Source organism: Camelus bactrianus, chromosome 6, assembly GCF_048773025.1.
Source record: "Camelus bactrianus isolate YW-2024 breed Bactrian camel chromosome 6, ASM4877302v1, whole genome shotgun sequence".
Lineage (NCBI taxonomy): Eukaryota > Metazoa > Chordata > Mammalia > Artiodactyla > Camelidae > Camelus > Camelus bactrianus.
The window spans coordinates 49,928,994-50,001,082 of NC_133544.1; positions in this window are offsets into that span (position 1 = coordinate 49,928,994).

Here is a 72,089-nt window from a genome sequence, read left to right on the forward strand (position 1 = left end):
GTAAGATCTTGGTTGTTTCACTCATTATTTATCTTCACCCCATCTACTTCACTTGCAACTAAAAAGATATTAAATTGTGTTGATTTAATTTCCAAATAATGCTAAATTTATTCATGCCTCCCCATCCCCTGTGACACTGCTCTCTACTTTTTTACCTGGACTATTACAGCAGTATCCCAGCCGATTCTGTGGAACCAGTATGAGGCTGAGACTTCTCTTCACCCTCCTGCATTCATACTTAATTGAGAAAAGAAAAAACTGATTTGCACTGATTCAATTCCATGGATTGGATTTGGCCACACACTTAATAGATGGAGGTTCCATAATCATAACCGTCTTATTGACTGAAGGTGTAATATGTGCCAGGCACTGTTATAAATACTTTTCATGATTTATCCAATTGTGTGAGTCATTATGCACATATTACAGGAAAGCCAAGTCTTAGAAAGTTTAAGTAACTTGCTAATGAATAGTGGAGTTTAGGTTAGGAGTTAATCTCCATGTCATTACCCTCTTTTCCTTCATACATTTTGTCATGATTTGCAATTATATTTTTTCTCTAACTTGCTTGTTCATTTTTTGGCTCTTCTGGAATTGCATAAACAAGAAAACAGTGACCTTGTCTGCTTTGACCATGACTGTATCCTCAGTGCTTAAACTAAATCCATGCACACAATAGACATTCAGTAAACATTAAACAAATGCAACAAGTCTAGCTCCAAAGTCTTTGCTTTTATGTTACTCCGTACACGGTGCTGGCCAAATATAAGCAGGTGATACTCTTCTGAGATGTTTTCTTTTCTCTCAGATGGTTGTATATGTGGTAGCTCTAGAGGCAGTTACCTAGGACTGGCACTATTTATGTACTCCAATCGTGTCACAGTATCACTGCATAGGAGAATGCTCTAAAATGCAGAAATTAAAATGTCAGTAAAGAATTCCCATGATCACATACCTCTAGGTACGCTGAAATTCACTGGGCTAGACTGGGCTTAAAGACTCTGGACTTTTCCTCTCCAGATTGGGATCAGATCTGTTTCTCATGTCTTTCGTTGCATGGCGAGACTGCCTATGCAAACGAAATATGGCTAGACCATATATGAAGAGATCTCTGACCCACAATCTGAAGAAACCAGCCCAGGAAACCAATCCATTATCTCCATTAGCCAGCCCAGGAGGCCAGCCTGCTTTCTTTAAGTCAGATGTCTGGGAAGTCAGGTCACTGTTTCTAGCAATGGGTCCAGGAAACCAAACACAACCCTTGTAACAGCCAGCCCCAAACAGCGGGACTTGATTAATAACTGACAGTTCCTTTGACCTCTGTTCCCACTTAAAGTTAAGACCACCATCCAGACATACACTCCTGACCAGTCACGTAGGATGCCCCACTTCTACAGCTTCCTCACGTCAACAGCCTGTAACAAGGGCATGTCTGAAGTCTTCCTTTTATAATTTCCACTGTAGAGCTTTCTACTCCCACACTTAAGAATTTCTCTGTACTCATTAACATTAGACAACAACTGCATGCCCAGTTTGCTCCGTGTGCACTTAATTTTTTTAGTTATATTCATTTTACTGTTCATTGAGATTATAGCAATTTATACAATACCATCAGTGTGTGATTGGATTTTTTTCAGACACTCAACACAGCTTGCTATCAGACTTTGTGATCATTAACAATCTGATTCACCTTTCTATTATTTTGAAAGAGGAGTCTATTTTTTAATGTACATAGTATGTTAAAGGCCAATTTCTTCAGAAGTCTCAATGAACAGTGTTACTGTTGCTCATTGAAAATGGACATTATTTTGCTCATTTGGAAGAATTTTAAAGTTTAGAACATATAGCCATTAGTTTGAAAAAAAAATTCAGAGACTTTTTAGATTATCAATTCAATATTTTCCCTTGTACATTTGAATACATCTTATTTAGTGAGTAAAGTTAAATAATTATAGCTACTTTTAAATAAAGCATATTTGCTGGGATTCCAGTGACTCTTTTAGGATGACTCCTCTGAACCTATACTTTCTTCCTTTCCATTAAATTTACATTAATTATCATCATGGAATATATGATTTCTAGGTACAATGTAAACAATTTGGCTTACTAGGAGGCATAGCCTAAATATCTTTTTAATGGAAGACATTTATTATAAAATAATCATCTCACATAACAGATTAAGGTCAAAATAATTCAAAATACATCATTTCACTCCTAGTGGCTGAAAATGTATGAAATATCAGGAGCACCAGGCCCACTAATAAGGTTCATAAAGTACTAGAATACATGTGGAAAGATGCTAAAAGTACCATGTACGTGTGCTCCTTTTGATTGCAGAAATGCCATGAGATGCTGTTTTGTCTGATGTCAGTTTTCTGTGGTGAAATTTATGGACTAGGTGAGAGGAGGGAGATCAAAGCAGAGAGACAGGAATAGTTCTTTGTACTTTTACTTAAGTTTTTCAAGCAGCCACATTAATTTGAAAATGTTGCCAATCACTAAAAGGGTTTGGGAAAGATAACTGCCTACATTTCTAATAAAATTTGCAAAAGCTTGAAATCCTTGGAGGAAAATTACTCAAGAAACAGAAAATACTACTGAAAAGTGTTGATTGTAACATTAGTAAAAATAAACAGTCATACTCAGTGTTCTTTGCAACTTATATTAAAGGAACAAGGAGATTTTGTTATGGCATAAAAATAAGACATTTGTATTGTGAAGTGTGATGTAAATTTAAATGAAAAAAAGGAATAAAGAATTAAGGAGTCATCTTACATTACATTCACTTACTCTTTTAAAAGCTTTAAAATATATTCTTAAGAAGAGTGTATTTCAAATATGAAGGTAAATGAAAGTTTAATTTTTTCAACAATTTGTTGTAGAGAAGGTACTGTCAGTCAGTGTACAAGATGTTGGGGGATATAGTCAGTAATAAATGAAATAAGCAAAACTCCTTGCTCTCATGGAGTTTACATTCTGGAAGGAGAGGAAAATAAATAAATAGCATAAACTGAAGACTATGTTACCTAATGTAAACTGCTAAGAGAAACGTAAGTTAAGAAAAGAGGATTTATTCTTAAATTTTGCACATAACATTTTTATTATTATCCTGTTATTGCCTTTTTCTTAAAAATTGTGTTTGTAAGTGGTCAGAATTTTTCAATACACTTATAAAATGTTAAAAATGCAAAGTTACTCTAACATTTAATTGGCTACCCTTGGTCTTTATTTCTTTCACACTTGACGTTTTAGGTAAGGATTCTAATCAAGTTCTCATTGAGAAGGCAATTTCCATTTAAGAATCGGAAGGAAATGAGGGATTTAGCCTTGTGGACGTCTACGGGAAGAGCAGTCAAAGAGAGGTAAGAATAAGAACAAAGATCAGAGCAGATAAGGTGCCTGCTGTGTTCAAGGAATGGGAAGGAGAAAAGCGTGGGTAGAAGAGAGAGAGAAAATGGGAGAGGAGTCACAGATGAGACGGATTCGTAACCGAGAGCCAGGTCAGGAAGACCTTTTGGCAAGTGGGTTGACCTTCACACCAACGAGGGGTAGCCTTAGAGGAACTTGACAGAGGCACAACATAAACAGTTACATTTTATGTTCTGCCATTTAGATGTTCCACTAGTGATAGCAGTTATATTTATAGTGGAACTAAAAGGGAAATGCCCGGTTCGTATCAAAATGAGGAAATTCTCAGAGCTGTGTGTGCTGTATGTGTGGTGAGCTCTCTGGGATCACAAATAGAAGGGATTGGGTTGGATGGTACCTAGGGCTTGAACTGTAGTTCTACGGTGAGCTTCTTACGGATTAGGATAATTGTCACACACTGTGAGTCCTGAACATGGAAAGTATATAAACCATGTTTGAGGGGGAAGCCTCTTTTCAAAACAACCACATTAAAACTAGACCAACCATTAGATAGGCCATTTCCAAAGACTTCTTTCTAACTAAAAGTTGGTTTCATTCAATTTTTTAAATTCTCATTTTTCAGTAAAGAAACAACTTTTATTTTCAGATAAAGGAACAACTCCCTTTACACAAGTGTGAAAGAAATAAAGACCAAGGGTAGCCAATTAAATGTTAGAATAACTTTGAATTTTTAACATTTTATAAGTGTATTGAAAAATTGTGACCACTTACAAACACAATTTTTAAGAAAAAGGCAATAATAGGATAATAATAAAAATGTTATGTGCAAAATTTAAGAATAATGCCTTTTATATACATTAATGTTGAGAGGAAATTACTGATTTTGGTGAAAAGCTGTTAGGTAAATAATCTCAGTAAAGTCAGGCCAGTAATATATTTTACTTTGACAGCAGATAAGTTACATTCTTTTCACCACTTGTCTTCAGAGACAATAGAATACTTAATTAAATTAAGCTTACAGTGTCCTTCGTGTCCCCAGTGAGCCATGTTCTCTACAGCTGGTACAAAGCCAAAACATTTAGTGAATTGGCTACCCAGTAAATTATGGTCTTCTCAAGAGTTGAAATTATGTTTCATTTATTTATTGTAATGCATCTTTTTGTGCACTAATTGCTTATTAAAGAAAGCCTAAAGGGCCAGTCTAAATCACTGTCTTTCTTCTTAGTCACCCATTTTCTCCTATTCACTTGAGTTGCTTTTTATCACCAATGATTCTAATAAAAATGTCACCAAATGGCATCATATTATAATCCAATTGTTATTTCTAAGATCACCTTTTATTTTGCCTCCCAGCCGCCTCCACATTTTAGTTGTCAATAATTTAATATTCATTTTAGAATGACTATTTCTAAGGAATTCTTAATTTACCTCTGTTCTGTTCTTACCTAATCTCCTTATTTCTTTTTTAGTTTTCTTTGTTGGTATCTGTTCCTTACTTTCATCTCCATGTTTCTGAAGCATCCCAGGGTGTCCTCATATCTGTTCATTCATGTTCTCTCCCAGATGGAACTTACTGGTTTTGCAATTAGGAAAAAAAAAAAAGTCTAAATTGGATCCCTGTTTGACCCTGGTTTGAACCCTTCTTTTTTCCTTCACTTCATTTGTTACATTGGTCCTCATCACCCTGATCAAGCCATACTGGCCCATTAACTATTCCCTGATAAAGACTGCTAGTTGTCACCAATATCTGTGGCAGGTTTCTGTTCTGGGTTTGGCCACAACGCATTTGTCAGCCCTCTTAGATTTATTTGATGCCGTGAAATTACCTCTGGCCAATGACATAAGGGTGGTAGAGGGAAGTAATGTATATCATCTTCAGACATCATTCTTAAAAGCTTTTCTGTTTCATGTTCTCGTCCCATGTCTCCTGGCTAGATACAGAGGATACAGAGGCTATTTAAGTCAGGATGGGGTGCTGTGTTATGTATCTCTTCTACTTTGCCATTGTGTGTGTGTGTGTGTGTATGGGGTGGGGATCATTTGCTGAATTATTGGGATTATCATTTTCTGTTTTATTTTTCAAATGTTTTATACAGATAAATACAGCTTATAGAGATGAAGGCAGTTTGCATTTTTTCATTTCTGTGGACAAGGAACACAATTTTATTTAGTTGATTAGGCTTCTAATTCAAGAGCATTTCTTTTAGTGTAGCACAGTATGATTTGTTCATTGAATAATGAGTTCTTTCAAATAAAGTTTGGGAAAGTTTTGTGCGTCTTTCCATTTCTAATTTTCTTTTCTCTTGTTCTGTACTGTTACCCTTTTTTGTTGTTGTTCTCTTCACTGCCCATTTCCCTAGGGCCCCTCACATTTACTTTTTATTTTATTGAAGTATAGTCAATTTACAATATTGTGTTAATTTCTGGTGTGCAGCAGAGTGATTCATATATATATATATGTATATATATTCCTTTTCATGTTCTTTTTTATTATAGGCCATTACAAAGGTATTGAATATAGTTCCCTGTGCTATACAGTAGGACCTTGTTGTTTATCTATTTATATATAGCAGTTAGTATACTAAATTTACTAAATTAAAGTTAGTATACTTAATCCCTCGCCACCTCCTTTCCACCTTCGGTAACCAAAAGTTCATTTTCTATATCTATGAGTCTGTATCTGTTTTGTACGTTAAGTTCATTTTTGTCATTTTTTTTAAGATTCCACATATAAGTGTATCATATGCTATTTTTCTTTCTCTTTCTGGTTTAATTCACTTAGTATAACAATCTCCAGATCCATCCATGATACTGCAAATTACATTATTTTATCTTTTTTATGGCTGAGTAGTATTCCATTGTATAAATATATTGCAACTTCTCCATACAGTCATCTGTCAATGGACATTTAGGTTGCTTTCATGTCTTGGCTGTTGTAAATAGTCCTAACATGAAGATTGGGATGTATGTATCTTTTTGAATTAGAGTTTCCCAGGAGTGGGAATTTCTGGATCATAGCATAAATCTGTTTTCAGTTTTTTAAGGAATCTGTGTATTGTTTTCTGCATCAAACTACATTCCCACCAAATGTAGGAGGGTTCCCTTTTCTCCGCACCCTTTCTAGCATTTATCATTTGTGAACTTTTTAATGATGGCCACTCTGACCATCAGTGTGAGGTAATACCTCATTGTAGTTTTGATTGGACTTTCTCTGATAATGAGCGATATTGAGCATTTTTTCATGTGCCTATTGGCCATTCGTATGTCTTCATTGGAGAAATGTTTGTTTAGGTCTTCTGCCTATTTTTGGAGTTGGTTGGTTTTTTTTGTTGTTGTCATTGTATTGAGTTGTATGAGCTGTTTGCATATTCCAGAAATTAAGCCCTTGTCAGTTGCATTGCTTGCAAATACTTTCTCTCATTCTATAAGTTGTCTTTTCATTTAATTATGGTTTCCCTTGCTTTGCAAAAGCTTTTAAGTTTAATTAGGTCCCATTTATTTATGTTGCTTTTATTTCTATTGCCTGGGTAGTCTGCCCTAGGAGAACATTGCTACGATTTATATCAGAGAATCTTTTGCCTATGTTCTATTCTTGCTTCTATTTCTCTTCCATCCTTAGGGCACTATCATTCCCAGGCAACATTTTTATGTCCCTTGTGACCTTTAAGTTCCTTCTCTGAAATTAGTGTTTTGATCTAGCAATAGACTTTTTCAGTATTTTAATAGGTAAGATGGAGTTTCTTAATCTGCAGATAGTTTTTGATCAGTCTGTCCTGTTTCTTATCCTTTTTTTCTTTTCTTTGTTGTTTTCTCTGGATTTTTATTTCTCTCTGTGAAGACACGCAGTGGAAATGTGGTAGATAGCTTGCATGGATTGAGTGATGCTGTGCATGACAGTGTTTGACAGGACAGTTTCCCATTTAAACCCTTGAAAGTCTTCTATGATCTATATACATTAATACATCTTGACAACATTAAGTTTTCAATTCTAAAACAACTCCATATTGTTAAGTATTTACCCGGATTTTAGAGATAAGATGCCTTCACATCATTGTTGAGAAAAAAAATTAATTCGGGTCTTTAAATTTTCTTAACTAGTGTCCTTGTTCTATATTCTCTCTCAGGTATCAGATTATATGATGGCTTGTTTAATTTTTAGCCTCTTCACTTCTGTCTCTGGTAAAATTAAGTGCTTTATAGTATCCTGCTAGGAACAGAGACCTTGAGCACTTAAAGTTCAAAACTGAAAAAGTTATTTCAACTAGAGTTGTGCTGAGTTGGCATTTTAGAATGTACTTAAATTCTATTTGATATTTGAATAGTTTCAGCCAAATCTTATTCAATCTCAATCTCCATGTGATGGTGAATTTAAATCAAAGTTCTACTCATATTTTCTTATAAAAAGTACTGAAATAGAAAACTTGTCATAATACTATGTACCACTATGAGAGATGCATGATAAACATTTAATATATGGAGAAAATGGGAAATTTTTATAACACTTTTAAATGCAAATTTGAATGTGTGTGTGTGCATACTAATAAACACATAGTTTCACACAGAGGCAAAAAAAAAGCTGAATAATTTTATAAGATGAAATAGGATCTTACAATTGTAACAAATTGAAAATTAGATTTAAACATGTCTTGCATTTGTGACTTCCTTGACATTTTTACTGCCTTTTTCAAGTCCTCATTGCCTCCTTTCTGATTTTTGCTGTATCATGAGTACTTTTTCTAAAAATATCTACTCCTTTTCAAACTTGAATCCAAACTTTGGTAAGAATTGTCCAAAGGCACAAATCATGATTTGGACTATGGTTCCTCATCACTTACAGAAATAAACCAAAATACCTAGCTTAGTATTCACCACAATTTGTCAGTAAGACAATAACTTTCTTTCCTAGTTTCATCTCCTCAGTATACCGACAGATCTACACTAAACTATAAACTTCTATTTACCTTTTCCTATGCATACACTCAACTGAATTTCCTCCCTGTTTATACTCAAGCTGTCTCTTAATTCTATTAAGACTACAGTCAAGAAGAATTTATTAATCTCCAGTTAGAACTACATTCTCCCTGGATCTCTCTGTAGTCCCTAGATTTCTACTACCTCATTTGTTCTGTTGTGGTGGTGGTGGTTCTACTGTTGTAATTGTTCTCACACTTGGTCACATTTTTCAAAATATATGTATAAACTTTTTTTGGTAGTGATCATGACTAATTTACATACATGAATAATTACTGAATATCTTCTATAGCTAGGATTATACTAAGCGCCGCTTCCACAATGTCCTACTTAATACTCAGAAGCATCGGGCAGTAAATGGAGAAACTGGCATAAGGAAGTTAAAGAGACTTGCTCTTTATTTTCACTGAACTCTTAACTTCAATTTAACATATCTTTCAATTATAAATGTAAACTACACATTATCTTAGTGTTAACACTTTCAGTATTTTTTCACCAAGAGTAATCACATGTATTTTCATAACACATTACAGATATTGTATATATTTAAACATATCATTTATATTCATCACATCTTCAAAATTATAGTACTTAATAGATTCTGTTACTTAACATGATAATACAGAAGATCTTATAATACCTTCTTCCAAATTCATTTTTTAAAAACAGGCTTTATTTTTCAGAGTGATTTTAAGTTCACAGGAAAATTGAGAGGAAGGTAGAGATTTTCCATATACCTGCTGCCCACGTGCACAATGTCTCCCATAAGCAACAACACCCACTAGAATTGTACATATGTTACAACTGACAAATCTGTATTGACACATCATTATCATTCAGAGTCCATAATCTACATCATGGTTCACTTTTGGTATAGTACATTCTATGGGTTTGGACAAATAAGTAATGAGAGTATTTTCACTGCCCTAAAAATTCTCTGTGCTTTGCTCATTTTTCCCTCCCTTCTTGCTAACCCCTGGCAACCACTGATCTTTTTACTGTCTACATAGCTTTATCTTTCCTAGATTGTCATATAGTTGGAGTCATAAGTATATAGTATGTTCAGATTGGCTTTTTTCACTTAATAATATGTATTTAAGGTCCCTCCATGTCTTTTCATGGCTTGATAGCTCATCTGTTTTTAGTGCTGAATTATGTTCCATTGTCTGGATGTACCATAGTTTATTTATTTATCTACTGAAGGACACCTTAGTTGCAATTATGAGCAAAGCTACTCTAGATATCTGTGTACAGGATTTTTTGGGGGGTGCTGACTAGGTTTATTTATTTTAATGGAGATACTGGGGATTGAACCCAAGACCACATGCCTGCTAAGTATGCACTCTACCACTGAGCTATACCTTCCTCACTGTGTGCAGTTTTTGTGTGTACATAAGTTTTCAACTTTTTTTGGTGAAAACCAAGGAACACAATGGCTGGATAGTAATAGTATGTTTACTTTTGTAAGAAACCACTAGACTGCTTCAAATTGTCTGTACCAATTTGCATTCCCACCAGCAATGAGAGTTCCTATTGCTTCATATTCTCACCAGCATTTGATGTTGTCAGTGTTCTAGATTTTGTCCATTCTAATAGAAGTGTAGAAGTATCTCATTTCTGTTTTAATCTGCATTTCTCTGATGACATATGATGTGGAACATATTTTCATATGCTTATTTTCTTTTTGTATACCTTCTTTGGTGAAGTGTCTGTTAAGGTCTTTGGTTCGTTTTTAAATTGGGTTGTTTATTCTCTTATTTTTGAGTTTTAAGTGTTCTTTGTATATTTGGATAACAGTTCCTTGTCAGAGGAACTGACAGCAGCTTATTAGACTGCCAAACTGGTATATAGGAAAAAAATTAACAGTGCTATCTCTTATCTACTCTTGTAATAATGCACTTTATGCTGCTGCAATACTCCCAAAGCTCAGTGGATTACAAACTGAAAAATTTATTCTTACCCAGGTCTCCAAGTTGACTACAGTTTGACTGATGTAGTCTATGCTTGGCTCCACAGCTTTGTGTCAAGCTAGGCTTGACTCTGGGCAATGGGTTAGGATCAGGTCAACTCCATGTGGATGTCAGTACTAGTTGATAGATATCTGGGCTATAAAGTTCTCATAACAAATGGAAGAGTCCTAAGAGCTGAGCCAAACTGTGCAACCACAATTTAAGCCTGCTTGAAACATTATTCACAATAGCCAAAAGATGGAAACAGCTCAAATGTCCATAGACAGATGAGTGGACAACCAAAATGTGGTATATTACATACGATATTATTCAGCCTTGAAAAGAAATGAAATTCTGATACATGCTGCATGTGCATGAACCTTTACGATATTATGCTAAGCAAAATAAACCAGCCACAAAAAGACAAATAATATATGATTCCACTTATGTAAGATGAATAGAATAGTCAAGTAATAGACAAAAAGCAGAATAGTTGTTAACAGGGCTGAAGGGAGGGAGAAATAGGAAATTATTCTTGATGTATAAAGAATTTCAGATTGAGGTGATTAAAAATTTCTGAAGATAGTGGCGATGAACGCACAGCAGTGTGAATGTACTTATTGCCACTTATTTGTACACCTAAAAATCATTAATACGGTGAATTTAATCTTATATATATTTTATCAAATATAACCCCCCGAAAAACTAATCATGAAAAAATACTAGGTGGATGATTTGAATATATCAAGGTTTGACGGAATGAGTATACAGTGAGGAAGCAAGGACTTAAAAACTTCCACAAACCTGAATAAAACAGATACCAAGATGAGGGCACACAATTAAATTTCTTTTAGTAAAACTGATGAAATGGGTGGGGGACTTGGCTTGAGTTTTGTGAGGTGAAATAGGAAGATGGTGAAATCTCAGAAACAAGCCAAGAACTCCGGTGTTAGAATTAATCTGAGACTACCGCAAATGCAAAATAGGGCCAGGTAATTGGGCTAAAAACATCACTGAGTTTTTCTGGTGTCTTACAAAGATTCAGACTTTAAGGTGAAGGGAGGCAAACCTATTGTTGGCATTAAGTAACTCTAGCTATTGAGGGAATGGGACTAAAGAAAGGTAGACAAAGAAAAAAAGGAAAATGCACACTTTATTTCACTCAAAGCCTGTATCTGTGACTCTAGTAGTTTTAGTAAATCGGTGGTATTTTCTAATTCAATAGAATTCTCCACAGCAGAGCAGAAATTGATAAATGTGACTTCAGTTGGCCTATCAACAATTGATATTTGTCAAGAGAAAAAAAAAAAGGAAATATTTTCCATCTGGTGCATTCCTATAATAAATCATAACATTTAGGTCTTTGACCAAACAAGAAAATGAATCAGCAAAAGTTATCATTAATTGTCTTACTCTCCTATAGTCTCCAAATTTGCTACTTTAAAAAATGTTTCTGCTTTTTAAAGTTGCCACATCAATAATACAGCTCACTAAAATTCAAAAATTCAATTATGTAACTAATATCAGACTATTAAAACTGTGTTACAAAGAACCAATCAGATGTCATGTGCCAGCTTTTTGCCCAGATAATAAATTATGAAATAATGATAATTTGACTATATATATTTGTCTTCTACATGAGCGTCAGATTTATATTTGTTGAAGTTCCTGTCAGTATTAATAATGTGCATCATTAAAGAACACTAGGAGCAGGCAGGGTGAAAAGGAAAGGTGAAGTGGGATAAATAGCCATCTTAAACCAATGAAGGCAGTCCATATGAAAGGAGGAAAAATTAAAACTTAAAGAAAAATATTTTAAGAAATGATAAAATAGTGTAAAACTTTTAATGGAGATTGGCCTATTAAGAAAATACTTGCTTTATGCTGAAATCAGTCAATTCAGTTTAACTTGGTAAAATACAAATATGTATACTTATAGTTTATTATTGTTTATAACATAATTCATGTTTTGACTCATCTAGCAAGGATGAATGTGCTTCAGAGTAACTGTTATAATATTTACTCTGTAAGAATTAATTTTAAAAAGTGTACTATAATTTAGTATTCATTCTATTCCAAAAGTTAATATCAAAATAATATTTTATCATTTTATAATATCAAGTACAATTGATCTTCCAAATATGTATGTCAGCTTTATAGTGGGCATTCTGAATCTCCTAACTTAACCATATCCATTTCCTGAAATGTATAGAAATCCCATTTGAAAAGGAAAAACTTAATAGAAAGATTAGTCTTCTATACTGATCTCTCAGTTTTGGGTTGTGGCAAACTCTGGATTATCAGAACAAAAGTCTTTTTAGTGTAGACTCTGCTTTTGTTTCTGCTTCCTCCTACCAATGATATACTACAGAGATAGGGAAAGCCCAATTCAAAATGAGGAGCCAAAACTTGATTTGTTACAGGTCATCTTAGTAGTCACACTGATTGATCAACTTATAGATAAGAATGAAAACCTTCCTGCAAATGAAACCCAAGAAAATCTGCAGAGTAAAATCAGACAAACAAAAGTTCAAGTTTCAGTAGCAAAGTGATTTTATAAACTCCAGATTAAAAAAAAAAATTGGAAGCACTAGAGGTTAACCAAAAGTAAGCAGAAATTGGAGAGATATACCCACAAAAGATGAAAACTATACTGGATGAGATTCACATTTATATAAAATTTACCTGAGGACATTCTCCAACCTATGGAGCACGGTGTAGCTATAACTCAAGCAAAAAAAGAAAAAAAAAAAAAGTCTGGTGTGGCCAAAATTCAAGTAAAACTTTTATTGGATTCAGGAGTTAGAGAATTACATTTGAGGATATCATAGCTTCTGAAAATTCAGAGGGAGAGCACCAGATAAGAAGATGCATGTTCTTACAGACTAAGCTTAATTCCTTGAAAGACACCTGAACTGCACACATACAGGAGGTTTTCTGAGGGCCTGAGCAGAACAACAGCTGGAGGCATTAAAAAGTCTGAGTAGGAGTTTAAGCTGCTGTTCCCCGGGTCTCCAAGGGACACTGAGTTTGTAATTTAAGTATAGCTAAGGTAGCAACCTGTTAAAATACAATAAAAATTATTCAGTGAAAGATAACAGAACTAGGGACTCTACAATGCATCATCCAAAATATATGGTATGCAATTTAAAATACTAGACATATGAAGAAACAGGAAAACGTAGGCCAATAGAGAAGAGCAAAATAAGTAAGTAGAAATGGATTACAAAAAAGATATACAGGTATTAGAATTAGCAGAAGATGCCTTTTAAGCAGCATAATATGTTCATGGAGCTAAAGTAAAATATAATCATAATGAGTAAACAGATGGGGAAGTATTACAGAAAAAAAAGAAAACTATAAAAAATGCAAATTCTTAAGTTGAAAACTACAGTATCTAAAATAAGTCACTGTATGAGCTTTACATCAAATTGCAAAAAGTTAAAGGAAGAGTTGGTTACTTAGAAAATAAATTGATGGAACTATCTGCTCTGACAATTTCTGTAAAATCTATATAATGTCATCACTGAGGCATTATATTTGAATTTGGTTTTTGAGTTAATTACCTTTCTATTTAAATATCTCCTGAAGCCTCTGTTTCTTTATCTCCAGAATTCAGACACACAAAGAAAATATCACCTGACTCATAGAATAGTTGGACGTTCATGACATAGTAATGTGTTTTGTAAATAACTAACTGCAGCCAAAAAGGGCAAATGGTCAATGGTAGTCATTGTTATTATACCATATTTATTTTATTTGAGATTATGAACAAGTGTTTTATCTAACAAATTCACTTCAAGATCTCTACCATTTCCTGTTTGTTTCATTTGCCATTGTGTGTGGCAATGGAAACTGAATAATCACTTTGGTGTGTTAAACTTGTGAGCCTAAGTAATGCAGGTTACCAAAAAGAGAGAATTCATTAGAAGATCTGATTTTGGTGTAATTATACGAAAGTCAGTATTTTGTTGCCTTCATAATTTCCTTTGGTGCTGATTTTGAATCTCCTATAATGCTCTCTTCCTATGTGAGCTATATCAGTACACTCCTTTTATCTGCATCTAAGTGGTATCCAACATTTTCCATTCCTTTTAAAATGTTATATATATGTATACTATTTTTGACCTACAATCCCGGTCTAGTAATCACTTTTCCATGGCCATTTCACTTATGAGACCTCTCAATCATGTTGGTATCTATGAAATCATAGAGTTGTTAACATTTCAGGGTTAATTTTTACCCATATCTTATATTCTAATTTTGTTATCAATATTTTTTTTACATTTTTTGGAAACAATGGACATTTCTCCCTTTTAAAAATCTCTTTCAGACATGCTGCCACCTGTATTTTATGTCATCTATACTCTGTTCTCTGTTTTCTTCTGTATATTTCTCACACTTTACCTCATCTTTGATTCAAAGTTTTCAATTGAATTGAAATTTTATAGCAAGACACATCATTCTTGACTTGATGATAAATTATTTGTCAGAAACTTAATATCCTTATAATATTAGCTGAATTATTTATCAAAAACTTAATATCCTTATAATATTAGCTGTAGTCCAGAAAGTAAAATACCATTTAACACCATATTCATGAATTTGTCATATTTCCCTTTTTTTTTTATTCTTTCAGTTTTTGGCCTGTATTGTTTGTTTTATGAGGGGAAGGTAATCAGGTTTTTCATTGATTTCCACTTGGAGGAGGTACTGGGGATTGAACCCCTGATCTCTTGGGTGCTGAGCATGCGCTCTACCACTTGAACTATACCCTTCCCCTCTTTTTTTTCTTTCAGTTTTAATTTTCCAATTCTTATGCGATAGAAGCAGGAGTTATTAGTGATTTAGATTTTTTTTCAGTCTTGGCACATTTTAGTCATATTTCAAACAACTATTTCTAAAAATAATGTACCTCTTCTTTACCTCCTTTCTCCAGAAATCATATACTACTATTAGATTTCATGACCTAAAAGCAAGACACCATCAACCAGAGGGGAAAATGATACTTGAAGGACTACATCAATGTCCCTCATGGTTCCCTTTTAAGTGGGAAATTTTCATCTTCAACAATTATTATGACAAATGGTTTCTGACTTACAGGTGATGACAACTTTAAAAAGAGGTGATATGTTTACATTATGACACTAGATAGGGTGTTCATTCTACATAATCTGGCTATTTAAAGGCTTTGGCATAGTTCATAAGACCATGTTGGTGTAGGAAATATTAAATGATTATACGTTCACTAACATGGTTCCATGAACTATGCTTTGACATTTAAATATAGCAGCTATAATGATTTTAATAAAATTTTGGAAATTAATTGAAAAGTGCCAAATGCATTTCAAACACTGTCATTATCACTGCTTGGTAAAAAGATAAATCATCTCCAGCTGAGTAGGAAGAAAGAAGAAGGAAAGGGAGACATTGAAAACTGAAAAAAAATGCAATCATTAAGTCTAGTAGCACTTGGCATTTAAATCTTTATTCCATGCTCCATACTCATAATGTATGTAAGAAAAATATATTTGTAATTTACAAATAATTCATTTCATTTATGCTTTAAACATTTGCCTCAGATATTGCTGAGTATAGTCAGTTTAGATTTCACAGACTAATACTAGCCAAGTCACCTCCTTGAACAGCTGTCATGCATAAAAAGCCTCTTCTAAGAATGTTTAGTTTTTCATACACTTCCTATTTGCATTTTTGGATGTATGTGCAAAATGTTCCTATGAAGCAATGTGAAATAAAATAATATTTAATTTTGAATGTGGTTCAATACTTACTGAAATAATATAATCCATACTTATTTATTTCCCTATAGTAACTACTAAAAATTGCTTTCACTGCTGTTTATTTTGTTAAATAAGCATCATATTACTTATGACTTGAGCTATATATTGTGACTATACCAGCTTTTTGGATATTGAATCCTGCTCAATATCCTTTCCAATCCTTCAGTCTGGGATGGACTCAGATAGGCAGATAATGACCAACAATTATGTCAACTATATCTTGATCTTGGAATGCCATTGCCATCTGCCAAAATATCTCTCTACACCACTGAGCTCTACCCTTTATTTGGACTTGGTAATGTCATCTCCTGAGTGAAGAGGTTTCAATGTACTTTTAACATACTGGAAAAATACAGAATACAAAAGCATGTTCCTTAGATGAGAAAGTTACAAGAATAAAGTAAAAAAAAAAACCTAGCTTCATTATTCATTTACATCATGCCAACCTCAGCATTAGTTTTATACAAATAAATTGCTCTAATATAAATTGATCATCCATGAGCCAGTGTGACATATTTCATACTAAGGGCATATGGGGAAATAAATACATTCCTGAGAATATAAGGTAAGATGAGAAGCAGGTAAAAAAAAAAATTCTAGAAAGAGTAGGGCCAAGGCATAATAGAAAAAAAAAATCCTTAAGAATTATGAGGAACAAACTTGAGATAACTGAGCATATACGATAGTGTCATGGTTGTGAACCAGGTCGTATGGGATGTGGTTAGAGGATACCTCCCCAGCTCTGCCAGGGCCTCATATCAGAAGCAACATATCAGTGAAACAAGACATTTATCCATCATAGTGATGTTTGTAAGATGAATGGCAGTATAGGCAGATCAAAAACAAACAAGTGTTTGGAGCTAGCCTCTAGACTGAGTGTCTGTTAAAGGCAAAGGTATAGACGTTACCAGGTTATGTTAACAGGTACTGTAATGACAACAACACAATCAACAGCATAGTGCCTATCCCTGACAAGTGCAGGGTCCCTCAGGTGGTTACGTAAAGTGATATTAAAATTAAAATTTTGCCTTTTGTATGGGTAGCTAAAGCATTCAGGTAGACATGTACAACCGAGAAGCCGTGGCCTTAGGAAACCCAAAAGTTTGTTTGCTTGCTTTTATAAGAGGTTTATTTATAAGAAACATTTATTGATGTCCGTCTTCCACCTTTCAAGGTTTGGCCCATGGGTAGTAACTTTAGTGCATTTCCAGGAACATGCATGTGTGAGTATGCGATTTTTGTAGTATTCCACACACAGCATCAAGAAGGCCCAGAGTAGAAAGCAAGAGAAACAGGAGGGCTTAGTTGTCCTCACAGGTTGTACTTTTTCTCACAGGCTTTAGCGTTCTTTTGCATTCCCTCATTCCATGTCCATATTTTTTCCAGACAGCCTGCAGGTCTGGCCTCAACCAACTTCAGCCCTACTACCAGCCAAGGAGTAAAAATCTTCCGTAAGCTGCTTTACCAGCATACCTCCGTGGCCAATGGTGAGTGACTTTCCATTGATCCTTTGTCATCTTTAATATCTTTACTTCCCCAACTTCACCCACAATTTTAGGACTTAATTCTCATAATAAGTTTTATTTCTCATTACTCATAATGGTTGAATTGACCTGGCTGAATCCAAATGATAAATATATAGCTATAAAAGTAAGACAAAAATGTATATAATTATTTAGTTGACTCATTATGAAGGATTTTGGTAACTGTCAGATAATAAATAACAATAAGTTGTTTTTTGGACAATAAATAACCAATATGATGTCTATAATGCCCAGATATAGTTAACCAACAACTCACACAAAAATAATAAAATATGTATTGAAGTAGAATATTATTTGAAGTGATATCATTGTGCCAAAAATTTAGAGTCATTTCCATTACATTAAATTTAGAAAGGAACAAAATGAAGTAGGCAAAAGGCCAGGTTGTTCTTCTGTCTTCTTTGAAAGAGAGTTTGCCTGGGTAAGTAGAGAAGATCATAAAGAAAATAAAAGCAAATAAAGAATCCATTTGTGGACTTTATCTGTAATGAAAAATCACACACTTGAGGTGTACAGACATGAATAGCAGCAAGATGGCATAAGGATTTATCTGAGAACAGGTGGCAGAAAAGAAAGAAAGCCAGTTTAGTGATGGCCTCCACTAGCGGCAGACACTGATAAGATATGTGAATATGAGATTACATGAAAAAAAGCTAATAAAAATGTTTTTGGAGTTTCTGTCTAATACAGTCTTCTCAAATTTTAATGGGTATATATATCACCTTGTGGTCTTAAAATACATATTCATAGTCAGTAGATCTGGGATACGACCTAGGTTTCTGGATTTCTTAGGTGATGCCAATACTATAGGTCTGTGGTCAACATACTGTTCAGCAAGGATCTTATAGAAATTAGTTGTAACCAAGGAAAGAAGCATACTATAGGAAAGGAGACATAGATGACCAAATGTAATCAAAGCTGGCTTCCTTTATTCCACATTGTGAAATGTATCTATATTGCTTCACATATAGCAGTTCTGATGTTATGTGAGGTCAGGTAGGAGAATATTCATTGCTGCATAGCATTCTATTACATAAACATACCACATGCTATTTTTCAACTTCCACTGCTGATGGGCATTTGAGTTTCTTCCTAACTGGATTGTGAACAATGCTGATATGAACATGCTTATGCATACCATTTAGTGCGTTGTTACTCGAATTAAGAGGAACAGAGTTTGCAGACAGACATCCAGCCACCATGCCTCTCCCTGAGATACAGAAGTTTGCCCACACTAGACCTGATCCTCTGAATGCGTGGACCAAACCACTGAAAGCAGCAGTGGTCACTGGGCAGGAACAGGGAGAGAAGGGCAGGCAGAGAAGGAACGTCAGAGGGAGCCCTGGGCACCAAGAGAAAGAACAGTTCCCAGGGAGTCAATGAGTCTGTAGATGGTGTGACTGTATGTCAACTAAGAATCCAAGCCCTTCTTGCATGCTCTGTTGTCCCATGGTCTTTACTTGTAAAACACAAATTCAAAAATACAATTATTAGCTGTGTCACCTTGGAGGTGAGGATGTGGATCAACTCAACCAATAACTGAGGTCAGCTGGTGTCCTGGATTGAACCAGATGTCTAGGATGACCACACTTGCATATGTGGTGTTTCATTAAGTTTCAGCTGAAGCAAAGGAAACAGCTTGACCACATGTTGACCATCATCTAACAGGCTACACTTGCCTATCATCTAACAGGCTACACTTGCCTTCTTACTGTTGACTAATTAGCTAAATGACTCCATTGCGTTGCTGCCTTGCATCCATTTTGTGTGGCTAAGCAGCCTGCAGGGGGCTTCAAACTTACACCAGATCCTCCTGAGAGTGTGAGACCTTGGATAACAGCCTGCAGAGTCACAAGTAAGTTCCTGATATGACTTCCCTAATCCCTGATGATAAGCATTCTCTCCAGCTCTTTCTCCTTGTACACCCCTTAGATGGAGCTTACCAAAAGCCCAATCTTTTTGGTTTGAATTGACAATTTGGCCCCAGCCCATGAAAGCCAAAAACGCTCTACTCTGGATAGCTAATAAAGGCTTATGCCCCAGATCCTGCAGCTCACTCTCTGCCTGCACCCTGCCTTGACCTTCTGAGTGGTCCCTCCAAGCTGCCATGTAATTCCTCCAGAGTCTTGTGGTCTTTGTTGAACCAGGCTCATCATTTGAATACCCTGTGACTCTACTTAACAAATGTTAATTAATAAAAGTCACAACACTTGTGCAATTGTGGTTTGAGGGTTCCCCCAAGCAGCAAACCAGCAAGTCCCATGTGAAAACACTTTTCACTGCATTGCTTGTATCTCATGCTCCAATATCTCGTTGGCCAGAGCAAGTCACAAGGCCACCCTAGACTGAGTGTGGGACCATACTGGCAAAGGGCTTGGTTATAGGGAGAGGAATAATTTGCAGCCATTTTTCCAAACTACCGAGCTCAGAAAATTGTATACTTCATATCTGTGCTCTCCCCATGTGTTAATTTTACAACAATAAAATCAATTAATTAAAAAAATAAAAACAATCTAGGAGAACACTTAGCACAACTTCTGGACCTCTTAGTGCTTTAGCTCAGATGGGTTGATTTGGTTTCCAATTGACTATTTTTTCTACTCTAGAAATTTTTTTTAAATTTTTACTTCTTTATTGTAGTCAGTTTACAATGTTGTGTTATTTTCTGGTGTACAGCAGAGTGATTTATTTATATTGATATAATTTTCCTCATATAATTTTATATTTCTTTTTCATTATAGGTTATTAAAGATATTAAGTATAGTTCCTTGTGCTATACAGTAGGACATTGTTGCTTATCTATTTTGTATACAGTAGTTAATATCTACAAATCCCAAAATCTTAATTTATCCTTCCCCACACCCTTACATCCCTGGTAACCAAAAGTTTGCTTTCTATGTCTGTAAGTCTGTCTCTGTATTGTAAATAAGTTCATTTGTAACTTTTTTTTTTTATTCCACATGTAAGTGATATCATATGGTATTTTGCTTTCTCTTTCCGGCTTACTTCACTTAGCATGACTTCAAACTAAGTATATTCTACTTAATATGGGTCTCCAGATCCACCCGTGTTGCTGCAAATGGCATTATTTCATTCTTTTTTTATGGCTTAGTAGTATTCCATTGTATAAATATACCACAATCAGATATATGCCCAGGAGTGGGATTGCTGGATCACAGGATAAGTCTATTTTCTGTTTTTTGAGAAATCTCCATACTGTTTTCCATAATGGCTGCTCCAAAATACATTCCCACCAACACTGTAGGAAGGTTCCCTTTTCTCCAGCATTTATAGTTCATGGACTTTTTAATGATGGCCATTCTGACTGGCATGAGGTCATACCTCACTGTAGTTTTTATTTGCATTTCTCTGATAACTAGCAATATTAAGCACTTTTTTTTTTCATGTGCCTATTGGCCATTTGTATGTCTTCACTGGAGAAATGTTTGTTTAGGTCTTCTGCCCATTTTTGGATTGGGTTGTTTTTGTTGTTGTTGTTGTTACTGAGTTGTATGAGCTGTTTATATATTCCAAAAATTAAGCCCTTGTCAGCTGCATCGTTTGCAAATATTTTCTCCCTTTCTGTAGGTTGTCTTTTTGTTTTATTTATGGTTCCTTTGCTGTGCAAAAGCTTATCAGTTTAATTAGGTCCCATTTGTTTATTTTTGCTTTTATTTCTATTGCCTAGGTAGACTGCCCTAGGAGAACATTGCTAAGATTTATGTCAGAGAATGTTTTGCTTATGTTCTCTTTTAGGAGGTATATGGTATCTTGTCTTATGTATAAGTCTTTAAGCCACTTTGAGTTTTCTTTTGTGTATGGTGTGAGGGCGTGTTCTAAGTTCACTTATTTACATCTGGCTGTCCAGTTTTCCCAGCACCACTTGTTGAAGAGACTATCTTTTCTCCATTGTATATTCTTGCCTCCTTTGTTGAAGATTAATTGACTGTATATATGTGGAAATTTTTAATTTTGGGGTTTTTTTTTTTGTAAGAACAGCTGCAAGTTATTTTTATGTGTAAATGTTATACATGTACATTGTTTATCCAACCTTTTCCATAAATGTGATTATTTTTCATGAAATAGCAAGCAGCTTATGTCTCATTCTTACAATGATGTATCCTAAATGGCAAGAGTTTTTGTCTATAAAAATAAAAATGCATTTCCTATGTGGAATGTTCATGTAAGTAATCTCAGTATTGTCTGATGTGTTATTTTAATGCATTTAATTTAATTTAAATTTTTACAAGTTAATGGTATTTTATAAATGACTGAACTTCATTTGCCCCAATGGGCAAGACTTGTAAAGGATACACATGTCCTACCTTTCTTGTCTGATATTTCACTTACATTTTTGCTCAGTTAAGTTAAGGAAATAATTAAGATTTAAATTGTTTTATGTTTTCAAATATTCTATTTAGTTCCAAACCATTTCAATTAGTACCATTTTCCTTTGATAGCGAAAGCATCTTTTCATAGATTCAAGTGACTTTTCTACAAGGCCATACTTTCTCCCATTATATTACAGTCCTTTGTAAAACAGAGTAACCAAAGCCTTTTTTAAAGGTCATAAAATTATATCAAGAGCCACCCTCTGTCAATTTTGTATTGCTGCTCCTAAAAGAAATTCAATTGTACTTACTACAATCCTCCTTTTATGAATTCCTGCTGGCCAAAAATGAATTACATACCTAATTTTTAGGTCATAATGGCAGACACTCAAGTGCTCCATGTCCCTGAAATTTTGACATTTACAACCTGAAAGCTAGTAGAATTTAACCCACCACATATTATATTTTTCTTCTATTTTTCTTTTTAATTTTTACACTTTCAAGTTGTAATTTATGAACATTTTGTTTATTGTGCCTCAGTTTCAATGTATTGTGTGCATTTTTTCAAATATGTTTTGGTCTCCTCTTCATCACTGCGTTCTAAATTTCATCACAGCCAAATAACTAATTGGATGATATTAAGGTACTTCTTTTTTCTAAAATAAGTCAATTTTTAAAATCATGAGTTTAGAACAGACTTCTTCCCTATTTTTCTTTCTGTCTAGCAATCTATTAAACTACATCTATCTGTACTTGACTACATTTCATCAATTCTAAGAGGCATGTTTTCCACATTTTAAAGCCTCTGAAACTGAATGGTATCTTAAAATGATGTCATTTTAAAATTACTGCTGCTTGAATAGCTGTCATGACATGGTTGTCATTGCTTGTGTGTATGCAAAAATTGATCATACTTGTCATAATTTTGCCTCTTCAGTTAACCTAAGTGTATTGTTGATATTAAAATGTTAGATTTAATTGTCATATAATCTGTAAAACAAATCAGTTTAGAAATTCATTGTATATACATATACAGAGAAAGAATTCAAGCATGCAGATGTAAATGTAATTGTATTGAAGCAAGTAGTTATCATTGGAGAAATGATGAAAATGTCTTATATTCTTACAAAACAACAGCCAGCTGCTCTATATTATGTAAGAAAGGAAAATATCTATGAGTAGATATAGTTTTGTTATATTTTATTAGATGAGCTATAACAAAAAAGACTCTTTCAAGAACAAAATTTTTAAAAAAAAGACTCACACATCAGAATGAAACTGATCCAGGGTAATTATAAATTGTATTTTAAAATAATAATACATTTGAGAATATATTTGGATCCCAGTGAGAAGAACTTAATAGAAGAGAAGAAATTGAATTCTGGGTAGAAATGATATATTTCGGGCCAAGGTTTTAAAGCAGTCGTTATTTCTCCCAGCTCCTAGGCCCCTTGATGCAGATGCCAAAGAGGAAGACACTCAGTCTTTAATGACAGATTGAATGACAGTGGCCCCACTGAAATAGATATCCTTAAATAAATGTTTATTTTCTGTACCAGGTTTTTCTTTTTAAATAAAATTTTGGTCAATCTTAACTAATACATTGATACTGTGCCATTTGTAAATTAGTATGACTGTCTAATAAGTAATCTCACAATGTTTCAGGATCCTTAAAAAGGTATGTCTACTTTTAATACATTTTAACTAAGGCAAAATACTGTAATTCTTCTCTAAGGACTTACATATCATTTGTTATGTAAGTCCTTAGAGGTAAAAACGAAATTGCAGTTTATCTTAAAGAATAAGTTGGAAACAACATAACTGCCCATAGTTTGGGAATAATATCAAAATGATAATGCATCTTTACAAAATAATATTCTTTAGCTATGAAAACATGCCTTGGAGTACTGAAGAATAACTTTTAAGCCATCAAAATATAATAAATTAATAAATAAGATATATCACTATGTATTAAATTTTTCATTTTTTAAAGAAAAAAACAGAGGAGTCTTTGAAAAGTTTAACCATCAGTACCAAGGTGGTGAGATTATGCATGTATGCACTTTATACACTTATGTGGTGAACATCTTTCCTATAAATTATTGTGACCCAAAAATTTCATTAAAATTTTGACTATTTTAGTGGATTCAAAATTAATAGCAGTTAGAAGTATACATTGGCTTTCATAGGTCAGATCATAATCATAATTTAACTAGAAATGTTTGGTAGAAATGTTTCCATAATAATATAACTATTTGAATAATATGAATTGTGTATAAAGCATTATATAGTAGATATTTGTTTTAATATATTATGCTGATGCTGTTAATATGTAAAATAGATCAATGAACAAAATTTCCTTAATGCATATCTAGAAAATATCTTTTTGAAATAAAAAAACAAAATCTTGATCAAGAATAGAGGGAAAATATATTTTCTAAAATGTATCATTTCAATGGCCTTCTAAACTAATTCATAAAATATAAAGAGTATATTTAAGTCAGGGAAAAAAGTGCACAATGCATCTGTTTCTACCCAGAGAAGACTTTCTAGCCCTGTATGAAATATTTGTATAATGCAGACAGATTCCTCCCTAGGGAAAGTCATTATCTCTGCACTATTTCATTCCCAAAACTATTAATTTTCCTCTTTGATTAGATTTAAAGAGAATCAACAGTGAATGGATTTGCCTACAGCTAGTAAAGTGCTTGTAATACAGAGCTGTTCAATAAATATTAATTATATCAATAAAAATATTAATACTCATAAAAATGTAGCTAAATCTCCAAAATTAGTGATATGTAATATTATGCCTTCTACATAGCTAAAGCCATGTTGTATGCAATAATATTAAAATATAATTAATTTTTAAAAGTTTAATACATTTTAACTTCCACTGACATGGTTATAATTTTTACAGTGTGAGAGACTTGTATTCAGATGTAGGCAATTTGACTACAGACTAAAGGGCCAGGCGATAGAAGGAAAAATGAGCATGTAGAAGTAGAGCAGCTTCTTGGTGACAGATGATTATGTACTTGTAAAAATTTATAGCATCCCAGCAAGGAGAGAATGGAAGTCCTTTGAAGGCAGGAACTGTGTTCTATTTCACTCTGCACTTACAGCTTCTATGTCAATAAAATTTACAGAGTGAAAATGATGTAAATTTTTGTTAAAAATAGACAAATTTTGTTCAGTTTATTCATTAAATTCATTTTGTTAAAATAAATAAGTAAATGACATTGAACAATTATATAGCTCAAGCAAAGAAGTGAATCGTACTATATAAGTCCTCCAAACACCCACAATCCTATCAAAATCTTCAAATTATTTTAGTTAAATAGCACTTAAACATAATTTTATGTAGCCTTCTTTAGAAATTTAATCTTGAAACATTTCATATTTATCTTGTCTCTCTAGATTGAGAAATATTGATTTAGAGAAGCTTCACTGACAGCATAATAAAAGAATGTTCAATTTAAATGATTGATTATAATTACATTTCTTTCAGCTTGCTTTTAAAGAGTAGAAGAAACTAATGGATAAGTTATTACTTATCCACATAAGTGATAATAAGTCTACATTTTTAATAAAAGCAAATTATAACATCTGTCTCTTTTAATATTATGAGTCCATAAGAAGGATTAGTATTCATATCCAAAATAGATTATAAAATATCTACATATGAGTATAAACACACATTGATACACGAAGGAAATACAACAAAGAATCTATGAGTTGGGGCTTGGTCACAGTTATATTATGAAAAATACTTGCTCTTGAACAAAAACTATTAGATATTTCTTCAACTAGGTTAAATAGTCCTTGGAACTAGATAAATTTCCTACAACTTTAAATTGGTTACAATACTAATGGCTGACTAATACAAGTCGTAAGTACCACTAGGTGCATGTTATTTTTATTGATGGAAACTTGATCTTTACTAGAAATTAAAGACTTGAGAATCAACTGCAAGTGTAGTATAGAACTCCTGTTCTTAACCTAGATAAAGTTTATCAATCAAGGCAGACGTTTTATGTAGATAGTGGATGTATGATGTTTTTAAATAAACATGTTTGTTCATATAGAAAACAATGATCATGTGTGATTTATGTACCTGCTGCCTTTAAAAGTTGGTTAAATAGTAACCCAACTAAAACTAGCTAGAAGAGCAAAGGATATAGAAAGACATTTTTATTCCTTTAATCAGGTTTCTTGTTCCATTACTTTCTGTTTGTATCAACTGTTCTTTCCCTTTTTGGGGGAATGGTGGTGGTCATTAGGTTTATTTAATTACTTACTTTAATGGAAGTAGTGGGGATTGACCCTAGGACTTCATGTGTACTAAGCATGCACTCTACCAACTGAGCTCTACCCTTCTCCCCAACCATTCTTTCCTTTTGTGTCAGCTTCATCCTCAAACTGGTTTCCCTCAAAGAAGCAAATGACTTCAGCAAATCCAAGCTTCCAGTTACATATTACATCATGAAGAAAATGTCTGTTTCAAGGTTCTCAGAAAAATTTCTGAAATTCAAGTACGTTGAACAAAACCTGAATCATTCTTGTGTTCAGGCTAATGTCACACACACACACGCACACCCATTGTTCTATGCCTGGGATTTATGAACTAGTCAATGGTGGTAAGAGGCACAGAATCATCCCAAATGGTTTAAATCATAAAGCAGAGGGAATAGTCATGCCTCTTCAAACCATTTGCTAAATAATAGGTGAAGAGAGGAAGAAATGTTACAGAGAAACCTCAAGATAGTGAAATAATCATGGGAAGAAGCGTGTGTGTGTGTGTGTGTGTGTGTACATATACATAATTAATTAATGGGGAACATTGCAGAACCACGAGATTTAAAAATAAAGGTTGGTGAAGTAATTATGCCCTGTGTGTGTAGATCCATATTCTTGCCATGAAGAAGCCCCAACGGAATGAAAATTGAAGATAGTAAAATTCTACTGGAGAGTGGGGGGCCACTTTCTTTAGAGGAAGAATTATCAGGATACTAGAAAGAATCACTTTTTCCTTACTATTCCTAATGTTAATGCTTAGTCTTATTTTTGTAAAGCAAGCATTTCAAGTATTTTCATGTTAGAGTGGTATTTTACTACTGTTACAGTAAGATTTTTCTGGCTATGACTTACTAAATGAAAATTTATGTGAAAGTCATGAGGGAAAAACACACTTTCAACATAAATATTATTTCGTATATTCTTGTGATTTATAAAAGTATTTCAATTCATATGTTATATGCAATATACCTTTATTTTCAATATTTACTTTCATTGAGAGGCTATGCAATATAAGATTTATGTTCCATAATCCTGGTCTCATTGTTTTATCACAGAAAATCACAAAATAACATTCATCTGAAAGAAAATACTCTTCTTTAGTAAATGTCACACAGAAAAATAAGAGCATGATTCATAGAACTGAAATTAATGCCAATAATGATAAGCAGCTGTGTGGTTAGCAGTAGGTTAGAAGACAGTGGGTACTAAGTTGTCTGAATAGACCGGTTTTATAACTCAAACTGTTCAACTGTAAATATATGAAATGACTGGATGCACACACATCAGTTACTCTTCTCCTTCATGTTCCACTTTCATCGACAATTCAAGCAAATGAGCTGACTAGTGGATTATTAATAAAAAGAATTGATTAGCTCAGGGCAATGATAATATTATTTAATGTGGCAACAAAAATATTTTAATAACTAACAATTATAATAATAAGTTTAATAATTTATTGATTTAGAGTTTTTCATTTGGTTTGCACAGGAGTCACGAAATTTATGTTTATTTTCTTTCTTTTTTTAATTTCCGTGTAGCTTATGGGTTCCAGGCATTTAAGGAAATTCCCATGACAAATGTTGTTGGATTCAGTTTGCTCATTTTTGTTGAGGAATTTTGCATCTATATCCATGAGTGTTATTGGTCTGTAGTTTTATTTTCTTGTAATGTCCTTGCCTGGTTTTGGTATTAGATTAATGCTGGCCTCATAGAATGAGTTAGGAAGTATTTTCTCTGTTTCTGTACTCTGAAAGGGATTACAGAGAATTGGTAAATTTCTCCCTTAAATGTTTGATAGAATTCACAGTCAACCCATGTGGGTCTTTAATATATATAGGCCTCTTCAGATTGTCTGTTTCCTCTTGTATGTGTTTAAGAAAATTGTATCTTTCAAGGAATTGGTCCATCTCATCTAGGTCATCAAGTTTGAAGGCATAGGGTTGTGCAAGGTATTCCTTTATCTCCCTTTAATGTCATAGGATCTGGAGCAATGTCCACTTTTTCATTTATGATATTAGTAATTTGTGTCTTCTCTTTCAATTTCTTATCCTGACAAAGGGCTTATCAGTTTTATTGATCTTTTCAAGGCAACAGCTTTTGGCTTCATTGATCTTCTTAATTAATTTCCTGATTTCTATTTCATTGATTTAATTCTTATTTATTCTGTTCTGCTTACTCTAGGTCTAAGTTGTTCTTCTTTTTCTAGTTTCCTTAGGTAGAAACTTAGAGGACTGATTCTAGATCTTCCTTTTTTCTCTCTTACACGCATTCGATGATACAAATCTCCCTTTAAGCACTGCTTTCACACCATCTCCCAAATGTAATGTTGTGTTTCAATTTTCATTTTGTTCCAAATATTTTTTACTTTCTCTTGAGATTCTTCTTGTACCTATGTTTTGTTTTGAAGTATATTGGTGAATCTCCATGTATTTGGATATCCTTCAGTTACATTTCTGATATTAATTTGTGTTTAAGTCCATTGTGATCTGAGATAAAACATTACATGATTTCTGTTCTTTTAAATTTCTTAAGTTGTATTTTATGGCCCAGAATGTGGTCTGTCTTGATAAATGCTCCATGTGAGCTTGAGAAGAATGTGTACTATGTTGCTGGATAAAGTCGTCTACAGATGTCAGTTATACCCTATTTACTGATAGTATGGTTGAGTTCACCTATCACCTATGTCCTTATTGATTTTCTGCCTGATGGATATGCCCTTTCTGACAGAGGGGTTTTGAAGTCTCCAACTATGATAGTGGATTCATCTGTTTCTCTTTGCAGTCTATTAGTTTTGGCCTCACATAGTTTGACACTCTATTATTAGTGGCCAATTGATTTTCAGCTAGGGTGCCACAGTAATTTAATTGAGAAAAACAATCTTTTTGAGTAATGACTCCGAGAAAAATGGTTATCATTATATGCAAAAGCATGGAACTAGATATTTACCTCCCACCAAATACAAAAGTTAACTCAAAAATGAATCATAAACCTAAATGTAAGAGATAAATGTATAAAACTCATAGACGAAAATATATGAGTAAATATTCATGATCTTGAGATAGACTGAGCCTTCTTAAAAATGGTATCAAGAGAAAGAAAAATACCATATGAGATCGCTCATATGAGTAATCTAAACAAACAAACAAACAAACAGCATAAATACAAAACAGAAACAGACTCATAGACATAGAATACAAACTTGTGGTTGCCAAGGGGGCAGAGGGTGGGAAGGGATAGACGGGATTTCAAAATTGTAGAATAGATAAACAAGATTATACTGTATGGCACAGGGAAATATACACAAGATCTTATGGTAGCTCACAGAGAAAAAATGTGACAATGAATATATGTATGTTCATGTATAACTGGAAAATTGTGCTCTACACTGGAATTTGACACAACATTGTAAAATGATTATAAATCAACAAAAAATGTTAAAAAAAAAAAAACCACAGGTGAAAAGAATATATACACAAATTGATTTCATAAAAATTAAAAATGTGTTTCAAAGGACACTGTGACTCACAGATGTAGAAGACAACCTTATGGGAGAAAGGGGGTGGGGAGAGATAAATTGGGAATACCAGATTTGTAGGTATTAACTACTATATATATAAAATAGATAAACAACAAGGTCCTACTGCATGGCACAGATCACTATATTCAATACCTTGTAATTGCCTATAATGAAAAAGAATACAAAAAGGAATATATATAGGTAGATAGATATAAATGAATCACTAAGCTATACACCAGAAATTAATACAACATTGTAAATTGACTATACTTCAATAAAAAAGGACAGTATGATGAAAATGAAAAGTCATCCCATAAAATGGGAAAAAAGATTTCTAAATCACATAGATGATGATAAAAGTGTAGTATCCAGAATATAAAAGGAACACTTACAGTTCTACAATAAAAATACCAGTAACCAAATCTTTAAATGGATAAATGATCTGAATAGATATTTCTCCAATGAATAAATATAAAAATGCTATACAAGTAGAAAACATTTTGGAATTAGATGGTGGGATGGTTGCATATCTTTGTGAATACACTAATTGTACTTGAAAGATTGACTACTATGGTATTTAACTATATATCAATACAAAATCTTGGTGTGATTGTCAGAAAGTTATACAAATATTATTATCTCTACTTGGACTAAAATTATTCCTTAGTATGTTTTTGTTTTTGTTGCAGCGGTAGCTTTTAAGTCATTTGATGTGAAAGGGCTGAATACTAATATTTAAGACTTTGAAAGGATGTAAAAACCAACTGAAATAAGAGAAATAATTAGAAGCAAATTGATTATTAGTCCCTCTAAAAAATAATATGAGTACATTTATCTAAATGCTCAGTTTAAACCATAATAACATATCTTAATATTCAGTTTAATCTTGGGATTCAAATGGCCTTTCCCTTAAGCTTAGATGCATATGATTTCACCTGACCAGTGCTATTTTTACTGATACAACATGAAAAATTAACTATTAACTGTCTTGTCTCAGCAAAAACAACTCCAGAGCAGTGCTTGAACCTGCTTGATGAATGTAAGCTTGGCTTCGAGAGCAAAATTAGTACAATTTCTTTATTTCTATTAAGTTCAATTATAAACTCTGGTTCAATTTTCCTTGTTGCTTATATTCTTGCTGTGGGAACAGTAGCCCAAACAGTGCACATGAAGGTTTGTTATCCCTCTAGGTAGGGACCCTGAGTACTATGTGCTTGCCTTAGTTTGGAGATTTCCAGGTATAATTCCTAGGGGAACGTGGTCCCCTGGAGAGGTAGGGACTTTCAATATATGGAAATCTTTAATAACCGTAGCATGAACACAAGGCAAGTTGCATGCAGTAGACACTTGAAAGTCTGCTTTCCACTTAAGAATTAATACCCTGGTGAGGAACATATTGTACAATTTATCACATCAGGGATAAGCCAATTATCCATCCTTGAGATTAGTAGATTCTCTTAGGAGAAATGAATAATTCCTGAGAAGCAGGCTGGAGACTCTCTGAAAAGAGCAGACTGACTACTGTGGTGAGAATAGCTCCTGGATCGTTGTTCCCCCTGGTGAGCTCTGTTATGCCCACAGGGTGGAGTGCTTTATACAGAAACATTCTGGTGATTTGTGGTCAGGGTCCAATTACTACAAGATTGAAAGTTGGTGTTAATATGTGAGAATAATTCCAGCCCCAAAAAAGGACTTGTTGAAGGGGATCTGCCCAAGTATTAATATCCCATAGACCTGTCACTCTGAAGGATGAGCTATGGGATTAAATAACCTAAATTCACTTTCCTCACTCTCTCTGTTCTTCAGTCAGTTTCCTATTGGACTCAAACTACAGAAGCCCTAGCGAGGAGGTTCCATTACTGCAGTCCACCCAGGTCAGTGCCTGAGGGCAGAGAACAAGAAGGAAACTGTGAGACAGTGTTTTACAAGGGGCAAGCAAAATGCATTCAGCATACTTCATTTGGGGCTTTCTTTACAGAATGCTTTCTAACCTATCTAGATCTCAAAGTATCTGTAATATTTCACGTCATTTCTATAAGGCCATTGGGTGAAGTGTTTGTGGTCTCCTCTACGTAGAAATATCCGACCACTTAGAGTTACACATTTAATCAGGAGTCTCAGTGTTAGGTCCTCCCACACTATGGATGACTATTTCTATTGTGCATTACAACCCCAGCTCCCAATTGGAGAGGCTAAAATCCAGGTCCAAACACCATCAACTAATTTCATATGAGCCTAAACTTTTAATTCTGACTTTAAGGTGCTTTTTGTGTCAACTGACATGAAGTCTCAGATGTGCATGTATCTCATATCTTTTTGCATAACTTCTTGTTCACAGCAGGGAGTCTTTGCATCAACTTAGTGTGCTATTATTGTTTTAGCTTTGCACCACCTCTGTCTTTAACAGGTCTATGGGATATTATAATACTTGGTACACAGTTACAGTTCACCTTACCCAAAAATTGATTAAATTGAGAGACTCAAAAAACTGAACTAACAGATTGACATAAATTAATTTCTATTTGAATGTTTTGTTTAATGTTATGAGTTACCAACGACTTACCAAATCTTCAAATAACTGAATATCATTTATACATAAGTTATTTTATCATGATATTTCACTCTAATTCTATATAATTAATAGCTAAGATATTGAATAATTGTCACAATTATTCTTCTAGCTGTTATTTGCAATTGTGCAATGAATTGCTGTTCATGTACTGAGATTTTTAATAAATATTTCTTCTATTTTTTATTATTAATATATTATAATATTTGTTGCAAGTGTTTTCCCAGGTTATTTATTGTTTTCATTTTTGTGTTTGTTTATTAAATATTACATACAGTAGAATGCACTCTTTTTGGTTTACATTTCTATGCATTTTAACAAATGCAGAGTCATGTAACCACCACCACATCAAGATAGTTCCATAATCAAAAAGAATTTCCTCCTGTTAGAGACATTTGGTAATCGATCCCTCCACTAACACCAACTCCTGACAAAATCTAATCTGTTTTCCATTTTTATAGTTTCCCCTCCCTAAATACCTTTTTAAATTTTAAACTATATTTAGACTTCAAGAAAAATCATAGTGATAGTACAGAAAGTTTCTGTTTATCCCCTACCCAGTTTACACTCAAGTTAACATCTTACATAATGTTCACAATGTATACAATTATCAGAACCAGTATGAAAACTAAAGACTTTATTGGAATTTCATCCATTTTTTTCCTCTTTTATCCCCTCCAAGATCCCATTCAAAATTCCACCTTATAATTGTCTCCTTTTAATCTCCGTAGGCTTCTGCACTCTATAATGGTTCTTGAGTATGTCATTGCTTCATCATGAACACTTCCAAGTCCCCACTAACTAGGTATTTTGCTAAATGTCCCTCAAATCAGGTTTGTCTGAAGTTCTCACAGTATTGGACTGAAGTTATGTATTTGTCGAGGGCACCAGAAAAATTATATTTCCCTCTTAGTCCATCATGTTATGTTTTATCACTCTTCACTACTGGTGATGTTGATTTTGACAAAATAGTTAAGGTTTCGGTCAAGACTGTTCACTCTAGAATTAATGTCTTTTCTCTATAGTTAACGAATATCTTGGGAAAGATTTTGAGAATATACAAATCCCACTTTCTTATTTGACTTTTAGTTGTGTTTATTTCGGCTGACAAACCCTAGTTCAGACTTTGCATATGTAATTCAATTTATAATTTACTCCGCAATAACTGCCTCTGGATATACGCACAGAGTAGACTTAACCACATTTCTCTGGGCTAAACTTCACATCACTTTGTCTATTCTTTTAGATTTCATGGCTTCACATTTTTAGAAATTTTAAAATTAAATGTTAGCATTTCTATTAGTTCTCGGGGAAATATAATATAAATGCTCATTGGTAAGCCAGTTAATCAAAACAATAAAATTCATGAGATTTTTTAAAAAGAAAACACAGACAAGATAAATCTCAATTCAGATTTACTTAGTCTAAGCTAAGGAATTAACCTCCAGTTAAATTCTATAATTTTTCTAAAGAATCAATTACTGTATATGTGTATCTTTGTATTGAAAGGATGACCAAGGAAGCTGTTTTTAATTAAAACTAAAAGCAAATGTTATGCAAGTAGACCAGTTTTAATCTTTATGGAGGGTTAAAAATAGAAATATTATAAAATGGGTAGAGTTGTTAATAAATAATCCTAATCCTAATATGTTTTCACAGAAGTTTTTCTGACCCAGCTTCACCTTAAAGCTGCTGCTGCTATGTTAAATTTCCACAGTATTTAATATGAATATGTCAAACAACAAAATGCATTCCTATTATTTGTTGTTGGTCTATCTTAGATGATTTTGAGCTTTTTAAATTATCTTGCTAGTTTAAAGTGAATTTATTCTCACTCTCTGTTAGGTTAAAACTTTCATGATTATTCTCTTTTATCTTTAAATAGTTCACTTTCCTCCTGCCTCTGCCCATCATAACACTTGAATGAGGCTGGAATTCCCACTGCTTGCTGTGACGAAACCAGTTACACACAAGACTATACATATATCATGCGAGATAACTCTTTCCCCACATAATTACAGATCATATTCTCTCCTTCCTCAATTGTCCATTTAATAAAATACCCAGATTCAGCTAATAAGTGAGTGAAACACTTTTTTTGGTCCTATCTGCTTTCTTCTTAGTTGCATTCTGCTTTAGAGAGTCTGAACTTGCACCATGATCTCAGACTGCCAGCCTCCAGAAGAGTGAGAAATTAATTTCTGTTGTTTGTATGCCACCCAGATTAGTAATCGTGAAGCACAAACTAAGACCTTTTACCAAGGAAGATACACAGATGGCAAATAAGCATATGAAAAGATATCATTAGAGTAATGCAAATTAAAAGACATTCGGGATACCACTACACACCTGTTAGAATAGCCATAATCCAAAGCACTGACACCACCAAATGCTGGCAAGGACATGGAGCAACAGAAATTCTCACTTGTTACTGGCAAAATGGTAGTAACTGGGGAAGACAGTTGTAGTTTCTTACAATTCTAAACATTCTCTTACCATATGATCCAGCAGGTGTGTACCCTTACTTTTTCTCTAAAGGAGTTGAAAACCTATATCCACACAAAGGCTTGCATATGGGTGTTTATAGTAGCTTTATACATTATTGCCAAAATTTGAAAGCAACCAGGATTTTCTTTCTGATTCATGTAATCTATACTTCATATAGATAATTAACTAAATGCAATGTGGGAAAATGGATTTGATGCTGGAAAAAAGACATTCATAGAACAACTGATAAATCCAAATATAGTCTGTAGTTATTAGTCTCAAATCAAATTATTAGTTGTGATCATTATACTATAGTTAGATAAATTGTTAACATTAGTAAAAACTGTGTGAAATATATAGAAACTATTTGCATCATTTTCATGACACTTCTTTAGAGCTAAAATTATCTCAAAACGAAAAGCAAATGAAATCAATAATTGGTCCTTTCAATAAGTGTTCAAAGAAGTGAATAAAGTGCTGAGACAGCAAATAAATCAGATGGTAAGGGAAAAAGTTTAGGGGAGACCTTTTTGGCAAGACAGCATTTAAGGTGATTTAAGATTTGCAACATTATGTTTACATGGTAGGTGAAAAGCACTAGACAGAGAGAACACCAAATTCAAATACTGAATACACAAGCTAGTCTGGCACAAATTAGGAACAGTTATAAGACCAGTATAGCTGAAGTATAGACAGGAAAGAAGAGATAATGATGGGAAAAATTCAGAAGGGAAGAAAGGGAAAGATAGTGTCATAACAATATGTTTATAGCTTAATCTCTATGCATTAAGACAACAGTGAAAGGTTTAAAGCAAGGGACTTTTATGATGAAATATTTTCAACTATTTAAAGAAAGGAGTTTGCATGATAAAACATTTTTCGTTATTTAACATAGTAACTTCGTGCTGAGTGTGCTAAAGATTATACTGCACAGATGCAATCAGTAACCTTAATATCTTGCTGTCTGACTTTCAATTTTCTCCTCAAAGTTGATTAGGAACATTTTTTTTAAAAAAACAACCCTGCAAGCTATTATTGTGAGGACTTCTGAGTGGTAATTTGATGGAAACTCTATGGTTGTTTCTTATACATGTATAATTATGGCCAATTATGTTTTAATGAATATTTATAGAGACTTTGAAACATTGAACTGGATGCTAAGTGTACACTTTGTAGGTGAGGAAATTTAGAGTCAGAGACGTTGAGAGAGTTTTCTAAAATCAAATGGCCAGTAACAGCTAGAACTACAAATGAGGATTCTCACTTTCTGGCTCTCAACTTGTATTTGTAACTCCTAAATTAAAGTTCACCTTAGTACAGAGAGAATGACTTTAACTACAGTGTGATTCCACTTTTACCAAAATCTTTTCATTTGAATCAATAGGTAGTATCTACCAAGAAGGACTGCTTGTATTTTTGTGATAGTACTCCTCTGGGTTCGCTTTTTTCAATTAAAAAAAAAAAATTAGCATATGTTTACCTTTGCTACCAGTGTCTGCTTATTAATTGTAATAGCCATCTCTCTAGAATGTTCAGAGAATTTTATATGCTCTGATAATTTTTGAACATTCTAATTTGATTGTGTTTTAACAAACGGGTATAAAATACTGGGATAGGAAGATGAATTCTTTGTCTTTGTTGTATTTGGATATCCTTGTCATGCTATTTTTTGGAAATGAGATAAATATGTAATGCGTGCTCATTGTAACAACTATGACACACACACAGTTTGAAAAAAAAAAATGAAGATAAACTCATTATTCCGTTCCTCAGATTTTACCATTCTTAACAAATCATAGTTCTTTCCAGAATGTAGTATATACATGATATATAGGAAAAATGCTTTGTAGCTAAAATAATCAATCAGACAATGTCCCGAATAGGGCAGGAACTAGGGAAATCTATTAGGCTTTTGTCTTTGGTCACTTTTCAGGTGACCCGGCTCCCTTTCCACCCTTTTGTATGTTTTATCTAAAATTCAGATTTCTTGGTAAGCGAATCTAATAAGCATAGCTTAGGCTGTGGTGTCATCCTTGTGGCCAGGACATCAGGATGACAAGAGCGCCCCCACTGGAAGCACAGGGATTGGTCAGGGCACAAGCCAAGGCAGGGATTGGTTATAGGCAGATTAAAAACATCTTCCCACTCAGTCAGTCACACATATGCTTGGTGCACATGGGTATGCGCAGCTACCTCACATATACACCCTCCACTTAATACTTGTTGATTTGTCCTTTTCATGACTAAAAAAGAGATACTGCACTTTGGAAACTTAAATAATGTTAAACCTATTTGGCAGTGAATTTTATAACACCTGATTTATTTACTTTTTTAAACATATTTTTGAATGCTAAGAAAACTGACTTAAAAACTCACAAATTTTCATGTATAAAGTCCAACGTATAAGTCCACTTGACAAACAATTATTGAACCACTACCATGTACAAGGACCTGCTACTTCAGGAAACAAAGGACAGTTAAAATCCAGAGCATAGCCTTTACGCACTTACCGGCAATTGAGGGGATAATGTTTAAGTATGCACATCATTGTGATAAGATATTATGCTTTTCAATTATTACTTTTAAATTGTCTTTGGTATGGCTGATTTTACCAAGCTTTGAGGAGGAGAGAGTGATCGTTTTGCAGCAGAGATAAAATGTTTAATATTGTATATGACACACTTATTAAAATATCTTCAGCCACTCTGTCATTTTCTCTGGCCTTCCCTTCTCTTCCTCTCTCTAAGCAGTTAGGTTAAACACGCACTAAGTGACCACAACAACAAAGCCACAACAAGAAAGTAAGAAGTCCTTCTAAATTACTTATGAAACCAATTCACTTCTCACCAATTTCTTTCAGAACTTGGCTTCTTCCAGTATATTTAAGGACTTACAATATATTTTGGCAAGAATAGTGTATACACTGGGATTTATAAACTTCTCTTTAACTCATGAGTATAGAAATAGAAACTAAGAAGGCAAAACAATATCAATACTTAAATAATAATTTTTAAATTCTGTGTAAAAATTGCTGAATAGTTTGGAAAATTTGCTTGCACCTTCTGAGGTCCAAGTCAGTGGTATAAACATTTGAAAATAATGCACAAGGCCTGGTATAGATTTTTTTCCCCCTACATTAACCCAGTTACTCAGAATGATTCAAGTGAATTGAATGCATATAATAAATACAGTCAAGTGTGCAATCAGAATGATAAAAGTAAAGCAGGCAGATTCTGTGAAGTAGCCAGTTTGTAGATTTGTTGTTGTTGTTGTTAAGAGGTGAAACGGAATGGATTTAACAGTTCTGCAGGAGTCCTCTATTTTGGTGTCAGGCACTAGAATGGCTAGTCATCAGTGTGACATTGCTGTACCGTTTGTAAATCTGTGTGCATATGTGTGTTATCCAGGGTTTTTATCTTCCTTGAGAATCTTGAGGGTAGGAAAGATGATTAACAAGGTGGAATTTGACATTTCTGGGTAAACTAATCAAAAACATATAAGAGCAGTGCAAGACCCACAAAAATCCTCAACCTGTATTCTGACTTATCATTATGATAAAATTTAACATTATGCTGGACTTCAGAATTGTTAATGCATTCAAAGGCAAGCAATCCAAGGATCAGTGTAGCTTTTTATATTCTTGAGGATAAGAGGATAACTATCTGTTAAGATGTTATTAATGATCCCTTTATTTTATTATTAAATTTTAAATTAATTATTATTTATTTTTATTATTATTTTATTTATTATTATTAATTCAATTCCATTCAATTCGCTGCCAACAGTGACACTAAGGGAAGGAGGGTATGAAAAGATATTTCTATCTCTTCTGTAGTATTAATGATTGAAAATAAAAGTTATTTGTAATATTTATTTAATTCATTTTAAGAAAGGAAATAATTTCACATGTTCTTGTGAAGTACCTATGGATACATGCTTTTTTTCCTTAGCTTTCTTGTCAGTTGGCTAAATAGTAAGTTCTGACAATTCAGACAAATAAGCAGTGTAACATATAATTTATGATAATCATGTGAAAGACCGCCAGAAGCTTCCACCTTCCTTCTGATTCACACACACACACACACATTGTTATTAATGTGTTTATATAAGAAGTAATTATATTTTGATTATTTTGTATACATATGTTTATATAAAAGGCTTTATAGTTATACATATGCTACAGAGTATAATATATGCATACATGTGTGCCTGTATCTCTATTTTGATTTCCTTATGAGAAAATAAAAGCACTAATAAGTAGGGTTCAACTATTTAAAATAAAATTTTCATTTCTATTTTAGCAAGAATTTGTGTATCAATTTTTTAAAACTTCTTTAATCAGTATTTTTCATCATTAGTTATATTTTGCTTTGACATACAGAACATAGAGAAAGTTTATTTCCTCTAAAGTATTTTGCAAGCTTAAGGAGGCATGAGAAAAATTTTTGCTTAAGGCAAAAGTTTACCTTTATTTTGAACAAGGTGTTCTATCTTAATGAAGACAAAGTACCTCTAACCCTGTAATCAGTTTGCCTAGGAGGATTGAATTTCATGCTTATAATTACTCCTTTATGAGGAATGTCTGTGTGTGCACACATGTGTATCTGTGTGGATCTTACGAAACAAATTGAATGTTATTTAATATATATGTATGCATATGTATGAATATGCATACATACAAATACATGCAGACTTTTTCTAATTATCTAACAAATTCATACTTGCATTTATATTCTTATTTAGTCATGTTTGGTGCTTCCACGCATTTATTTTATTAGAATGCAGTGAGTTTCTATATGTCAGCTATATATGCTTGTTAATTTCAGGCAACCCTGAGGCTGACAGAGAAGGGCAAAAAAGTAGAAAAGGAATGCAATAAAAGAAAGGGCATTATCTCTCTGGAATATTGGGAGGGCTAGAGAAACATGCTTAAAGCTAGATTTCTAGGAATCATGCCTTAATCTGCTTTGCATAACCGGCACAAGGTCAGTTCCTTTGCCACTGCCATTGTGAATGCAGTAGCCAGGAAGCTCCAGCAGTGTCTATGATTCCTGCCACGAACATAGTCTTCAACAGCTGCTCCTGCCACAAGCAACAGAGCAACTCTGCATCATGAATGCAACCTTGCAAGCACTGATGTCTCCGGAATTGGAATGCTTCTGTTTCCACCTTCCTTCTGCACTGTTCCTGTTTCTTCATATCGCTCAAGGGCATCACCTGATAGTGTCCAAGCTGAAGAGAAGCCTGGAGAAGCATATGTTCTAGTTTTTACTTTGGGTTGATAAGGTGGAAAATTTCCCAAACTGTAGAGAGATGTTCAAAATGTACTGGGAGTGAGACAAATGAATGATACTGTTTTACTCTGTTCAGATGAGTACATGCTCACTGTAGGTTGGAAAATCACTCAGCCCTCTGTCATGTGATGGAAAAATTCTTGTTCAAGATCACCTTCTGTATTCATTGGGATGCAGACCACATACTCAATGACACCATAATGTAGATGAAATAGTATAAAACAAAACAACAGTAACAACTTGAGCACAAATTTACTGTTAGTATGACTTTGTTAATTTTGTGCAGCTGTCTGTAAAGTCCTAGAAGAGATGAATGAACTGAAAGCGGCATTAACCTGACTGCCAGGGGAGATACCAGGGAGTAAAATCAGTTTTGTGAAGAGAGGTGCTCTCTGCTTACAGCCTGAAATAAAACTTGTCTGAGAATTCCCTCGCTCAGAGCCTTGCCAGGTTGAAAAAGCTACATGTTTCTGTACATACTGATTTGGTTAGAAGTAGAAATTGTGAAGTGGCAGCTTTAACAATATATATAATTGAATCCCCAACTTTTCTTAGTGCTATCCATTAAGGTTGTGTAGCCACATGAAATGGCAGAGTGAAACCACAAAACTGTTGTTTATAGTGGATAAGTGAAATGGTGTGATGAAGGCAGTAGCCATTAACCTACAGGCTAACCTAGACAGGCTGAACACAGAGCACAGTAAATGAAATAGTGTAAGCTTCAGATTTAAAGACTATGTTGATGTAAGATCCTGGCTGTGTTTAGAGACACGCACATGATTCAAGCTAATAGGTTATCTTTGAAAGTTTTGAGGGAGCTCTTTTGCCAGTATGGACCCTCAGGTACAGATTGCAGCAGCATGTGATTGTTCAATCCCTAAAGCAATTTGTAAGACCCCAATTTTCACCAACTCAAATAGGTATGTCTATGCAGCCTCTGCCAGAAGGGTATCATTCCTCGTGATTCACTCAGAAGTGACAATGAGTTGTAATGCATAAGATTCTTCCAAAAGCAAAACCAGGGCTTTCATATTGGCTAAAAGAGCAGATTTTTCTCACATTCACATCAACTAACATTGATTTGTGCTACAGATGAGTGATTACTTCAGGGTATCCCCTTGACTGTTTTGGAATAAAGGCGGTGTTTCTTCTTCCTTTGGTATCGCTGTATACTGTGTGCTAGCTGAAGGTAATTTTTTTTTAGGTTACAGGTTATCTGATCCTAAGAAACAACATTCTCATATGATGGATTCCAGTTTGTAACAAAGAACATACAGGTTAGAGCAACATACAGGTTATTTGACACATTTGGCTTTGTTCTCTCTTGACTTCCACACACACTAAAGCCTCATCCTTCTTTACTGGGTCTTTTAATGGGTTCTTCTTACGTGTTTGTTTGCTTGTTTTTTGTTTTGGCTGGATTTGGGGGTGAGGGGAATATTTCCATACATCCTATGTCCTGACAGCTTGCATGTAGCTTTTCACAAACTCAAGCCCTCTACTCTGTTGCAATAGCTTATTTTAGGCAGCCTCTCTCTCACCATCATGAAGTGCCTAGAATAAACTACAGAATACAAAAAAAAAAAAAAAGGTGAAACATAAGCATGATTTAGAGATGAAAGCACATAAAGAAAAAAACAAAGATGAAATGTGCATATGATTACTATTTTTGAAGGAAGAAAAAAAGAGCCAAAATATATTGAGTATCTGTTAGAAAAAATCCTACATGTATAATAAAGAAACAATTTGAAATTGAAAAGACATATTGTGCAAAAAAAAGTAGAAATAATTGAAAAGATAAATTTAATTTTGATTAAATTACTAAATTCAAGGAAAGACAGAATCTTAAGATTTATCCAGAAATAATAGCAGATCATTTCCAAAGAAATAAAGCTTGCCCAAACTTTGATTAGATGCCAGTGAATATTAGAACAAGATCTAAGAAATGCTACAGAAAAGCTTATGAAACTTTTAATGTTTACTCAGTCAAGGTGGTGTTCAGTGGTAAAAGTAAAAAAGAAAGCCCCAAAAATGAGAAAAAGAACTGAAACCTTTCTGAAAATCTGTTTGAACATTTAATTCTTCCCTACTCACAAAATGGAGAAGTAGTATATTAAAAAGTAGAAATAGGTAAGCATGAGCAGTATCAAAAAGGGCTTCCTTTAATTTGTTCCTTCTGTCTTTGGGTCTTTCCTTTTTCCTTCTCCTTCCCCCATCCCCTCTTCCTCCTCCTCCTCCTCTATGGGAGTTGGTTGTGTTTTGCCCTAACCTTGTCAATGACTGTTGGTTTTGTTTTGTTTGCACTCCCGTCTCTGTTTTCTCTCCTCTGCTGTGTTCCTGGAGGCAGAGCCTCCAGCAGTCTCCCAGACTCTTATTTCTTACTGCTTTGGCTGGATCAGGTAGGTGGGAAGTACTGACAGCAATCAGAGGATGGGAGAGACCAATCAGAATGTTTCTTTTCAACTCCCTACTTCAGTGCCTCTGAGCAGTATCTTAGTTGCATTCCTGAGGACCACAACTCCAGGCTGACACCTCCGTCCTACCACCTAGGTGCAGCTCTTGCTGACGTTGGCGATGCTTTCTTCCCTAGCCCCTTCAGCTGTGGGAGTAAGAACTTGCCCATTGCTGGTTCCGTGTACTCTATCATCCATGGTTTGTTCTTTAATCCTAGCTTCTAGGTAGCCTTTGTATTAAAATCTTTTAATTTGAATCAATGGAGTTAAATTGTTTTTCTTGCCAGGACCTTGACTGACATATTGTTTTTAGTGACTAGAGAAATTTCTTAATAAAATGAATAAATTTGAATATTAACAGATCATACTGAAGACCTAGTTGTTTGCTGTTCATGAATCTGTAGTGATTTCATATTGCATACATGATTTCAGCATGGTTACTATCATTAATAGAAAATGTAAATGCTTCAAATTGGGGATCCATAGGGAAATTAGCTAACCTCTACTCAAGAGCTTAAATAGTTCTACTATTTTATTTTTACAAAAGTAAGTTCTGATATTCTAGAATCAGGAGATCCAAATGCAAACAAGACCTCAATGACATATTATCTAATGAACAATTAGAGGCTAGGAAGAAATTTCACTTGAAAAATGACAAACATGATTTTTATTAGATTATGCAAATTTCCTGTGCATAAGGGATTATCCCCATTGGGGGACACTCAGGTCCAATTTTAAGGTGGATGGAATCTCTCTTTTTGGATCCCTTTCCATCGATAACATTCTGTAGAATAAATCAGTTTAAACAGCACTTGAAGGGCAGACTCAGAAAAGCCACAGAGGTGTCTGGGGGTGCATCAGAATTGCTGATATAGCAAATCCAGAGATGATTAAAAGGATCCATCCAACACCCTTGTTACTTTATTAGTGGACTTTATGGGATGTTTGGTGCATAATTTCTGCATGACCATTGCAGCAAAACTGATGCCTCTTTCTCCACCTCTGATCGACTCCTTAAATCCCTGCTTTGGCATCAGTGGAAGAAATTCTCATCTTCAAACCCTCCACTTCTTCTATTTCATTCCCCTCATTCCTCTCCAACCAGAGAAAAAAAGCCAGACAAAAAGAGATCTATAAGTTATACCTGGTTTTGATGTCTGATATTACGTGAAAGCAAAAAAAAAAAAAAGTGCAGTAAACTTTTAAAATTGTCAAAATGGATCCAAAATTTTTATGTTTCTTCAGAAATGACCCTGAGAAAGAGTTTTAAATAATATTGAATTGTTTAATGTTAGAAAATAGGTTATGATTTGTGTTAAGATTTTTTAAATACTGGAATTTCACTACCCCTAGGAATCAGAATTAATTGGAATTAACTTTAAACTTAATTTATAGTCATTTTTTAAAATAAATCATCCAGTGGTATTGAAGGAAAAACAGTTATGATAGGGCCAACCATTCAATACACATAACTTACTTATGAAAAATATTCTTTATAGCTTATGCAAAAGTTGATTTGCAGTTATGCCAACATATAGTATAACTTATTCTAGAATAGAAATTTCATTAAAATATTGCTAAACATTTTCTACATATAATTTCATATCTGTAGTGTTGTGTAACTCTAATGAGAATTGACTTAAGTTCAGAAAATTGCATTTTAGCATTCATTTTGATTGTTGTCTCACCATAGCTTGATTTATTTTGTAATTATTCCTTAACTGAAATGAGTACATGATGAACATACCAGGGAATTACTAAATACCCAAAGGTATGCTTTTTTTTTTAATAAGAAATTGCAGTATGAAAACATGTAAACTAAATTTCAAAGTGATTTTATTTATTCCCATAAACTCATTTTTTTGATGAAACGTGCTTTGGGGCAATATTACAAAGAAGATGTGAGGGAAGATTTACTAAAAATAGCCTTGTAAATGTAAGTATCTTTGTGGAAATCATAATACTTTAGTGAAGAGAGCTGTGAGTTAATTGCAGGGAGAGACAGTGTAGTACACAGGCATATAGATTTGGTATTAATTATATTATTTCTGAACTAGTGATGATTTAAAATTGGGTATTTTACTATTGGAAAATAGGCTAGAATAATAAAAATAGTATTAGCTTAAAGCACAGATATTATTTGGCTGTTACTGTGATTCAGATATTCAAAAGGTAATTTCAATGTATGTAAAATGTAAAGATTATATGGATATTTCTATTACAGAATAATACTTATTTTCTTTTTTATTTTAATTCTTTTACATGATAGCTTGAACTAAAGTAATAGGCCAGTAATGGATTATAACTTTTTTGAAATGTTATATATACCATTATCGGTTATTTAATTTTCTAGAAATGGTACCTTTGATTGTTTAAATTATATGAAAACCACTTCAGAAACCAATTTTAATAGAATAATCAGCATCACTGAAAAAATAATTGATACCTTCTTTTTAAACAAGATAGAAAAATAAATTTATATCACTTCAATAACACAAAACTAGTAGGAAAATAGGATTTTAACAACATAGAATTATTACGTTTTTTCATTTTCTATATTCTTTTAATCTACTTTTCTGTCCATATAAATACATTCCATCTTTGTTATGCTCAGAACACTAACCTAAAAATATGTATATATATATATATATATATTGATTGAGCTTCATTAAGTGAAATATTTTTGGAGACTGATTGCAAAGTCCATCCAGAAACACAGTGATATATGGCCATTATGCCTTTTGGGGTATGGTATTTTTAAATACATTATATGAATATGAGGACAGACAGCTGATTTTTATATGACAGACTACTTAAATTTTGGAGGAACTGACTCCATTTTTTCCCCTGGAATTTGTTCTTTAATTAATTTACCAAATTTCTTCCCAAGAATACCGTCCCCAAAAGGAAAAGATACCCTCTCTTGTAAAAGAGTATAATACCTGTAAAAAAAAAAATTAATAATGGAAACCTCAATTAAATAGAGTCAGGAGACCAGAAGGGATAGTTCTCAAGCTGTATGATGATAGCTAATCTCAACAGGAAAAAGAGATTCCTCCTTTTTTCCTGGCAAGATCTCAGCCAATGAGAGACTGTCACAACTCAGCCAACAAAAACTCATAGACTCTTTGTTTACCATAGCCCTCCCAATTTCCTTTCCCCTTTATAAAAGAGTTCTCCTCTCATTTTTGCTGAGGACTTGCATGTAGCTCACCATGGTTGCAGATCTCAAATTGCTGATTACAAATAAACCCATTTTTGCTGAAAAATCAATGGGCGATCTCTTTGTTTTAGGTCAACATTTTGGTGACTGATACGGGGATCCAGAGAAGACCCTTCACAGCTCTGAGGCTGGTGAGCAAACAGGTAAGGAACCCATTAAGCCCATTGTTGCTCACTGCTTTTCTTGCTGACCCCAGGGTTTGAGGGTAAATCTTTCTCCTGGATCCCAGCTTCTACCCTCTTTTCAATTTAAAAAACCCTCCAGGTTTTATTCAAGATCTATTTTAAGAATTTGTCCTTTCTGGTCAAGGCTGTTTTTGGTGTGTACATACACTTTTGACACTTCAGGGTGATTTTAAAATCAGGCTGTCTCAACTAAAACTGGCTAGCCTCTGGACCATTCATTTTGGAATAGGGGCTGTTTTACAGGGACTGTACTGAGCAGATTCTGGTTTGGCTTCTCCAGGATCAGATTACTCCCTTCGAGCTGGCTGGTATTAGACCTGCAGGTTATTTGGCTGTGTAGGCTATTTGAGCTATCTAGTCTGTTTGAAAATTATTTTCTTACTCTAGAGAAAAGCCTCTGAGCAATGGCATCCCAGTTATCTCAATAGTTTAAGGGCACTCCCTTCTCGCTACAGAAACCCTGGCCAATTTTATGTTAGAAAACCACAGTCCTTCCTCATGTACATTTCCAAATGGACCAACCTAACCAAAGGCAATTTAGAGCATCAAAGGTCATTATGGGGAAGTTTTAAAATCCCCCAACTTACTTTACCATAGCTCTAAAATTTCCAAAATGGAATGGAATGCCTATTTTCATTGGCTCCCAACTGTTATTAGAAGCCTAAAACTGTCTCTATAAAATATGACTTTAAGATTAACTGATGCAAAGGAAAGATTAAATAAAGATAAAATGGGCTTCCAGAACCTCATGTTCTTCTTCCTTGGCTCCTTTGTCTCAAGTTCTGCCTCAGGCACCATCTTGTCTTTCTCCCTCAGCTCTTCATGTGGAGGCCTCGACTTCCTCCTTCCTTTCTATACCACCTCTGTCTCCTCTGTACCCTCAGTTCCCCCACACTAATTCTCTCCCTGAACTTCCCTTTTTCTCTGAACCTCTCCCCATTCCATTATCCTCAGAAATTATCAGAATCTATCCCTTAAAGCATCTAAGGATCCAAATGCTAAACCCTTAATTCTTATATTCCCTGGACTGAAGCTAAACTGAGCCATCATCAAAGATTTTCCCATAGTAACCAAAAAGCCTCACAAAATTTGCTGAGGAATTAATACAGTCTTTCAAACTTACCAACCTTTCTCTGATTTGTACCAGCCAGTCATATGCTTGCTGGTAAAACCCAGGCCCAGCATTGGATGAAAATTGCTAATTGGGGAAATTCCTGAAAGGTTTCTGGAATAACAACTGGGAAACCAGCCTATTAATTTATTACATGATTGGGCTCGGGTAATTGCTAGGCAACTTCATCAGGCAATTCTTAGGGCCATTCCAAAGCCTGTGCATTGAAACAAAATTCAGACTTGAACACAATAATCTGATGAATGATTTATGACTGTTACAATTTGTTAGGTAGTTAGGTAAGTGGAGGGGAGGGAGGATGGTCCAGAAGGTGGCATTATGCCCCCTCCAGCATAAAGGGACTTAACTTCTAAATAAGTGCCAGCAAAAAAAAAAAAAAAAAAAAAAAAAAAACCCAAAAAGCTAGACCAAAAAAAAAAACCCCCAAAACTGGTTAAAACCCAACAGCCACGACTGCACGGTAGCAGAAAGGACTTAACCTAACCAGACATGACCAATGTTTACTGTGTTATAATTAATATTGCAGTTAGGCACCCCCTTCACGAGTTTTTCTGTGTACATTATGGGTAAGGACATGTGCCAAGGGCCCAAACATGACTAAGAATTCCATGGACAAGAGCCATCAATCAATCAAGAGACTACCTCTAGGCGAGTGTATTAAGAGAAAGGGGGGACAAAAATCACCACTTTTTCCTCCCTTGGATCAGCCCACCTCCCATTCTTGGGGGTGTACTTTTTCCTTTTCTTTTGAATAAATCTTTGAAATCTTTCGCTGCACAACGCACCATCTCCTGATTGCAAACTTGTCTTTCGGGTATGACAAGAACTGGGGTCTTTACCTTTTGGGGTAAACAAATTGACTTCAGATTATTTTTAAAGAAAATTCTGGCTTTCTTCAGATGTTGATACCTCCTAGGTAGCTTCTAACTCTATTTTAATTAATGGATTGAACCAGGACCTTTCCCTTTTAGTAAAAAAGGACCAGGATGGAATGAGAAACTATGTCCATTCCAGATTTAGTTAATCCAGCAAATCAGCTCTCTCATACTTTAGATGAGTCACCTCCAGAGAAGACCACCAAAATTCTTAATCTTCAGATCTCGCAACTGAAGGCTTCTAAATGAAAGCAAAACCTTCCTAGTTTCTGCCTTTATCACAAGGCGCCAGGACATGGAAAGAGACTTTTAGACAAATTTAAGTCTTCAGCCACCCTCAACCCTTAAAGCAGCCTTTCTAATGCCCTTCCAGTTATCAGTGATAGAGCTCCAAGGAACCACAGGGGATCTTCCCAATCTTCCATCTTTTTAGAGAATCATTTTAGAGAAACATTTCTCCAGATTGAGGATAAGCCTCTTCCAGCCCTAACTGACACCAGAGCCACATTCTTGGTGCTCTACCCCACTGCTGTAACCAGTCCCTGCCCCAGAGTACAAAACAGTGCAAATAGGATGCCTCATAGACCTCTATGGGTCCCCGTCGCTGAACCTGTTCCCTTTTGTGTAGGCCTTTGAGAGATACTCCCCCTTTTCTCCTTAGTTCCTCTGCCTCCATCCATTTATTGGGCAGAGACTTAGAGAAGTATCATGCCAGAGTTTCTTTCTCCTAAAGGGGGAAATAATTCTAGATTTCTACAGGGGTCCTCATACAGCCAACCAAGTTAACTAAATGCTCTTTTGACACCTTTTACTTGCTCCATCTCTGATAGTACTAGAGTTGATTCTGGAAATTCTGATCATTTGTCCCTGTTGACAGCTACCACAAGCCTTGTGTACAAAATCTCCAGCTGATATTGGTAAAATTCACAGAGCACATCCCATCAAGATTCAAAGAGATCTCTCAAAACTTGTGCCCACGTTTAATCAATATCCTCTATGTAGAGAAGCCCTTCAAAGCACAAAGCCATAATAGAAGATTACAAGGCTCAAGATCTTATTATCCCCTGTGCTGGTCCCTGTATATTTTATATGGTGAGATACATTTATATTTTAATTTTACTGGTGAGAAAGCCTAAAGCCTGAGGGTGGAGGTGAGTCCAGGACTTGCAACCAATAGACAACACTGTGATCCCTCTGCATCCTCTTGTTCCTGATTCTCATACTTTTGCTGTTTCATACTGGAAGCAAATTCTTTACTGTCATGGATTTACTCAGTACATTCTTTGGTATTCCAGTTGATGAAGTTAGCCAATACCTTTTTGCCTTCACTTGGGAAGAAAAGCGATTCACCTGGACAGTAATGCCTTGGGGTTTTACTGAGAGTCCTTATTTCAGGGTTTTACTGAGAGTCCTTATTTCACACAAATCCTGAAAGTTGATCTAGATGATGAAAAGTTCCCCAGGGCTCTACTTTGTTACAGTACATGGGTGATTTGCTTCTTTGTGCTTGTTCTCTTCCCTCTTCACAGGAAGACAGCATGTACTTGATAGAGCTTGAAAGCTATAAGCTGAAACCTTTAAAGCGACACGAGGTTGCCAAAAACAACAACAAAAAATACTTGCAGTTTGCCCAAACCTAGGTTCGATATTTAGGGCATCTGATATCAGAAGAAGGGCTACACCTAGATCCAGACATGTTTCATGGTGTTCTAAGTTTTCCAAAAACTAAATCTAAGTGCCGACTATGAGATTTCCTAGGATTAGTTAGCTATTGCAGACATTAGATTCCAAATTTCTCTCTATGGCCGAACCTCTGTGTGTTTTACTTAAAAACAACAACCCCGACCCTATTTTATGGGAGGAAAAGAACAACATAGAATTTGGGGCCTAAAAAAGACCTAAAGGGGGAAATGTAAAAAAGTAATAAACAGAAACTGCAATTAAATAGAGTCAAGAGACCAAAATTGGGAGTTGTCAAGCCATATGATGACTGCAGAGTCCAACTATCTGAAGGAAGAAGAAAGGAGATTTCTTCTCCTTCTGGTCCCTGTAATACTTACAGGAAGAAGAAAGATCTTCTCTTCTTTCCTGGCATGAGCTAACAAGAGAGTCACAACTCAGACATTGCAAAACCATGGACTCTGTTTACTATAGCCCTCTAAATTTGTTTTCTTCTAAGAGAATTCTCTCTTTATGCTAGGGACTTGCAAATGCCTTGCCTTGGTTACAGACCCTGAATTACAATCCTTTGCTGATCATAAAGGAACTCATTTTTGCTGGAGAGATAACTGGCAGTCTATTTGTTTTAAATCAGCATATCTCATACACTAGCCTCTGGTTCTTAAGTATGAAGTGGCTGGAGAAGAGCAGCGCTAACATCACTTGGGACTTGTTAAAAATGCAAATTTTCAGGTCCCTTGCCAGACAACTGAATCACAATTTCTAGTGATGGGAAACAGAAATCTGTGTTTTAACAACATCTTGGGCTGAATTTGAGAATCTTTGTCCAAACTATACTTAACCCAAGGTCAAGTGTTTCAACCCACTAGTACTGCCAGCAGTTACTAGCTTCCACATTCATTCTTAAAACCTCTCTTTTCAAAGGAAAATTAAATGCTTTGGATGCTTTCTGCAAAGGAATGTTTCAGCCATTGTGATTACTGCTGTATCAACTGTATATATATAGAGGGACATTATACAGAATTCTTCAGTTTCTCTCAGTCTTAACAATAATACTTACTCTGAGGAAAACAGATTCAAAAGAAAAAAAAATTAAACTTGATTTCCTATCTTACATATTATTAACTTATATGATAGCTAAAATATAATGTTAAGTATAATTCAAAATTTTATTATACTTCATAAAGGTGCTTACATTTCATATATTTAGTTAGCACCTCCACAGCAGTTGACTTATATGCATATACATGTCCTCTGAATTTCCACTGTTAGGAAATAATTATGCAAAAGTAATAGACAACATAGTTAATATATTCAGAACTTAATCAAAATTGAATTTTACTAGTTATGAGAGAAAAAATCTTATAGATGAAGTCATAAAATTTGAAATAAATACCATTCATAAGGGATCACTAAACTAATTCATAGAGAATCTAGCTTAGGAAATTTATTCTGGTTGAAAAAATAACATGAAGTATTTATAGATTTATAATAAATGGAGATGACATTTATATTACTGTCATCAAGTTGAATATAATTTTCAGGGCTTCAAATTCCAAAATTTATGAAGAAAACTGGTATTTTATTCAGACTTTTTTATTAACACGTACAAAAGCCTATAGACTTTATCGATCTCGTCTGTAGGCATCTGTACTTTGTAAAAATCAAGTTAACCCCACACACTTGAGTAATGAGACTGTCTGGATTTATGATAAGTCATGAAAACATGAGGTTGAACTCATAATGAATAGAATGGGATGTTATAATAACATTGATCAATCAGTTATACATGTGCTTTTGAAAAGTGTTGTTCTTTACTCCTGTGGTCTTCCTTCCAAAACAAATAATCCAGTCTAACCATGAGGAAAAAACCCAAACATACTTGTGTAGGGACACATTTTACAAAATATCTAACCAGTGCTGACCACAACTCTGAAGGTCATCAAAAACAAGAAAACTCACGGAAACTTTCATGGCCAAGAGTGTCATCAGTGGATAGGTGACTAACTGTAATGTAATATCCTAGCTGAGATCCGGAAATAGAAGGACATTTAAAGTAAGGAAATCTGAACAAAGTGTGGGCTTTGGCTAATAATAATAATAATACATAGCTATTGGTTTAATAATTGTGACACATGTACTGTACTAATGTTAAGATATTAATAATAAGGAAAACTAGGTGTGGGGTGGATAGCAACCCTTTTGACTATTCAGGTTTTTTTTCTAAATCTAAAACTGCTCTAAGATGAATGTTTATTTTAAAGTGGAGCTGTATTCTGAAATATATTTGGTATTAAATACTAAATGTTAAATACTAAATTCTGACTACAAACAGAAGTCTCTCCCTCTTTACAAAGCATTTACTTTGGAAATTAAAAGGCAGTTCTGTTTTCTTCCTTCCATTATGGTCGTTTTATAGATGCGCTACTGCAGAGCAGTTATTCTGATAAGACAATCAGTTCCTTCCATTATGGTCATTTTATAGATGCGCTACTGCAGAGCAGTTATTCTGATAAGACAATCAGTTAAAAGCAAAGCTTAAGGTATTCCAGTATGTAATTTTATCTTATTTAGCTTTGTGGCATTTTCTTTTGTTTTTAAATCTTACTGTAAAGAATAAAAAGTCAAGAACAAAGGAAGTGCTAAAGAATCGCAAAATGTTCTATCATATGCTAACACACCAAGCAGATAATTCAGTCTAGTAGCTGGTGATCCACTATTGTATCCACATTATTTTTGTTCACTGATAAATTAATTTTCAGTTTATGGTTGATTCACAACTCCTAACGTGATTCAACCCTTAAGCATACTGCTTCTAGCACCAATAAGATGGTTTGGGAAGAGGAAAATCTTTCCTTTTGAAAAAGAATAAATGATATTTTCAAACCTACGTGGCTAAGTAGACATGAAGGGCTGAAGGAAAAACATATGTGTGTCTGTTTTAAATCTGATGATTCCATAGTCTTACCATTTGTTCAGTATGGCATGTCAAACAACATCATACAGATTCTTAAAATTTTATTTTGTTGTCAGAACTTTGAAATTAATACATTTCTAAAATTGCAATTTTCCCTATACAGTTTTAGTGTTTCTGTTTTCTCTCTGAGGGAAGTCCTATTTCATTGTTTTAGGTCTTTGAAATGCTGAGCTGAAATGCCAGCATAATGAAAACAAGGTAATCATACAGGAAGAGTTATAGCTGTTGGCATTGTGAAGTGTTCCATTATAAACAGCCTGCAAATCTCTAATTCTAAATTTATGAATACTTTCCTATACTGGCATGAAATTATTGAAATCTATTCAGCTGCTAGCAAATTGTAAAGGAAAGGAAAAGGATTAGAGGTCATGATAACTGAATTTTATTCCAAATTTCACAACCTTAGTTAGTTGACCTCTCTGGATCTTGTAACTTCATATGTAAAATAAAGGGTTAGGAAAAAGCAATCTGTAAATTAAAAAAATACCATTTTAAACTTCAAACTCACTGCATGAAAACATGCTAACATTAGGGACAAAAGACAACTTAGGAATTTCCAAAACAGAGACAGACTTTTAATAATTTAGATCACATAATAAATAAAATAAGTACAACTGAGGGTCTTGCCTTAAGGTTTAGAAGAACTTATCTAACTCCATACAAGATAGCATCTGTTACACAGATTTGCAAACATGCTGAGTGTAATCACCACACATTTTAAGTAAAACAGATTTTGAATGGAAACTATCTCAAAGAAAGAGTAAATGAAATGGTTCTGAATGTGGTAGCCAGCTTCCAAGGTGGTACTTCAGAGCATCCACCCCCTTACGCAGTCCTCGCTCACATTAAATAGGGTCATGTAACCAACAGTCTGTTTGAGAAGCGATGGTGCATGACTTCGAGGCTAGATCATAGAAGACATTACGGCCCCCGCCTTGCTCTCTCTCAAGCCTCACCTACTCAGGGAAGCCAGCAGCCCCATCATGACGGCCCTCAAGCTGTTACAGTTGCCCCCTCAATTACTTTATATCTGCAAAGCGGAATAATGGAAACAATTATCAGGGTAATGTAGGCCTAAGTTACTTGTATTTGTCAAAATGAAAATTTTTGGCAATAAAAACTTACCCATTTGTTTCAATTTTTCACTCATTTCACATCCTCTCCACCAAAAATCAATCATTTAATTCCTCTATTATCTGTGGCTGCTATCTCAGTACATTCAATAGTATCGTCTCGGTGCCTTGGTTAACACTATTCCTCGCTAGGGTTTGATCACTATAGGCCCAGGAACATACTCTCTCTGGCTCTCGGTAGTATCCTGAGCAACAAGCAGAGTATCAGGTATTTTGTTTATATTTGATAAATATTCACTAAATAAATGATTGATTCAAAGGTAAAAATCATCATATTATTAAATAGAAGACAAATTTTAATAAATAAAAGAAAACTCTCCAAATATTTTCTCTAAATGCTTCTGACCTCAGAGAAAGAAAGAGGAAAAAAAGAAAGAGTTTTAAGAATAAGATGAAGGATGCTTTAAGGACATTTATTTGAATGTAAATCATTAGCCGCTGATATCTAAGCCTCCACTTGCCTCCACTACAAATGGGAAAAAACAGTTACACTCTGGTTGTCTAACACCTGTATGTAACTCATAGTTGTAATTGCTCTATGGGAAAAGGTGGCCAGCTGAGCAAAAACACTGGTGGTAATTTTGTGACAAATAAGGAAAGATTCAGTTCAAGGAGAGTCCAAAGTATATAGATTAATGCTAGATGTTTCTTTTCCTTAAATTCCCCTGTTTCCAGAGTCCTTATTATTTCCTTATTTATATTTTATAACTGAACAATATTTTGGTGATTTAATAAAATTCTTACATTTTTAATAAAATATTTAATGCAGTTTATTTATACCCATCTTACCTAAAGATCCTTATATCTGTGATTTCCCAAGGGTCTGTGTGAACACAATTATGATGATTTTAGATAGAAATGCTATAAGTCCAAACCTGTAATTTCCATGTTGTTAAGACAACCATGAAAATGACTGTGCATAGAATAGAATCTAATCATGTCTCACTGGCCCTTTAATATCAGAAAATAAGTCCTTTTGTATAAAAGTACATATCCACAAAAGTTATTGTAAAGGAAAAAACCCACAGATTTTTCCCTCCAAAATAAGAAACAAGCCAGTTCCTCCCTACTATGTCTTTCTTCCCTGTGAGTCTCCAAACGTGTGGAGGATTTTCACCACACCAAGCAATTCTCTAACATACCAGCTGGTTGTCTTACGATTTAACTTAATTCTAACCCCATTTACCTGGGTTCATGTCAGATCCCACAGGTTGAGGGTTCAGTCTCATAAGACTGCCCCCGATCCACCACAAATACACCGATCGCAAGCCCAGGTTATCTATCACCTGTGCTTCTGACCAGGCCATGGATCAGAGGTTTCAACGGCCCACTCCTCAGATCCAGGCAGTTCACTAGAGAGGCTCACAGAACTCAGGGAAACACTTATGTTCACCAGTTCATTAAAGAATTTGATAAAGGATACAGATAAACATCCAGACAGAAGAGATGCATAGGACAAGTCATGTGGGAAGGGGCACAGAGCTTCCAAGCCTCCTCAGGGGTCAGCACTGTGCCATGTGTTCACCAGCCTGGAAGCTCTCCCAAGTCCTACTGTATCCTATTGGGATTTGATGGAGGCTTCCTCACATAGACATAAACAATTATCAATGTCATTTCCAGCCCCTCTCCCCTCTCTGGAGAATGGGTGGTGGAGCTAAAAAATTCCAAGCTTCTAATCATGGCTTGGTCCTTCTGACGACCAGCTGCCATCCAGGAGGCATCCAGAAGCCCACACAGAGTATCTCATCAGATCAGCAGATGCTGCTAGCGCTCTCATCACTGAGGACTTCACAAGGGTTATAGGGGGCCTGTGTCGGGGACAGGCTCAGACAAACATTGGGAGAGTAGGTGCCCCTGCTGTTCTTACCACTTAGGCCATGACAAGAGTTTTGGGAGTGCTGAGCCAGGAGGCGGGGAAGAGATCCATACATATGTTTTCCGTTATCTCACAGTTATCTAAATAAGGTTTTAAATTAAAATACTTTAAAAATACAATGGTGCTTCTTGCCATGTTAAATAAAGTAATTCTAAAAAATCTCATTTTCAATGGAGAACTTGGTATAGTGAATTCTTGTAACTTCAGTTCTTATATTTTAGTAAGATTTTGTAGTAGATATTTCTTGAATAGGTATCTTGTATTGTGTTGAGGTCTAATAATCCTCAAGGAATCCACACCAAAAAATTCACTCCTCTTGGGATTTTATTTATGTGACTTTTCACTTACTTTGTGGTCAATTCTATTCTCCACCGTCATTTATCCTCATATACGTTTGTTTTCACTGCTCCTATTTTTCTTCCCCTTTCTGAATACTGTTTATAATTTCTGCTGTTAGTCCCTACTGTCTATAAATGTTACCAACAATAACAAGATAATCACATATTAAAAGAAAAGTGCACTTTGTGCCTAAAAAGATGGTATAAATACATTAAGCTAGTTGAATTGGGTTTAAATGGTTTTCCCTTGTTTCAAAGTTTAAAACTAGCCTAGAAAGTTATGATTTTTTTTAATTCCTTAGAACTAGATAGCTAAGGAATAGCAAATCTGGAATACTCCAACATTACTGCATCCATCCGTTTAACAATACATGTCGAGAACGTATAATGTGCCAGGCACCAGTAAAGCACTTGAAATATATGAAGAACCAAAACGGGAAAAGAACTTGTCTGAAGATAGAAAGTAAACGAATTATTTGAAGAGATACACATTATATAAAGAGGATGAAGAGTTCCGAATGTGTGTCTGTGTTCTGTTTTATGTACAGAAGACACGGAAGACCCAGGTAACGTGGCATTTGAGTAGAGTCTTGAAGAAAGTGAAGCAGTGGAATAGATATTATATAAAAGGAAAGTATTCAAAATAGAATAATAACTGTAAAAATACTAAAATGGTATTTTCTAAGAAAAGCAAGAGAGCCAGAATATCTGGAGCAAAAGAGGAGTGGAGTGGGGGACCAGAAAAGGCCATGGCAAAGACTTTGTACCATAAGCTGGAGAGGAGGTCACTGGAGACTTTGAGGAGAGGAGTGACGTAGTCTCCCTCCGCCCTGTGCTAAAAGGTTCCTCTGACTACCGGGGTTTACAACAGACTTTAGAGAGCTAAAGCAGAAGCAGGGAGACTGGTTAGAAGCCACGTGAACAAAACAGGTGAAAAAAAAAAGGTGGTGCTTACGTACATGCTTTGAAAAAAGTGCCAGGATTAAGGTTTTGAATGTGTCAAGTTTGTAGAGCATATTCAAATAGAGAAGAGTAAACAGTTAAACATATATATATATATATATTTTTTTCAATTGAGGAGAGACAACCTAGGAGGAAATGTAAAATTTTTAAATGCAAAAATAATACAGCTTGTCTGTAGGCTTGAAGGTATTATCCAGTAGAGAGAGACGAGAATTCACCATGTAGGACAAAAAAATTAATGTAGTTGAAAAAAATTACTGAGGCCTTAGACTAGGGGAGAGAAGATGAGATCTATTGAATGAGGGGGAAAAGTTGGATTTTGATTGAAGCAAAAATGTCAGATGCCTAATAACAGAAAAAAGGCGAGGATATATGGGCACAGAAGCAAGCAGCAGTGTGTACAGTGGTGGGAATACAAGCAAGTTACCTTCGACTGCATCTGATACTCACAGTGATATCAGATGCTAGGTCTTCATCCATAACTGGTGATGGAGGAAGGATGGTTCAGGTTTGACAGTAGAGGAGAAATTTCTATGACTGGAGGAGAATAAATTGGAAAAAATACAGGCTTTTTAAGATGTGTGTAGAAATAACCTGAGGTTAATTGTACAGAGTGTAGAATGGGAGAGGGAAAAAAAATGCTTCTTTTCTATTTTTACTCTCCTAACAGAGAAAAAAGCACATTAAATCTCAGTGAAGTATGCTACTGCAGTTTTATTGAATAGGTAGAGCACTTTCAAAGATATATATCCCCATATAGAAGGTACACACAGATTTAGTTACCAGCTTATAATATAATAAATCCCTCCTCTCAAGCAAGGATCATTAGGACTTCTGTAAGTCTTAGGATCTTGGCAGATAAAAGTCTAGTCCCTGGAAACAAAAGTCTTCCAAGAGATGAGGACAGTTCTGAAAAGAAAAAGTGTATTTCTTTTGCAGCAAAAGTGAAGAAAAGTGGGGTTCAAAAACTTCCTTAATCTACAAAATATTTATGACATAAGCATTATTTTCTTGGTAATATAATATGCTATTTCACTCACAAGTCAACAATTTTTATGAGAAGATTTAAGCTACAGATCTTTAATTATGTTGATTTTGGGCCTATTTCATACGGCCTTGTGTAGTATGCACAGAAGAGAGCAGGTAAAGTTTGCTTGGTTAATTTTGGCCCTTCTGCAGACCAGCTTCTGTTGAATTCCTGAAATGTCATATCCTTGAAGAAATTAAAGTCCCTGGACACTAAACATAATAGTCTATAAAGTTATGATTGTAAGCATTTGCTTTGCTTCAGCTTTACATGGATTTATCTATGCACAAAGTGAAGCATGTTTGCATTGTGGTAGCAGTCCCACTGAAGTGCAGACTTAGAGTGAAATTCATATGGATGAATTAATATCCCTTTATCAAAATATTGCAGTGGAAATCTTACTAGGGAACTTAAAATTAATAGCTATGTAATGGTTTAAGATGATCAGAAGATTTCGGTCTTCTCTGCTATCAATCGTTGAATATCAAGATAGTTTAATAAGGGAGAAGATAAACAGTGTCTTTGATCTGGAATCTAAATTCTCCCCAAGTACAAATAACAACAATCAAGTGATGTCCATCTGATAATTCTACATTTCTGTGAACTTGATCAACCGTAGGACAAAATGTTTTCTTATTTACATCTATTTTTGTGGTTAAACATACTCTTTTACATAAGAAGATAGCACTAATAATACATAAGATGTTTAAATTTTATTTAGTAGTAGCAAAATTTGGTTATGATTCATATGTATTCTACCATCACAGTTTCTTTCTAATCAAAGGCCTGCATTTGCAGCGTGGCTGATGAGGCTGACCAGTACAGTTCATTACAGTGAAACTGAAACTAGCTGTTCTTAAGAGTGAATTAACAGTTCTGACTAACAGTTATTAACCAACTTAGCCAAACAGTTGCAGACTACCTCACTCTCTAAACCATTGCTAAACTTATCAAATCACTGTATTTCAAAGTCAGTTTTACTAAGTCTTCTTCCAACAATAAAACAAACCCTTAATTGTAACTTTCCGAATTTCCTCCTCCTACCTGATTATTGCAGAAGTTCTAGATTTCTTGACTTTTGCGTTATTGTTTTATTATAAAGCTCAATAAACAGAAATTTGGAAAATGGAAATAAATTGTAGTGTAGCTTTTATTAACTGTAATATTCAGACTTCAAATATTATATCATGCTTTCTTTTTGCTTCTTTTCTGAGGTATTTGAATTACTGATATATATTTATGAATAATTCATACATATTCATATACAGATATACGTGTGTGCACATGTGTATATGTGAGTAAAACCCTGTTCAAAAATAAATAAATTCTGGAAAAAATAATTTAGGGTAAATAGAATTTGATGGAACTCTATGGTTGCTTCAGTCATATCAGATTAGGAAACAATACAGCACAGTGAATAGCACTATGAGCTTTCAAATTGTAGATCAAATTGTGAGATTCACTGCATGTGTGACTTCGGACATGTTAATTTACATCCCTGAGCTCAGTTTGCTCAGGCATTCAAGGCTTTAAGCATAGTAATATAGTGGCTATGACCCACATGTACTGGGCAGTTGACTTTCCCACACAATTCCTCTAAACCAAAGGCACTGAAATATAGATTTTCTGGGTCCCAGAAATCAACTTTTCCCTCCTCCGACAATATGCCTTATCATGATTTCCCTACAGGAAGACAGAGCAGTAGGGAGAGAAAGGATCCCCCAGGGAATGCATAGACAGATCTTATGAATAAACAGGGTGTCCTGGCTCCAGTATGCTTCTCTGGGGACAGCAGGGGGATGAGAAACCCAAAAGCTTTCTTCTTTTGCTACACCTATGAAGTGTATTCTTTTTACCCACACTGTGCGATGTAAAATTTGTTCTGAGACTGTCACATGAGATGTAGTAACCCAGAAAGAAACCGCTCTGAATGCTAAGAACCAGAGGGCTGAAGACACAGTAAGTGCTTTCTCACTGACATCTTCTTTACCTTATGAATAAATACAGAGAGCTTACAGTAGATAATTTAAAGCTAAGTTTATTTTGTTTGTGCAGAAAATACACATAAGTCTCTCTGTTCATTTGAGATATGCCAAGCTGCCTTGTTTCCTTCTAAAAAAAGAAGCAGATTATACATTGGTAATAAAAGGCAAATGAATTTTTTTCCCCGCAAGGAGTATAAAGTATACATCTAGAACCTGACAATGCCACTGTTCCAGCTAAGCCATCTAAGTGTGGTGTGTCATGCATACATGTTTAGGCTCTGTTGATAGAAGCTAGCCAAAGTCTAAAAGTAGAGCACTATTTTCAGCAACTGTACAAGGGAAAGACTGCTAGTTACTTTTTCCTTTTTCTTATTCTCCTATGGTACAGAGCCCTGATTTTATTGCCGGTGACAGTGTGCTCAGCTGAAATACTGCCTTTTCTAGCTTCCTTTGAAAATAATGGTGACCTCTGAGGTGAAAGATCTAAGTGAAAGTCACTGAATGGGGCTCCCAGGAGAATTCTTTTTCTATTTGTCCTTTTTTCTTCTTCTTCTTATGACTATCTAGAATGTGTTCTTGATGTCTAAGCTTCAATAATCACCTTTTGAACTTAAACATAGAGGCAATGTTAAGTAAGGAGCAACATTTTTATAAAAGAAATTTAGTGGAATCTCCCTGCAGTCCCTGGTTACCTACCTCCAGCTTTCTTTTAGCTGCAAAATGAAATCCTAAATTATTTGAGCTGCCATAAAAAGGTCTCTATTAGTAGGAGTTTAACACAATTTCTAGCTGATATTCCACATATATATTATTGCATAAAAAACATATTCTTTTCTTTTCCCTTGAGCTTAGTTAGATACACATATGTATCTGGAATTATGTTGTAAATAGATACTCTTTGCTTTCTCCATACTGATGTTTTGAGATCCATTTAGTTCCTTAATTTCCACTACTGAGTGAGATTCTCTAGAGGGTAACAAAACAGTAATTATCTGCTTTATTGTTGATGGAGATTTGGGTTGTGTCCAGATTTACATTTATTACAAATAATGTTACTAGGAGCAATCTTGCATATATCTACTGGATCACTTATAAAAGATTTTCATAGCTCATACTGTTATTGGAATTCTAAGTCATTGGATATGTGCATTTTAAATTATATTTAGTAAAGAAAACTGTTTTTACATACTTATAACTGTTTAAACTATGGCTAGCAGTGAAAGATCACTTCTTAATTAACATTTAGTACTATCTTAATTAATTTTTTTATTTTTGCCAGACTGGTGAGTGTGAACATTTATCTTTCGGTGTTATTTTTGCATGTCTCAATTTCAGTTGTGATAGAGTGTCTTACATGTTTTTGCAATATTGTGCTTCTATGAAATAATTCGTATCGTTCTTCCATTTTCCTATTGCCTCTTGTTTTTTATTATTAATATTAATTATTTTACATTAAAAATATAAATATTATGACAGGAATTGTAAATATATATTTGTGACATTTATACTTACTCTTTTCAGTATTATGTAGTTGAATATATCAATCTTCTTTATGGTTCGTGGTTTTATTTTATTATGTCTTATTTAGAAATTATCCTGTAACTACAGTGAAGTAGTGTTAAATCTATAATCAATCTGAAATTAAATGTATGTAAAGTGTCAGGAAGAGATCAAATTTCTTTCTGTAAGTGTATGGTAATCAATCAATTTTCCCAGCACTGCGTCTTTTTTTCTTTTTAAACTTTTTTTTATTGAGTTATAGTCATTTTACAATGTTGTGTCAAATTCCAGTGTAGAGCACAATTTTTCAGTTATACATGAACATACATATATTCATTGTCACATTTTTTTCGCTGTGAGCTACCACAAGATCTTGTATATATTTCCCTGTGCTATACAGTATAATCTTGTTTATCTACTCCCAGCACTGTGTATTTGCACTCTACTTCTCCCCACTGATTTGAAATGTCACCTATTTTATTAGTTAGGTTTGCAGAGAATTTTGGTCATTTTGGGGGGGGGGGGGAATCTCTGTTCTATTTATTCACTTAATTTTTTCCCTGCACAATAACATATGATTTTAAATACTACAGTTTCATAATTAGCATAAATCATAATGGCAAATTTCCATTCTTTGTTCCCTCCAAAACATCTTGGCTCATTTCAGCTGCTGGATCTTCATATAAGTCATAGAATCAGTTTGTCACATTTCATGAAAATCTTATTTATGAGTTTGCAATTGCATTAAATCTACAGATAAATTGGGGAAATGGTAACACTTTCATGTTAGTACATTTTCCTTTATAAGTATAGTATGTCACTTCATTTATTGAGATCTATTTAAAATATCTTTCAAAACACTTTTGAAAGTTTATAAGATCTTGAACATATTTTACACTTATTTGAAGTATTTAAAAAATTTTGTTGTACTTGTAAATAGTATCTTGATTTTTTTGATTTGTTGATTTTATTTGCTTAATGCTCAAAGCCACATCTATGAAGCTGCTGCCTAAAATTGCAATGTTAAATAGAAAAGTAGATTGAAATATATTTCTTGATACTGACTAAAGCAATACTTTTTAGCATTTTAATGCATTGAGTTAATATCTGCTACAAATTTTTTATAGTTTTCCTTTCCAGGTTAAGCAAGTTGCATTTAATTTCTAGAATACTATTTAAAAAAATTTGTGAATACCTTGTGTCAGAAATGTGTATCTATGTGCAGTATTAAGATTGGCCTATGATATGCTTGTTTTTTACCTAGTCTGTAAGGCTCTGTTACCAAGAGTTCACTAGTCTGACAAAATGAGTTGTGAAGTTTGTTTGTTTTCCTTTTTTCTCATGGGAAAAAAGATGTTATGCAAGTTTGGACTGTTCCAAAAATTCCTGGGTTGGTTTTTCTTTTTTTGATGATAGATGTAGTATTTACATTTCTAATATTCATTATAATGACCCCATTAAAGTTCATTCCTATAATTTGGATATAAATATAGTTTATTATCATATCTACTTCTATTTTCAAGTTAGTTTAATCTTCAGCTTTGACGTTATTCACTACTCTGAGACCCGCCCCAGAGAAACACATTTTGAGATCTGTCGCCTTCTACTTCAAGTATTAACAGTTTCCCCCTGAACAATTATTATGCCTTCCTAAGAAAATTCCTGTCCCCAGATGTTAGGGTAATACAAAGCCATTCCTCTCTCTCTCTGTATGAGTTATTCCTCTATTTATCAAGCTATCTGAATATATTTATGTCATTATTTGTCTGTCTGTTTTCTATTTGTCTCTTTATCCATCTAGCCATCCCTCTGTTTCTCTGTATGTCTTTCATCTGTAGTTCTCTATGTCTGTCAGTCTTTTCATAAGTCTGTGTGCTTGTCTGTCTGTCAATCTGTATACCAGCCTCTTAACTTATTTATATATATGAAATATATATTGCTCATATATATGTGTATTTGTATCTATGTGTACAACTATTTACCTTTTGTGTCTAGCTAGCTAGCTAATCTGTCTGTCCATTTTTCTATTTTCTATCTATCTGTTTATCTTTCAGTCTAGTTAGCTATCTTTCAGTGAAATCTGTCAGTAAAATCACTGAATCAAAATGTATGTAAAGACATCGTGTTTAAAACTAGTTACATAATATTAATTTGCATGAATTTAACAAAATATACTTAATTGTTCTATTGGTAATAAGCATTTAAATTATTCTTTAATATCAGAAATAATGTGGCATTGGATACCTTAGAATTCCATTCTGATGAATTAATCTTTTGAAAGTATATAAACTCAAAAAGAGAATTTTATTGCAGTGGAATATGCTTGCTGTTAAAAAATACAAATGATTCAAATTATAAAACATAAATCAGCTCTGTCAGTAATCCCACCCCTGAGAAATAACCTATTTAAAGTTTTTCCACATTTTTGGTTCTTTGACATAAGACATTATTTTCAGAGTTACTTGCGAGAAGCAGTATTTTATGTACTTAAACATTATTAATGGGTATATATGGATTAATTTTTCACTAAAGGTCAATAATGATGACAAGAATAATTCAGTTTTTAGGTGGAGGAAATTAGACATAGGTCAAGCAGAATGCTGAAGTAAACAAAAAATGTATACTATTTGCAGCATGTTAATGCTAAACATTTCCCAGTATTTCTAGTTTATTCAAAGTTAAACTTTAAACATCTCAATATTGTATCACTGGAATATCCACAGAAAATGTTTTCTCTCACATAGGTATAGGTAAAATAAAGAATTATATGAATTTGATGTCAAGGCGAGTTAGTAATGTATCAAATGATCCCCCACTCAAAGGAAATTCAGGGATTTGAACCTGTTCTTTCATGGATCAGTAAAAGAATTATGAGTGCTTAGTCTGAAGAAGTAAGAGATCTGGACTATATGGAAATTCCCTCCAAAATTTTAATTTCAGTATCAGTAAGAAAAGGTGGATAGACTTGTTCTTAAGAAGCTAATCAACAACGTAAAGATTTTGATAACTGGTGAAAATATTGGTTTCATAAAAAGAACTGACTCAGTCATTTTTTCCTTAATAGCTGAATTGGCTCAATTTGTAAAATATAAAAAGAAACATTTTGTCTTTTTCTGTTTACTCTAATGAAATATAATCAAAATTTTCCCATCTGAAAGTTAAGGGATAAAATGTCAGATTCTAATTTGTTCAAGATTCTAATCAGAACATAATAAATATGTTAAACACTGATGGGTGTTGATTTTATGCTATTTTAAAATTAAGAAATAAAAAGAAAGTTAAGGCCAACATTAGTCTTATTTTTTCCAAAAATATATGATGAATACATTAACTTAAAAGACACATCTCGTAAGGGCAGCAAAGATGTTGAATTAACATCTGTTTTTTACTTTTAATTTTATAGGCTCTGTTGGTCAGAATTCTATATCCCCATAGAAGTTTTTGATAACCCAACAATGGGTTTTTCCTTGCTAATATCTGAAACAATCTCTAACACAATACTTTTCATACTAAATTGTAACTTTGTGCTTACTTGTCCCTCTAGACTGAGTTAATTTAAGGCAGAGATCATAATTCTTTACTAATTCCACAGTGTTTACAACAGTAGCAGATTGTAAATGCTTGGTAAATGATTTTGGAATAAGAAATACACGTTGTCCTCTTATTATTTTTTTAGCATCCTCAAGCATTTTTGCCTACACTAAAACTATGCAAAGTATTTTAACATTGTCTAAAATTATTTCAAAATACAAATTATTATTTGGAGCACTTTCACTCTTATGGCATTGTTACACTTGTAATTTAAAATTAATCCTGTGGATGATAAAAATAGGCACCAAGGCGATTTAACAATAACTAAGTTTTACCAGAAATCCAATTTGACATTCTGTCGAATATTTTAATACCAAGTCCAATAGAGTTTCCAATACACTTGTTTATTCTTAGCTATTAGAATACAGGGGTAATCAAAATGTTATCAGAATGGTTACCAAAGTGGAAAGGGTCGGGGAGGGATAAATTAGGAGTTTAGGATTACACATTACTATATATAAAATAAACAGCAAGGACCTACAGTATAGCACAGGGAACTATATTCAATTTCTTGTAATACAATTTCTTGTAATGGAAAAAATCTGAAATATACGTATGTATTTACATGTATGTATAACTGAATTGCTTTGCTGTAAACTAACATTTTAAATCAACTACACTTTAATATAAAATAAAATTTTAAAAATTTAAAAATTTAAAAAACATATGAGAGCTAAAGTTAAATTTAATATGTAAATCATGAGGATTATCAATTTTGGCCCCCAAAATGTTGATAATGTGAAATAGAGGCTCTCACTGATGGTATACTGCATCCCATCAAAAATAAGTAAAGATCTAAAAATCATTCACATTATTCTCAGTCATAGAGCAAATATTTTTATATCACATCACTACGAAAGACTACACAAATTACTTTTAAATAAATAGTTTGATTTCAATCTATTATTAACAGTTCCAGTAGAAAGACTAGCTAGTTAATGAAGACAGAATTTTTGGATAAAAACAGAAATTTAGGGAAATGAGGGTCTACAATATTTAATTATTTAATAATTATTTAATATTTAAATGTAAGTATTGATTAAAGACATTTTCAGTAAGATAAAACAGGGAATATGAAACATTTACATTAAAAAGCAAATTTATTTACCAAGAAAATCAGTAGCAGTTCACAATTCATGGGCTACATTTTGTCCTTAAGGGTTATATGATTTTAATTAAAAAGGTGGAATTTTAATTGAAAATAAATTAAAATGCATTTGTATACATACAAAAATAGGAAGAATCAGATTATAAGTTTTGTCAAATTAAGTTCATATATATATGAACTTTTAATATATATTAGAATGAAACTATACCATAAATAATAATTAATGTTTTATATCAGATATTTTCTCAATTCCTTTTTAAACAACAGAAACATATTATGTGGCAGAAATTACTGACTTTGATTTGTGGTTTTATGATTTTGCAATATCACAATAATATTGCAATTAAAATGATTCCTATTTTCCCTGGAAATGTTGAGATAAATGGTTTTCTTGAGGCATGACCAAAAATAATTTCACTCTATCCATAGTCAGCGTATTTTACCTCATTTGCATATAAACAAGAAAATTAAGATAATCTATAACATTTCAATTTTAAAATTCTCTTCAATTTAATGAGTATAGAAAACAACAAAATCTATAATTGACATAAGAGAACGCATGTGCATTTCTGAAGGTAGTTTCCACTATCATGAAATTGTACTTCTCATTCATCCCAGTGATTCATATATGTAATACCTAAAAACCCTATTTTCACTATTACAAAAATAAACCCAATCTTATTTTATTAAGATGGTATATAGTTATAATACCTATGCCAGTGTCATAGGGTGCATCATGGATCTCCTCATTAAGGTTTATTTTATTATAAATAGAAATTTAAATATACCCGAATAAAATTATAAAGAAAAGTAGTACTTGCTTCAGGTCATGTGGTTTTGAAAAATTCAGTTCTGTCACAATTTATCTACCTTTTAAAGATTTATGATGCCTGAAAATTCTTGAGTAATTTTGGAAGATGTAACTTTTTCACTGATAATGATTGACACTAAGAAATAATTACAGGCTATAAAATCAAAGAAGTAATACGGTAAATATTGTGAGGCTACTAGACAAAACTTTAAAGGACTAGAAGCATAAATGAAGGAATGAGATGAAGAGATGGTAAAATTAGTATTTCTTCCTTACTTTGGAAATATCAAAGGTTGATTACAAATGCAAAGGACAAGGTCTAGTTAGGATAGTCCTTGCAGAAAAAGAAGTAAAGTACTGTGAATGGTAAAATCTTTCAACTTAACTGTAACATTCTTTCAAAGAGAATAAAAATAGTGAGGAGTGTGTTGTGTGTGTGTGTGTGTGTGCATATATGCGTATTATAATTCCATTTTTTCATCATTAGGTTTTCATATGTCTAATCATCAAGAGTGATTCTGCAAGATATTCCACAGATCCGATGCAGGCCATTGTCACAAACCAGTTTTCACAGTAATCAGAAGCCATCTGACATGGTTACACAGTACAGGCAATTTGTCATCCACATCAGTATGTCGTAGATGGTCTTCAGGTATCATTAGGGTTCACCTTAACATAGCTCTCTGCTGCTGGAAACATCAGAGGACAGCCTTCCCTTGATTTATCTTGTCTCCATGGGTGTGGTTATTCCCAGGTCTGATGCCCTCATCCGAAGCTCTAAAAATACTTCACAATGTCCTCCCTCTTTCAGTTCTATAGAATAATAACTGTGTCATAAACTGTATATTATCCTTACCTTCTTTTTTATTCTCAAGTAATTTTTTTCCAAAACAACAATAAAAACAAAACTTTAAAATAAATGGGTTTATTTATGCTGTGAATCTCAAGAGCATTTTTTAGCCATAAAGCTGAACATTAAGTTGACATTTTTCTTAGAAATTTGTTCTAATAATCCCATTTCTCCTACAGACAATGCAGGTGTCTCTAAGTAATTATAGAGTCACATATAAGAAAGTGAGCAAAAGTAAAGCAAAACAGTAGATATTTTAATATATGGCTACCTACTTGGAATTTCAGAGGTATATACTAGAATAGAATTGGGAAAGAAGTCATAATTTATTGTGCAAATTAACTGCTGACTATGTATTATTTTCTGAGTTGCTTTGATATTTTAAAAAGTGGATCAGAAAATAATACCATCTCAATCTTGCAAGTTAGCTCTGGGTTCTTAAATACTGACACATCTATGAAGGTTACATCAGAGGTGGCGAAGCTGCCAGCATCCAACAAGACAGTAGACAATAACTAAAATCTACCCATCATGAAAATTCTGTAATATAGTAAGAGGAAATAACTCATTTCAACTCTTAAAATTGAACCTAAATATATAAATATATGCTGTATAAGATTAATCTTGATGGGACTTTCATGAGCTCTTAAAGTAAACATCAAAAAATGCAAAAGTTATACTTAAGTTTTTTTTTTTTTTAATTTAATTCTTGGGTTTGGAGAGGAAATGCTACAGAAGCACTGTGACTTACTACAAAATACAGTTTCTTGTTTAAGGCACAATTTAACAGAAGAGAATAATTTACTGAATTATCTTGCATTTCCACTATGACTTGAATATCCTTCAGCATAGCATGGTCACTTAGGTTTCAAGTAATTATAAATAAAAATTGTGTATACCTAAAATAGAGCTAGAATTTGCCATGTTTTGATTTATGTTGCTTTTCACTGTCAGTAACAGGCACAGTCAAGAAATATGGTAAAGTGTAAAATTTTAAAAACCGTTATGAAATATTGATTTGTTTAAAATGAAGTTAATTCAAATGTACCAGAAATTCATATTCTGACACTTTAAAAAATGTTAATTTAATGTAATACTTTCAACTTTAATGAGCATATGAGTTGATTTTCAAATATATTTTACAGTTAAATTCAGTTAACCACCTGGAGGAGTTGCTGGAGTCGGTTGTCAGGAGGACATGGCCACCAGCTGACCAGAGACTGGACGTGGACAAATGGAGGCCCTCACCCCCTCCTCTGTGATTGGAATGAACACCTTCCCCACCGTTCTCACAGTGAGAGCCATTTTCAAGGACACAACCTTGAGAGTGTAAGTTATTGCTGAGACCATGTGGATGGTATATGTGGCTAAACCCTGGTAAGTCTTCCATGAAACTTTACAGATTTGGTGAGTAGTTGTAGAAATCTACTCTAAGAGAAGACTCATAAGTTCCCTTGTTTATTAAAACTGCCACCTCCAGTCTGGAATGATCATCCTCTTTCTTTGCTCTCTTCTTGCCCTCCATGAATAGGGGCCAGTTTACAAACCAACAATCGGTGAGCCAGCCAGGAGACCTAATGGGACTTGGGAAAGAGATTCCCTGGAGGAAATCCCAGGCAGGACATGGACTTCTGTGTAGGGAGGGGTGACTTGTATATTAGATGCTGTGGACAGCTGCGTGAGTACAGGGATGCTCTGAAAGCACCAGCTGCCTTAATGCATTTATTTGAGAAATGGCACATAATGCACTGTGGCAAAGAAGAGAAAAGAGTGGCTGCTGTAGTGGGCTGGCCTCTACAGTGGCCATTTGGACTGGACATGGATGTCCACCTAGAGGCTGAAGCTCAAACTAGAGAGTTCAAAGAAAAGCTGAGGTTAGAGACAGACAGGCAGTGTTCCACTACTCTGCTAACTCTGAGGATGGCAAAGAAGCTGGAAGAGCAGGATAATAAGTTCAAGACCTTAGCATGACATTTGTTAGGCCAGGAGGGCATAAATTGCCATGAATGAAGAGCCAGGGGCCTGTGACAAAGCCTGATTAGGATGCTAAGAGGCAGACTCCCTGGGAAAATGAAAAAAGCAAAGGAGGGGATATTATGGTGATTGACAATGAAATGAAAGGAAAATTTTAAATAGTAAAACTCAGACTACTCTCCCTCTTCCCTTCCTTCCTTCCTTCTTTCCTTCTTTCCTTCCTTCTTTGTCTTTCTTTCTTTCTTTCTTTCTTTCTTTCTTTCTTTCTTTCTTTCTTTCTTTCTTTCTTTCTTTCTTTCTTTCTTTTCTTTCTTTTCTTTCTTTTTCTTTCTTTCTTTCTCTTTCTTTCTCTTTCCTTCCTCCCTTCCTCCCATTCTCCCTTTCTCTCTTTCTTTTTTCTTTCTCTCTTTCTCTCTCCCTTCCTTCCTTCCTTCCTTTCTTTCTCTCTCCCTTTCTTTCTCTCTTTCTTTCTTTCTCTCCCTTCCTTTCTTTCTCTCCCTTCCTCTCTTTCTTTCTTTCTCTCTCTTTCTTTCTTTCTCTCCCTTCCTTCCTTTCTTTCTTTCTTTCTTTCTTTCTTTCTTTCTTTCTTTCTTTCTTTCTTTCTTTCTTTCTTTCTTTCTTTCTTTCTTTCTTTCTTTCTTTCTTTCTTTCTTTCTTTCTTTCTTTCTCCTTCCTTCCTTCCTTCCTTCCTTCCTTCCTTCCTTCCTTCCTTCCTTCCTTCCTTCCTTCCTTTCTTATAAAATGCAAGCTTACCCAACTCCTAAAGCCATAAAGGAAATGCAGGCCTCCTTACAAATTCTGAAGTTTTAAAGGAATTTTATTCCCCACCTAGCACACTGCCTCTGTCCCTTATACTGCCTCATAAAGGGAAGGCACATATGGGACTAGGGATCAAAACATCAATTGCCTTGGAGAAGGCAAAAATACTAGTAAAACAGATTAAAACTCTGGGCTTCTCCCAAGCAGGGCTACCACCTGAATTAGATGTGTCTATGATTGTAAAAGGTATGAGGTGGGCACTGTGGCAGAAACTACAAAAGGAAAGAATATCCCTAGGACTTGAGTCCCAGAGAGGATCCCTAGGATTCTGGGAGGGGACAGAAACCCAATATATCCCCACAGAGCAACAGCTCCTAGCAGTATATGTAGCTCTCTCAGAAAGGAACAACATATCATGGTGAGAACGTCCCTTCCTATCATGGAGTAAATTAAGAATATGTCCCATTGACCCCCCTCTCCCATGGCTCAAACTCCCACTTTGACTAAGTGGCCTATATGCAACAAAAGAGCAACCTGTCTGCCATCCACTGTACCTGAAAATTTGGATGCTGGTAGGCCCTCCAAATGTCCTTGTTTCTGCTCCCGTGTTGGCCCTTGTGGCCTGTAGGAGGGGAATGAAAGAAATTCTCGCTGATGTCTGATATACAGATTCTTGGAAACGAGAATGAACTGCAGCAGTCAGAGGGCTGAACTCAGAGTAGTTTGGCTGTTGATTTTTTGCACTAACAGTTAGTCTGTTCTAAAAGAATTAACCCTATGGCTTGAAACAATGAGAATTTTGGTAATCATTATCTTTATCTGTATTTTATCTTGCATGTGCCTCTATTACTGCTATAGTGTCTGCCTCTAATGCAAACAGTTAGCCCCCAGACAAGCCACTTCAATCGATTCTAATGTAAATCTGCTGACCTCTCAGGGCACACTGGGGAAGAGTGGGTGATGTAAGATTACAAGAGCTGATCTTGAGGGGTGGAATGTTGGAGGAGGTAATTGAAACCACTGGTTTACCCATAAGCTGGATCTAGGTCATAAATGTTCTTCACTCCTGTCCCATCCTTGGAATGACATTCCACCCACCATTCCCAAACAAGGAACTGCCTCGAGGACACAGCCTCGAGGGCGGAAGATGTTGAGACCATCTGGATGGTATACATGACTGAACCCCGTTAAGACTTCTGCATAAAGTTTACGATTTGGTGGATGAGTATGGAGATCTACTCCAGGACAAGCCTCACAAGTAAGTTCCCTTGCTTATTAAAGCAGAGAATATAATAGTGATTCCCAGGGGCGGGGGCTTGGGGGATGTGGAGACTTGTAGTCCAATGAGTATAATGTTTTCATAATGCAAAATGAATAGATTCTAGAGATCTGCTGTACGATGTGGTGCCTATAGTTAACAACACAGTATGTATTGTGCATTTCAAAATTTGTTAAGAGGGTAGCATTCATGTTAAGTTTTCTTACCACAAACAGACAATACAAATAACAAAAACAAAA